The sequence below is a fragment of the Pteronotus mesoamericanus genome, unplaced genomic scaffold, assembly GCF_021234165.1.
Source record: "Pteronotus mesoamericanus isolate MK-2021 breed Mesoamerican mustached bat unplaced genomic scaffold, CSHL_Meso_final contig_59, whole genome shotgun sequence".
Lineage (NCBI taxonomy): Eukaryota > Metazoa > Chordata > Mammalia > Chiroptera > Mormoopidae > Pteronotus > Pteronotus mesoamericanus.
In genome coordinates, this window is record NW_026555206.1 from 3,902,638 (window position 1) to 3,972,767 (window position 70,130).

Consider the following 70,130-nt stretch of genomic DNA (forward strand, 5'->3'; position numbering starts at 1 on the left):
GCTGAAACTTCTGGCCACCTATGTAAATACCAGAATGACCAAGAGACAGCATTACAACCAGGGGTCTGAACCAGCTGGATGGGGAATGGGGACTGGGGAACAGGTGGCAGCCCTAGACTCCTGCAGAGTCCCTCAGTTAGGGAGACAGGCAGGGCCTTAGGCAGATAGAGGAGGGATCCCATCCCCAAGTCAGAAGAAACTGAGGCAAGCCACCCTGCGCCTGGCCTGAAGGCAGCAAAGGCAAGGGGAGGTCACATTACAGAGGAGATGGTGTGCAGGGCTCTCCATTCTCCTGAGCCCACAGCCGAGCTACTAACTCCAGAGCCCACTGCTGTGGGAAAGGACTCCCAACTTACAGCCAGGTGATATACCCTGGCCTGGACCTTCAGAAGACAGTCCTCAGGACCTCACCTGGGCTGGGATAGGTGGGGCCTCACAGTCATGTCCAAGAGGGTTCATCCAGGCCCACTGGGATCCCCTGATGCTATACCTTCACACTTAGTACCACATCTCTCTCTGGAAAGGACTTCCTATCATAAAAAGTCATTGTGTTGCAACTCAGCAACTGGACAAGCAGCTCAGGATGCCAAGCACTAAGGCAGAGGTCAGCCTGCCAGATGGTCTCATCCTGACAGATGGGTCAGAGCAGGGTGCTAGTGACCTGCTCGTCCCCTGCCCAACCCCCAGTCAGGATCATTAGGAAGATGAGCCTGAATAGCAGGCACCTGCTATTCACCACTTCCTCAGCACCAGAAGGAGCATGGAGAGCTCCTTGCCTAAACTTTCTTGGTCCAGGTAGACATGCATGTGCTGGGCATGCATGTTTACATGAGGAGATGTGAGCAGATTCATACGTGGGTGTTTGTGCATGTATACGTACAGATGAGTCTGCAAATGAGGCTAGAGCTTCTACATGTTTGCAGGCATTTGTGTAAATGTATGTGTGTGTACAGACAAGGCACTGTGGGTTAGCACACTCAGGTGGATCAGATATGAGCAAAGAAGTCACAACAGCCTGGGCTGCCCATGTTGGCAGGTGGAGCTGGAACACACAGGCATGCCCAGCCTGGCAGCTGAACCAGCTACTCTAAATGTACCTGAGGAAGAGCTGTCAGACCTGACCTAAAGATGACCTGATTTGGTATTTCACCAGAGGTGCCATGGTGATGAAACCCTAGGAGAGAGAGAGCCAGTCACTCTACTCTGCATGGGTGATGGGCATGTGGGAGACAAGGTGACTGGTGTGCCTGAGGCTGCCCAGGGTCTGCAGAAGAGGGTCAAGCCCCATGTTCCATGGCAGGTAAGTCCTTCGTTCTTGGCTATGACAGTCTAAGCCATACACGCCCTTCATACTGCAAGATCAGGAGCAGGGTCCATGATGAGACTATCACTTAGAGCTGCTGTTTTCCCAGGTTCTTGGGTGCTCTGAGGACAGGGGCTGGTCTAAAATGACCAGCTCCTCCCAGTTTACCCCAGACCTTCCTGGTTTTCTCAGTCAAAGTGTCACATCTCTGGAAACCCCCTTAGTCCCAGACAAACCAGGGTGGCTGGTCACTCTAGCAGATGTGAACCTATACAATTGAAGGAGAGCGATCTCTTTAAAAAAATAATAATAATATAAACTACAAATACAAAATTAGTGCTAAGAAAGGGATGTGTGAGTAAAGGGCTCAGAGCTGAAAATTTAGTAGCTTCACAGTCATCTTCTGCTGCCATGGGAAGAGTTTCAATTTTTTTCGGAATCAGCCCAAACTGGATGTGGATCCAGAGTATGTCCCTCACTGGCTGTGGGAGCCTAGGCAAGTGACTTACCCTCTCTGTACTTTAACTTCTTCCTTTCTAAAGCAGAGACATCATACCAAAAGAGGCTGTGCTGGTTACATGAAATAATATGAGTGACAGTATACACACATGCACACATACACACTGTGTGAGCACTCCTTCTCTATCCCTTTCTGGTGCAAGTCTGTTGACTGAGTGAACCGAGGAGAGAGAAGTCAATGACCCCAGAACCACTTGATGAAGAGATGGGCAGGCAGCACACAGGGAGTGCTGGCTCTTCTCAGCACACTGACGAGACATTTGCCTCAGGAAACTCTGTCTCTGCATCCAGTCACTGGGTGACGAGCAGAAGGCCTTGGAATCCTCACCTCTACATAGGACTTGTGGAACACTTGCCTTGATTTTGTCCCAGCATTTTGTGATACAAAGATGCAGGAATGTCTGTGCAATTTAAAGTGCATCTTTCTGGGGGAAAAAATACAATAAAGATTAAATTGAAATAATAAAGCTCATTTTTCCAGCAAAAGGGCCAAGCCTGAGGGGTTTCAACAAGAGGAATTTTGATTGAGTATAAAAACTGCCAGACATTCTGAGACTACTGACTCATCTTTTCCTTGTCCTGCATCCCTAATTCTTGCTAATGCAAGGCCTGACTGGGTAAGGTCAGTGGGAGGGAGGCCAGCCTGCCACCTGGAAATTCTGTCTCCCACCTTTGTAGAGATTTGAAGGCCCTCACTTCTGCCCTTCACACATATGGACCCCATGAGTGACAAGACTAGTGATGAGACACTCTAGGATAGCTGACCTGGCCTGGGAGGCAGGGCAGGCATGGGTTGAGAGGCTAGAGAGGTGACCCTGATAACCCCCCACCATGAGCTCATCTCCAAATCACAACCTTTCCTTTTTATATCTTGATCTCATCCCACAGCCCTTGGAACCTATTTGTCCCCGGATGGGCAATGCCTTCCAACAAGCCCATCCACTTCCTTTTCTCCTCTGCTCTCATTTCTCCTCTAGGGAGGGATCCCTCTGGCTTGAGGCTGGGTTACAGTCTGGAATGCTCAGGCTCAGAGAGAGCTCGAACTCCCTGAAAGTCACAAAGAAAGTTCCTAAAAAAAGAAAATTCCAGCCTCACAGGGACTTGGAGACTCTGAGAAGTCCCAATTTCAGAGAGCCCTGCTCAGGGAACCCTTGGGGAAGACACTTGGCCCCCTCCACATTACTTCTATCTGGTACCTGGGGGCCCCTTGACTCCTGGTCCAGATTGAGCAAAGGGGGCGTGGCAGGAGAGAGGAGTGCCTCTTTCCCCCAACCCCGCCCACGCTGGAGCGGCTCCCCTCGCCTCTCCGCGCACTGTCTCTTTAGGCGGCTGCAGGAGCGCTCCAGTGGCGCAGACCCAAGCCGTGTCATCCGCTTAGCGCTCTCGCACCACCCCGCGGTCCCGCCCCGCGCCCTCTCTCTCAGCCACCACCACTGCCGCCACCCCCATTGTCACCTCTGTGCTCGTTGCCCGCCTGCATGCTCGGTGCTCTTGCGCCCGGCCGCGACTGCGTCGAGCGACGCTATCCGCCCGCGGAGACATGAGGCTCGGCCCGTGGGCCTCCCTGGCCCTGGGGCTGCTGCGCCTCTGCCTGGGTGAGTGACCGCTGGACCTCGTGGGCCTTGGCCGGGGCGAGGGGTGGGCGCCGGCTCTACGGTGGGGGACACAAAGGCATAGTGCCGGACTGTTCACGTCTGGAGAGGTACTTAGTTTGGGGGACTGCGACGTGGTGGGGGCGCGAAGAAGGAGGGCGATTCTTCCCGTTGCCTGGCTCTGCTGGTAAAGAACTTCCTGAGCACTTCCCCAGAGGCCGGTATGCTGGAGACCCCGGATTTGAGGACAGGACCCCCGCTACCCTCCGCTTCTTCAGAAGCAGGGTGGGCTGTTAGGCGGCTGCTCTGCTGGCTGCATGGGGCAGGGGAGGGCGCACCCGCGCCTGATGTGACCTTGGCCAGGGCGCTGTCCCTTTCTGGCTCGGATTGCCCATTTGCCCATTGATGAGTTTCGTTTGACCGCTGCCTGGATTCTAAGCACCCCAGATGGTCCGTGTCCCTGACAAGCCTGGGCCCACAGGAGATGGTGGGGAAGAGACCCCCGCCGAGACTCCCCAGCAGAGGCCGTGGTTGTACTAGGGCTGGAGAGGGGAATGTCAGCCTGCCCAGTATTGGGGCGAGACGCAGGACCACGCTGGTGCGAAGTTGTCCCTTCGTGTGTCTGGGTGTCCCAACTGTTCTGTTTTCTCCCTAGCCCAAGCCAACTTCGCCCCCTACTTCTTCGATAACGGCGTCGGCAGCACTAATGGAAACATTGCCCTATTCAGCCTCCGGGAGGACACTCCTGTTGGTGAGGAGCCCTGGCACCGGCCCCCATAGGTCTCCCGGAGGGGCAGCTCTCCTTCCCTTGGACATGGCATCCAACCATGAGTCAGTCCCCCCAGCCTATGAAGGCGAGGGGCGCCAGGCCGCCCTGCTCCCGATTGTGCTGGGCTGTGGCATTGGAGACCTAAGCTAGGCCCGTTGGGGGGGGACAGGAGACAGCAGGGGGCTCTAGGTGGCAGGCAAAACTGTGCAGCGTGATGGTTACTGCTGAGCTTAGCTGCCCAGTACACACTGTTGTAACCTTGAGCAAATGTACTGACTCCCAGAATCTCAGGTCTTCAGCCTTTAAAATAGCCCAAGAACACCCAGTTCCCAATGATACACAGAAAGAGGGGAAGATGGTGAAAGAAGATAGAGATTTGCACTTCTTCTCCCTCACCCTGTCTAGGCTGAGAAGCCTAAGCAAAGGGACGGTGGTGTAAAAGAGGCCACTTGCTTAGAAATCCACAAGGAACTAATCTGCACATGAGGGACAGTACTGTCCTGAGAGCCACTCCTCTGGCCTTAATGGTGCATCCCTTCCCCTCCCCCTCCTGCCCTTCTTCCCCAGAAGCCCCCACTCTTGGCTCCTGGGACAGGAGTCATTATCAGGCTAAGGCCTAGAGTTAGGCACAGATGACTAGAAGCTCCTCTGCAATCTGTATTATAGATGACAATCTGTAAAGTGGCTGATACAAACATCTCACTAACAGCTGTGAAGAATAAAGATAAAGAGTGGGAGGCAGCCAGCAAGGGTGAGGCCAGGAGCAAATGCTCAGTTCAGGGCTGTACCTTTGGCACTGAATTGTTTATTCACTGTATAAATAGTTGAATCCTTTGTTCAGAGCAACTGCCACTTCTAGGAAAATTTGAGTCCCCGATTCTATGTCTCCCCTCTGTGTTTTCTTCCAGGCTCTCATGTGTATACCCTGAATGGGACAGACCCAGAGGGAGACCCTGTCACCTACCATATCAGCTTTGACCCCGGTGCTAGAAGTGTCTTTTCCATTGACCCCAATTTTGGAAACATCACCTTGGTTCAAGAGCTAGACAGAGAGGTATGGGGAGGTGCGAGGAGTGCAGCCTGCTGGCATGTAGACAAACACCTGTGAGCTGAAAGATCCCCTCGATATTGTCCTTGGAGAGGTCCTGTAAGCCACAGAAAATTCAGAGGACAGAGCAGGGTTGGAAAGTACACTTTAGAGAGTGGGTCTGAGTTTGGTAAAACTCTACCCTTTTGCACCCTTGAACCTGCAGGTTCCAGAGCACAGGCTACCTTTCCCTTTGAGCTCCCACACCAGCTTGGCGGGCCTAGTTGTCCACATAACTGGACCTCAGCTATGGGGCTACTGCCAGATCTGGTCCGAAGGCAGACTCCACCAGCCATAGGCCAGGGTAGAGAAAAGAGTGGGTGGGTCTCAGAGACTGCAGTGAAAGTGTGACGATGTGGTCCCTACCTGGGCACCTGGGGACCTTAACACACTTCCTCACCGTGTCCTGGGGAATAATTGAGACCCCACAGACCTTTGCAAATCTGTGGAATATGGAGAGGCATAGGAGAGATAAGGGAAGAAAAAGGAAAAGGGAAAAAAAGGAATAAAACCTTCCTGGGACCTCCAGAACACTAGATCCCTCTTCATTGTAGCCAGGGAGCATTTTCTGTTGGCCCCTCTATGATCCCTCTGGGTTCATAAGAATCCCCGATGTGCAGAGACCTGAAAGAAAGCATGGCCAAAGGCAGCTTTGGGCTACCAGCCCTACTCCAGCCCTCCTCTCAGGGCTCAGTGGGGCAGGAAGAGCTCCTCCCAGCCTCGGTGGGAGGGGAGTTCTCTAGGGTATGTCACTCCTGGACACTCACTCAGTCCTTGTTCTTCACAGAGGGAGGATGAGATTGAAACTATCATCAGCATTTCTGATGGCGTGAATCTGGTGAGTGCATACCTGAGCCAGCTCCCTGGCAGCACACAGCTCCCTGGGCCTGAGCACATTTCCCTCCTCCCACCTGGTTTGGGGGTTGAGGGGGAGGGGCGTTGGGGACTCATTCGCTGGACAACTCTAGCTAAGGCCCAGCAAGACCTGCCCCAATGTGCCCACAGGAGAGGGCTGCTGCAAGTGAGGTCAGTGGAGGAGGAAGAGAATGAGAATGGAGAGAGTGAGACCCAGCAGCTGCATTTCAGATGGAGCACACCCACACTCCACAGCATCCCCTCAGATCTTCTTTCCCACCTGCCTTCTTCCACCTGGTTCTTGCCTCTGCCCTCTCAGTCACCCAAGCAAAACACCTGGGCACCCAGACCCCAGCTTCTCCCCTCCTTCATGACCTTCCCCCAGCCCTCATTAGTGCTTCCCTGATCATTGCAGGGTCTCCATGCTTGAGGACCCCAATCCCAGTCTACCTCTGAATTGGGCCGGGGCCATCCCTGTGGAATACAGGCCTGGGTACCACCCAGCTCAGAAAGCACTAACAGCTGGCCCCCACTACACTTAGGATGGAACCCAAGCTTCAGTCAGCATTCCAGGCCTCCCCATTGGGCACCTTTGGCCTCCCCCACCTTTTCTCCCACATTCACCCCACCAACCATCTAGCCATAAATCTACTTAGGTTCTCAAAACTCACTGTATTTCACTTCTCTTTGCCTTTACACGTGTTGCTCCTTCACCTCTTTCCCTCTCACCTGACAAACTGCTGCAGGGCTTAGTTCTCATTCCTCTTGAAGCCTCCCTGATGTCCACCATCACAGACTGGTTAGATGCCTCTTCCGGGGCCTGGCGATGCAGCCTTGTGCACCATGCACCCAGAGCCCAACGGGATGCAGGCCATGGTGAGCATGTTGCTCCCCAGAGTCATGCAGTGCAGGAGCCCTGCCTGCAGTGCCTGGCATGCCACTGTTGTCACCCTGAATGATATCATTATCCTTCTTTCATATGCTGATCTTTGCCTTCCCATCTCATCCCACAAAATGCATGCTATCAGACTGTGTCTTCTATCTCTAGGATGGAACACAGTGCTTGGCACCAAGTTGCTGCTTAAAAGTATTTGTTACATAAATGAATAAAAGGAAAGAAGGAGGGAGAGGGAATAAACGGAGGGAAGGAAGGAAGAAGGAGAAGGAGGATGGGCAGAGACATATACCTTGGCCATTAGGGGCCACTGTCCCTTTATCACCCGGGTCTCACTGCCCCAAGTCCTGTCCCCTTTGCTCCTTCTCAGGTGACAGAAAAAGTTGCGATCCTGGTGACTGATGCCAATGATGAGATGCCCAGGTTTATCCAGGAGCCTTACGTTGTCCAGGTTCCTGAGGTGAGCGAGAGACCACTAGAGAGGGCCCAAGCATCCCCATGCTAGACCCATGGCCTGCCTTCTGGGGCTGCCCTGGGGCCAGGCCAAGGGGACCAGGCATTGGCGTGCAGAGCACCTCTCCATCACTCACTGCCCTAGGGGGAGCTCGCCTTCCTGTTCTCCCCTCCTCCATTGCTATCCCCTCACATGTTTATTTTTCTTCCAAAGGGATGTTCATTTACCATTTTTCCACATCATAACATACATTTATTGTGGAAATGTGAAATATACAGAAAAGTAGAAAAAGAAAAGTGTTTCAAGATCACTCAAACCCCCAAGGTTGAAACAGCACTGTTAAATTTTGATGTATTTCTTTCTAGTCATTTTTGTGATGGTTGGATTCATTTTCTGTTTGTTTTACATAGTTGGGACTACACTAAATATGATTTCTGTATACATTTTTTTCATTAATTTGTAAGCATTCCTCCTATAAATTTTAGAGTTTGCATAATTATTTTAATAGCTTTTGTTAAGTGAACATTCCATCATTTATGAAACTGTTCTCTTATGTTTGGATATTTAAGACTGTTTAAATTTTTGCTGTCTTAAGAGACATTAAATTCTGAACATAAAAGTTCCCATTCTCTAAGTAGAATTATTTCCTTAAGATACAATCCAAGATTTAAAATTACTAGGTCGAAAGTGTGAATGGCTCTGAGGTGTTATTCCTTCTCCAGAACAACACTGTTGTGTTCTTTCCTCCAGGATGTGGGGGAGGGTTGGTCTCCCCGTCCCACCGTCCCTGCCCCCCGCCCCCCCCCACACACCGCCAACACTGGGGATTTTCAAATATTTAAATGTTTGTTAATTCAGTAAGAAAAAGATATTTCATTCTGCTTCTAAATTGTATGTCTTTGATTCCTGGTGATGCTGAATATGTTCATGTTAGTGAACACTTTTCTCAGCTCATATTTAAACAGTTTATCTATTCCAAGTCTTGGTTTTTCTCACTCTTTGAGGTCATCCTCAGGGGAGAATGTCTGTTTGTTCCTCCCTTTCTCTTCTTTCCTACACTCACTCTGATGTGTCTTCTCTGTCACTGTCCTTCCCGCTGTGGGGGGATCCCTGGGTTAATCACTACCTTTTCACCTTTTCTTACCCCTTCACTCCCCTAACTATACTTTTCCATGACCCTCCATACCCCCAGTTCCTTGAGCATTCATTCTGTCAGTGCCTCAGGACTGACCCCTGTGGCTATGACCCCTCAGGACACACCTGCTGGGAGCAGTATCTTTAAGGTTCATGCCGTGGACAAGGACACAGGGTCTGGAGGGAGTGTCACCTACTTCCTACAGGTAAGGCAGTACACACAAGATGTAACCAGAGGCATGGGCTAGAGGGGACACTTAGCGGACTCTGCCTCCATCAACAAGGCCCTTAGGTCGGTGCCTCTCTTCTTCCCAGAGATTGTCTGGGGAGAAGAGAGGCAGAGATGCCACATCAGATCCCAAGGAGCTCTTAGTAAAGGCAGGGGTAAGACAGATAGGTGAGGACATGAGAGAGGCCTGGGTAGAAACTGTCTTTTCCTGACTGGTTTACCCTGCCTCCCTCTGGGTTGGTCTGCTCCTTCTCCCCAGATCTCCAGGACCCTCAGCTCTCTACCCCCAAACCCTTCTCCATGAGGAGGCCTGGGCACTTTGCGCCCACATAGTATGGAATAAAGCTGTCTGTGCCTAGAATTGTCTGTAGGAAAAAGGACAAAAGGAGCAGCTCTTGGGAGCAGAGCTATGACTCCCCCACCCCATCTCTGTCCCCCACCCCATCTCTGTGGGATGTATGCATCCCACTCTGTCAAAGGCAAGACCCCTCGTTGAACCTCCTCTATCTCCCTAGGCTCCCCAGGAACCGTCTGCCCTTCTTAACATGGTGCTGTTTCTAGAACATTTTCTCTTCTCTCCACATTTACTCACTTGCTCTTACAGTTTTCAAGGCAGTACAGCTTGGAGGTTAAAAATGCAGGTTGTACAGAAATCTCTTGGGCTCTACAGGTACGAGAGAAATCTAACCACCTCCCACTCATGGAGCCTTCAAACATAATCTAACTCTCCCAGCTCAGTTCTCTTGTGTGTCAAATGGAGAAGATAAAAAGCACATCCTCACCAGATTGCTATGAGGGTTAAACCCATATAAAGCTCCAATTACAGCCTCTGACACACAGTGACACTTTTGTTGGTTGTGGATCATCTCCTGTTCCCACTCCCTGAACCCCCACTTCAGATGCTGCCTAAGACTGGCCCGCAGTCACTTACTGGCAGGGGGGTGAAGATCCCACCCCTTCTAGGTTAGAGAATTATGCTGACATCTCTACCTGCTGGAAACTGCAGGTCAGAGTTTAGCCCAAAGCTGGACACAACTGTCTTCTAGATAAGCAGAGAGGAGAGCTAAGGCCCTGTGGAAGGGAGCTTCTTGGTTTTGACAGAGGGAGTGGGAGGGGAAAACCAGAGCCCTAACAAGGGAGATCTTGAAGGCCAGAAAGGCTGAGTGCCCTGAAATTTGAACTTCAGTGCCAAGGCCAGAGTTCCTGTGACCAAGGACAGTGAGGATCCCTTTTCTGTAAGCAGAATAGTCATTCTGGAGTTGGCCTGGGTCCCTCCCCAAGGCCAAGCTTGCCCCTCACTCTTACAGAATATGCAGTCCAGCAAATTTGCCATGGACCACCACAGTGGTGTGCTTCGCCTCCGGTCTGGGACCACCCTGGACTATGAGAAGGCCCGGGCCCATTTCATCACTGTGGTTGCCAAGGTAATAAGAAGGGATGGGGAGCACCCAGTCTTTCCTCAGCCTTTGTCAGAGGAAGCTGCCCTTGGATGGGAACAGTTAGATTCTACACTGGAGTGGAGGCAGTTTGGAGAGCAGATGATCGGGATGAGGTAGGTAGGTGTAGGGTGCAGCTGCAATCTCTGTTAAGTGAACCCTGCCCAGACATGAACATATTTTCCAGGGTCACTGGTGACTCTGGGCTGCTAAAGTCATGTTCCCTTCTAGGGACTGACTGGCCAGGTCCACTCTGTAGGACCAGGTGGCCATGGTCTAGAGACTCATGTCCCAGAACATCCTCCACAACGTAGCCTCTGCACACCGCCCAGGCTCGTTCTCCCCACCTCTGTCTCTTTGTGTGACCAGTTACCCTCTCTGAGCCACAGTTTCCTCATCAGCCCTCCCCCGAGACTTAACTAAGTTCCTCATATTTCTAAAGTGTGTAGTGTGGGACCTGCAACTCCGTAAGTGTTAAGCCAGAGTGGCTGCTGCTCCTGCTGAGGGAAAAAAATCCCACCTATTAGGCCCAGCATTTAATTTTCCAGGAATGCCCTTGCTGGTTACATGCTGGCTACAGGCCATATGGTCCAGGCTGTGCAAGGGGACTCAAGCTGGCCAAACCTGCAGTTATTCTATGAGGGCTGGGCTCAGTGACTGCTCCATTCTACATGCTGCGCACAGCCAAGTCATACTCTAGTAAGTCCTCAGCAGGTGTTGAGGTTTGGTTCCTGGCTGGGAGGGGAATTGGCTTGGACCCCCCTCCTCAAACACTTGTCCAGCATGATTTCCCTGGGCAATGAACTAACCCTATTTCCAAAAGAACATTTCTGAGTCTCTATCGCATGCAAGACACTGACTAAAGACATTTATGCATCGTCTCATTTCATGTTCCAACACTCCTATGAGGGGAGAATTATCTCAGGTGACAGAGGAGCAAATAGAACTCAGAGAGAGCAGCTGCTTCATGAAAGTGACAGGAGCCAGATTTCACTGAAGTTTGTTCAACTTCAGAGCCCAACCTCCCTTTACTCCCTGATTCTTCCCAGGATGGCGGAGGGAGGCTGCAAGGAGCTGACGTGGTGTTCTCGGCCACCACCACAGTCACAGTCAATGTGGAGGACGTGCAGGACATGGCTCCTGTCTTTGTGGGTACACCCTACTATGGCTATGTATACGAGGACACCATTCTGGTAGGTGACTTGCCCCTCAGCCCAGTGTCCTCTCCTGGCACTTCCTGTCCTGTCCTTCAAGCTGCCTCGGGATCCCCCTGCTGGGCATGGCTGAACTCAGCCCTGGGCCACCCTCCCCACACAGAGGCTGGCTGGTGACTCACTCAAGCTCAGGTCAACAGGTCTTTTAGCCTCTGAAATCATGAAGGGGAGGAAGTAAGTGCTCATATACGGGGTGCCAAGGATGTGCCGGCCATTTCTCCCCTCATTCAAACTCAACCCAGACCAACTGCAAAGGTCATCCCTTCAGGAGGACTGAGACGAGAAGTTGGAAGGTAGTTGAGAGCCTTGGTTTAGGTGGGGCCTTTTCTACACCTATACAGGAGATGAGGTGCCTCTGTGCCTCCCCAGCCCCTATAGCCTGGAGACCCTCAGAGCTGCAGTTTGCTTCTGTAATTTGCTGCTGAACCACCATAACCCTTGCTGGATATCACAGAGAGGCCCAGCTCAAAGGTCGACCTCAGCTGTCTCCCCTCAGTGCAGCCTCTGCTCCCAGTGCTTGGGTCACTGCCCTTGTCTTTTAGCCTCTCCGGTAAGGACCCAGCCTAGCACCTAAGGGTCAGCTGCCCCTCTAACCATGAGCTTTCACCATTCTCCACCCACTTCTGCCCATCTCACCACTCTGTCTTCATCCCTCTGCCTGACATGTGCCCATGACCTGATGACCCTTGCCCTTCTCAGTTCAGCCCTGGCACCGCTTCCCTTGATATCCTTCATTGCGATGGGAGATTCCCCCTCTCTGTTCCCACACTATGTACAACCCCCCATGAGCATACCTGTCTGCCCCTCCTTGGTATGCACCCATAGGATCCCCCAGCCAGACCATGAGCTCCCTGTGAGGAAAGTCATGGCTGGAGCTAGACTTCACAGGGCTCAAGAACTCTGTAGAATTGAATTGTTTTCTCAATTTTCACTTCCCCAGTTTTTAATTATTCTTGACTCTGTATGACAATGAAAAGCATTTACTGAGGACCATTCACTTGCTGGGCCCAAACTAAATACCATCTTTCCAGGAGCTGGCAGCCAAGTGGTGTAGATAGCAGAGAGAGAGAGAGAAATGCCGGCTTCCCTGGGAGGGTTATGGGATTTAGCTCCTCTGTCCTGCTGAGGAGCTAAATCTGGAGAGAGTTGCTGAGGGGAGAGGAAGTAGTGCTCAATCAGCCCAGAAGCAGCCGAGAGTATGAACAGACCAGGGCGAAGGGCCTGAGGAAGGAGTTTAGAAGGAGGTGGCAGGCCAAGGTCAAGCAAGACTCGTCTAATTGTGGCACCTCTGTCCAAATCCTTCAAACAACACTCCAGGGCCATCCCAATTCCTATACACTGCATTGGATGCCCTCTGTGCTGGTTCTTCTCCTGTCAGTGTCTTGCCTCTCCTGTACACCTCTGAGAGCAAAAAATGGGTGAGGCAGAGGACGTGAGGCTGGCGTCAGAGAGAGTAGAGCTGAGGGCTGAGTCTAATGTGTGGGGAAAGACATAAAATTAGAGGTGTGTGGCCTAAGAGTCCATGGGCAGTTTACATGCCTACCCTTGCACATGAGGAAGCAGTGGGTCTCAGGCTGACTCTCCAGCCCTAGTAGGCTAGTAGGTTCTTCAAGTTCCTGAAGAGAAGGGGTGGGGCCACACAGAGACCTGCCTCTTTTCTTGGGTGGGAGCAGCATCTCCCCTCCACGACGGGGCTGTGTCTGGGTAGGGAAGAACCCTAGCATCACACGTGAGCCTCAAGCAGCTGCTCCTATGCTCCCTAGGGCTCGGAGGTACTGACAGTGGTCGCCATGGATGGAGATCGGGGCAAACCCAACCGCATTCTCTATAGCCTCCTGAATGGTGAGTCTGGGGCACCTTTGTGGATAGGCCATCCCTGGATAGCAGCTCTGATTCCCTGGACAACCAGAGCAAGGTTCCCCAACCTCTTTGAGTCTCAGTTCATTGTATTTTGGGCCAGAAACACAGAATATATGGAGAGGAAAAGCTGGGTCCCTCCAGTAAGAGCCAAGTCTCCATGGGCACGTCCTCTGTTCCCAGCTTATCATTAGGTCCAGTCACAAGGAGAGACACACTGAGTGGGCAGATTCATGTTTCCTTTGCTCTGGGCATATGCTCATCAACAAGAATGGCAACATTTCTTACACTCTTTAAATTTCTATGTTTTTTCCTAATTCTTTTAAAATTTTTGTCTCAGAATGCCTACTTAAATTAGTTAATAAAATACAATGATGATATGATACTTCCTTAATACTAGTCCTATATATGAATGAGAAAACTGAAGCTCAGAGAAGATTAGTATGCATTCCAAGTTCCCACTGGGTTTGAACCTAAATCTGCTGGCTCAAAGTCCATACTTTTTACACAACTGGGCAGCAACTGGGTAGGTGAGGCCAGCCCTGGGATGGCCTAGCCCTCAGTAGCGGGTCCCTACGGGGCTAGGCCCCTCAGTAAGGCCCTAACACCTACTGCCTGTTCCCACCATCCATATGTCTACATGCTCTCACCCAGGCACTATTCCCTCCTCCAACCCTGCCCCTAGGATGTGCCAGGTGCACACTACCCTTCCAGCAGCTCATGCATGGATGAACATGACCACCATCACACAGAGGCTCCTTTTCCCAGGCACGCGGGCCCTTGACTGCCTTTCCTCCCCTCCACCACTTCAGACCTTTACAAATTGCCAGGTACCCATGACCTCCTTTCCTCTCCTCCCTTTTTGACTGTTTGTCTTCCTCTTCTCCTTCTCCTCCAGTCTCTTTTCTTTCACTCTCTCCTCTTTTTTGCCCTCCCTCCCTTCTCTTCTCACCTTTACTCTCCTCTTTTCTAACCTCTTTCCCTCTGTTTCTCTTCCATTCTCCCTTTCTCTTTCCATCATGCATGCACGCACACACACACACATACTACACATAAGAGAAGCAAAGTACTATGGAACCTGGGAGCCAGGTGGAAGTGAGTTCAAGTCCCAGCTCTGCACTTACTGTGTAACCATGGTCAGAGTTACTTAGTCCCTCTGAGACCCAGTTTCCTCATTTCAAGACACAAATGACAGAATGACATTCTATAGAGGAGACTTCAACGAGGTAATGTATGAGGAGCATGTATGGTTATTGTACCTAACATGACTCCCCTGTGACCTTCTGTGCCACTAGTCAGGACTACAGTGTACATCTCTCCACTGATAGGGAGTGATGGAGCATTTGAAATTAATGAGACTTCTGGAGCCATCATGGTCACACAGAGCCCTGCCCAGCTCCGGAGAGAGGTGTATGAGATGCATGTACAGGTAACTTCCCTCTATCTTGGCCTTCCCTGACCTCTGGCCCTGGGAAATACCAAAGGCAATGAGACCAGCCTGGCATTTGAGCACACTGGTCCCGACTCGGATTTGGAGGAAAATGGATGAGAAACAGGGAGGCAGAGCCATCCACCAAGGTGATAGATGAAGAGGGCCCAGGGACATGAGGGAGGTGAAATGGCAGAAATGGACAAAAGACAAAATATGAAGGAGAGAGAGAGACTACAGAGAACATGGCAATTGACTGACTGTGAGGGATGGGGAAGAAGAGAGGAATGGACGAGCATGGTGGTACTGTGTCATCAGGAACAGAGAGGAGGCAAATGGACTAAGGCAGGCATGATGAATTTTGTTGCTTCAGGGACAGTAAAGTTGAAGTAAAGTTGAAACCCTGGATATGTAGGTTTAGAATTTAGGGGAGAGAGTACAAACATATAGGTAGCTAAAAAAGGCTAGGTGGGAATGAGGTCAGCCAGAGGATGGCTGTGAGGAGAGAAGAGCCATGGACCAAGGTCACAGCTCAGGGGGCACCTGAGACATAAAGGGAGGAGTAGGGAGGAACCAGCACAGGAGACACCAGAGAGGCCGAGGGGAACCTGCAGAGAGCAGCCCCATTAGCCGAGTGAAAAAATGGCAGTGCCACATGCAGCATGGGCAGAAGCAGAGTGGGAAGTTAGAAACGGAGAAGTGTAAGCTTCTGAGAAAGGAGAGTTAGGATGCAGCTAGGGTGTGACAGAGCAGGTACCAGGGAGGAAAATTTTAAGATACATAAGACCAGATGTGCTTATAGAACAAGGGGAAGGAGGTCCCTGGAGGGGCTCATATGATGTTTGCAGATGGATCATGAGGTGCTTAGGACCCTTGACCCTGGCTTTGCAGCCTGTATAAGTTATCCATTGTGTGTCTCCAGACCTCCCCTCCTTGCCACCTTTCCTTGCCAAAGAGACACAAGGACAGAGCATGGCAGAGCTAGGATTTGAACCCATGTCTGGAAACAAAGAGGGAGTAGTGCAGTGAGGTAAAAAGAACAGTAACTAAGGAATAAGACTCACCTGCTACTCACTAGCTGTGACTCCAGGTGACTGCCTCACTCCTCCGTACCTTATCTGGTAAATGGGATTAGTAATAGCACCGTATTAGTTTTCTAGGGATGTTGTAATATATTATCACAAACTTAGTGGCCTTAAAAAGTGTATGCTTGTATCTTGCAGGGTCAGTGGGTCAGGAGTCCAGGCTCAGCTTAGCTGAGTCCTCAATTTCAAAGTCTCTCATGTGGCTGCCATTCAATCGTCAGCCTGGACTGCATTCTCACTGAAAGCTCAACTGAGGAAGGATCACCTTCAGAGCTCACATGGTTGTTGGCAGGATTTTGTTCCTTGAAGGCTGATTGACTCAGAGCCTCAGTTCTTGCTGGCTGTTGGCTAGAGGTCACCATTAGTTCCTGGAAACATGGTGCTTGCTTCATCAAAGCCAGCAAGAGAGTTTGCTAGAAGACAGTAGTTATAATCTTTTGTAATATAATCACTAAGTGTGATCCCATCACGCCTTTGGCATATTCTCTCTGTTAAAAGCAAGTTGCTAGGCCAGGCCACACTCAAGGAGAGGGGATGACTCAAGAATGAATACCAGGAGGTGGGGATCATTGGAGCCATCTTGGACTCAGCCTGTCACACAACCATAGTCACCTATCCCCATCTTAGGTGACTGAGGTCAGCTCTGCAGGGAGCCCAGCTGCCCAGGCCATGGTCCCTGTCACCATCACAATCGTGGACCTCAACAACCATCCACCTACATTCTATGGAGAGAGTGGACCCCAGAACAGATTCGAGCTGTCCATGTATGAGCACCCACCCCAGGGGGAGATCCTGCGGGGCCTCAAGATCACTGTCAATGACTCAGACCAGGTATGTGGCTCTGCTCTCCACCTGTCTTCCTGGAAATCCAATGGGGACAAAGTCCCACAGCTGAGGCTGCATCGGCCTTCACTGCTCAGGTCATAGGGGCCTGGCAGGTCACAGAATGAATGAAACAAGGTGTAATCCAGAGAGAGAAGCGGGAGAGTGTCTAATCAAAGACTGCTTGAACTAAAGACATTCACAATTAATTTAAAAGTAAATGTCAATCAAACAAAAGCACCTCTGCATCTGACCCTCCAGACAGGCATTTGTGAGTGTGTCATTCTGCCTCCTATGCCCAGTACAGGGCTAGGTCTATGTGTTTATTCTCTTGCATAATCCTCATAGTCTATTTTATGTTCTGCTCGCTGACTGCCTCACCTACAAAAAGAACTAAATACTTACCTTCCAAGGCTAAGGGCACTTGAAGGCTTAACACTACTATATATGAGCTTCTATTCTCATTTATCTTCCTTATTTCCTCTCTCCAAACTTTGCACAGGGAGCCAATGCTAAATTTAACCTGCGCCTGGTGGGACCTGGGGGCATCTTCCGAGTGGTCCCACAGACAGTCCTGAATGAGGCCCAAGTCACAATCATCGTGGAGAATTCAGCTGCCATTGACTTTGAAAAGTTCAAAGTGTTAACGTTCAAGGTATGTGACACCTTGCACTTGCCTGAATGGGGGAGGGCGTCCCAGGAGCTCACATCAGCACCTGGATTTATTCCTGAGGGAGTGAGTCCCTTGTCACCACTGCCCCTCCTAGTCCTTCTTTCTTTCTCTAAGTCCCTCTGCCCCTGCTGCTAATTTGGGGAGCAAGAGAGGAGGAAGAAGAGTAACACAGGAGCCCTCTCACTGCCCCCACAGCCTCCACGAGCTCCAGCTTTCAAACTACAGCTATCCCCAGGACTTCAAGGAGGGCTCAAAGGGAAACTACCATGTAATGTGCCATGTTAATAGGTGCAGAAAGGAAAACTATTTCTCAAGATAAATGTTTTTCTCATATACATTTGACATCTGTCATCTATGCTGATAAAAACTTTAGAAAGTAAAAAGAAAGGACTCCTTTGTATTTATAATTATTTAAAATTATAAACATATAAACAATGTCTAGTAACAAACATATAAATAGTATATAAATAAAAAGGAAAAACACTTTGTTATTATTTACATTTTTTAATTTAATTGTTATTCTTTCCATTACATTAGTTCCCTTATACCCCCCTTCCTCTAAATTGCTATAATTATACATCATACACACATAGCCAGCATCATTCTTATATTTTTTTAAAGACATGCTTTTTCTTTTACAGATTTTATTTACGTATTTTTAGACAGAGGGGAAGGGAGGGATAAAGAGAAGGAGAGATGCATCAATGTGTGGTTGCCGCTCTCACACCACCATGGGGGTCCTGGCCTGCAACCCAGACATGTATCCTGACAGAGTATCAAACCAGTGACCCTTTGGTTTGCAGGCCAGTGCTCAATCCACTGACTGAGACACACCAGCCAGGGCTTGTTTTTAAGAGTTAAATTTTAAAAGCATTCTATGAAGTCAGATACAAAACAGGGATGCCTGCTATAACCGGGATGCCTGCTATAACCACTATTATTTAATGCTCTTCCTGGAATAACATTATCCCTGGATAAAGAAAGGAAATAAGAGGTATAAATATTAGAAAGGAAAAGATGAGTTCATCATTATTTTTAGGTGAAGGGATTGTTTGCTTAGAAAAGGCTAAGAGAAATGGAAAAACTGTTAGAAACATAGAAATGTTGTTAACATGATTGGTTACAAAGTTAATACACAAAATGTTATTGTTTTCCTCATACAAAAAATAGCAATGGGAACAACAGAATAAAAGATTTTTTTACAATAACAACTCAGAAAAAATTGTAGGAATAACTATATCAAGAAATAGATAATACAAAGATGCAAGGAAAATAAGACCAGCAACAGTGAAAGGAAAAGAAACCAACAGAGACAAGAGGGAAGGGTGGGGGCGGGGAAAAGGAAGGGAAGGGGAAAGTCAAGGAACATATAGCAAGGACTCATGGACAAAACCAAAGTGGGGAAGGATTGAGGGAGGAAGAGGAGGGAGGGGAGCAGGGGAAAGTGGTGGGGGGAAGGCAGAGGCAAATGTATTTGAAAAAATAAATTAATTAATTAAAAAAAAAGAAATAGACAAGATCTAAATGACCAAAAAAAATGCAAAAATTTAACAAAGGGATATAAAGAAGGAAAACCTGTTAAAAATGCAAATTCTCATTAATAAAGAATCCAATGCTGCCTCAGTTAAGTCTTACCTAAAATTTTCTTCACAGAGATGGTGAGGGGACTTGACATAATTATATTGGTTTTTATCTGGAGAAATAAACCTATAATAATAGTTAGTAAAATTCAAAAAAAAAATAAAATCAGTCAGAAACTTGCTCTAAAAATACTAAACTATATCATAAAACACAATAAATTTTAAAACTGGAACTGAAAAGGAATATGCAAATCAGTGGAACAAAAGAAATTGGCCAAAATACAGGTGGAAACTATGAGAAAGCTGGCATTGCAAGTTGGTGGGGGAAATGATGTAATGCTTTGCAGGTGGCCCCTGCAAGTAGTGGCAGGAATAGCAGCTCAGATTAGGAACTGAGCCAGGGTCCAGGAAACTGAAGTGAGTCTTGGGCCAAGACTGAGACAGGAAGTGATTGCCACCCAGACAAGTCCTTGTTTTCCTTTCTTCTTCAGCTCCTGGCCATTGAAGTGAACACCCCAGAGAAGTTCAGCTCCACAGCAGATGTAGTGATCCAGCTCCTGGACACCAACGACAATGTCCCTGAGTTCACCTCTCACTACTATATTGCCAAGATCCCCGAGAATGCATCAGGGGGCACCAACGTGGTGGCTGTCACAGTGGGTTGGGGACTGGCCCAGGGACTGAGGGTTGGGTTTGGAGCCCCACCAAAGGGGACTTTATAAAGTCAGACAAACCTGGGTTCGTTCCAGCTTGAATTGCCCATGTTCATTAGCTTGTGTTTGGACAAGTTACCTGCCCTAAAGGAGCCTCTATTTTTTCTTTATGATGGAGACAATAGCACCTAAAAGGACTATCAGGGGGACTTCAAGCTCAGGGCACAGGACTCACCTCCTTTTCCAAAGGGTACAGATCTATATCTTTCTGTACTTCTATTACTTGAGATTTCCTGGGCAGAAAACTAGGGCTCCAGGACAAGCCTCCAGATCAGTTTCTACCAGAGTTGGGTAAACCCCAAAATCCCTTGTTTTGCCATTGAAAACAGCCCTCTGACACATGAGCTGCCAGTGTGCCCCAACAAAGAGGCTGGTGGCACTGGGAGCTTTCTCTTTTTTAGGCTGTGGATCCAGACACAGGACCCTGGGGTGAAGTCAAATACTCCATCTATGGGTCTGGGGCAGACCTGTAAGTAGATTCAATCCCAGACAGGACCTTGGGCAGAACTTGGGAGGCTGTGGGTGCATGGGATCTGTGCCAAAGTCGGGAGGAACCTAAAGAGGACAAGACCTGGGTCACGAAAGATAGCATGGGACAAGAGTGGAAGGAAGCAGTGGAGAGCCTGAGGCAGAGGTACTGGGGACACACTCAGTGAGGTGCTGGGATCTGAGAGAGAAAGGGTCATCCAGATGGCCTAGAGCTAGGTCCCATGACCTTAGGAGCCAGGCAAGCAGTGCTGGGCCATGGAGGGGCAGACCATGGGAGGAGAGGGAAGGTCTGTGACTCAGGTCCTTAAGTTCAATGTTGATGGATGTGTGGGTAGTTGGGTAGAGATGCTTCCCTCAGTCAGACTGCAGTGATGAGGAAAGGGGCATCTGGAATACCTGAGAGGAGCTGCATAATGGATTATTGCCACTTCCTGGAGGCAGCTCATTACTGTAGGCATATGTGTCCATGTGTGTGCACACATGTGCATGTGCATGTCCTTGTGCACACCCCTGCCTGTACTGTCTGTGCCTGGCAGCTTCCTGATTCACCCATCCACTGGGATCATCTGCACCCAGCCCTGGGCCAACCTGGATGCCGAGGCCATTGCCAGGTACAACTTCTATGTGAAGGCGGAGGACATGGAGGGCAGGTACAGCCTGGCGGAGGTGTTCGTCACTCTGCTGGATGTCAATGACCACTACCCCCAGTTTGGAAAGAGCATACAGGAGAAGACTATGGTGTTGGGGACCCCATTGAAAATTGAGGTAAGTTTCAGCGAAACTCCCCTAATAACCTTGTTCTAGCAGCTACAAGAGACATTGAGCATAAGAATTTATTTTAAAATAAGACATATTGGATTCTCACTCTGGACAAGGATTTTTAAGATACTTTATATAGCCCCATCACTACCTCAATCCAGAAATAACATCTGAAAAGGAAGTACAATTGCCACTTTACAAAACAAAAGATAGAGTCTCAGATAAGGTAAGTGTTGGTTTACATTCGTTCACATAGCAGGTCTGCCTGCTTTCTAAGCAATGCCTTTCCCACTGCTCTACACTGTCTTCCCAATGTGAAAGAGTAGGGACTCTGAAACCCAACAGACTTGACTTTCAGCTCCTCTCCCTCTACTGGTCTATCCTTTGACAAGTCACTCAGTATCCAAGCTTTTGTTTCTCAACAATACCTACTGCTTGGGTTGTTCTGAGAATGGAATGACCTAATACATGTGGAGGGCCTGGCATGGACACTGGCTAATAGTAGGGCACCCATTCAATTTCTGTCCCAACTCCTGTCCATTCAATAAGATCAGGACTTTTCCTAATCAACCCAACAAGACCCATATGACATCCTGGTTTAGCCAAAGTACACAAGTACTGTCCTAGAAGCCCAGCCATGTCCATCCTTCCCTGTGCACAGGCCACAGACCAGGATGCAGAGGAGCCCAACAACCTGGTGGACTATTCCATCACCCACGCAGAGCCAGCCAATGTGTTCGACATCGATGCACGCACAGGGGAGATCCGGCTCAAGAACTCCATCCAGTCTTTGGATGCCCTGAATAATGTCACGCACAACAGAGACTACACGTGGTCCCTGGAGGTGCAGGCCAAGGACCGTGGCTCCCCATCCTTCAGCACCACGGCCTTACTCAAGATTGAAGTTATAGGCACTGAGGTGGGTATGGGTATGATGCCCAGGTGGGGAGGAGGGTCAGCTCAAGCCTCACTGCACCATGACTGGAGGGAGAGACCATCTCCAGCCTTCATCCAAAAGACACTTGATGCTAAAACAGGCTCCCATGCCATCACATGCACATGCTAACACAGGCTCCGTGCCATCACATGCACAGGCTAACACAGGCTCCCATGCCATCACATGCACATGCTAACACAGGCTCCCATGCCATCATATGCACATACTAACAAAGGCTCCTGTGCCATTACATGCACATGCTAACAGAGGCTCCTGTGCAATGCACAGGCTTTGGAATTAGGTTGAAATCCTAATTTCAGTACTCTTTAGTGGTGTGACGTCGGACTTTACCAAGATCTTCTTCCTTTTATGTAAAATGGGAATAATAATGCCTTCTTGTCATGGTATTGAAAGACAGAAGTGAAATCATTATATGAGGGGAGGCCCCCTCAAAAAAACATAAGTACCTTTGGAGGGCTGGCCGCTTGTAGTACAGGCTTCCCCTGCTAGGAGAGTATTCTAAGAACCCATCTGTATCAGCATACTAGCTGGCATTGTTGTGAGAAGCTGCTTTCGGCTTCAGTGAATTTTTTTTTGGAGACTCTTTCAGTGCATTTGCCTATTTAATAATGGGCGATTTTCAAGTGCACCTGCCCACACCATGCTGAGTGAAAAGCAGTTTTTGACCAAAAATGTCATGAGCCCCATTCCTCACCCTCCCTATTCACCCAATCTTGCCCTGAGTGACTTTTATTTTGTTTCCCTGATTGAAAAAAGTCCTCAAAAGGAAATGTTTTGCCAGTGTGGAAGAGGTGAAGCAAAAAATGGCAGAAGCGCTAATAGACATCAAAATCAATGAGTTCAAACACTGTTTTGAGCAGTGCAAAAAAGTCTCGATAGGTGTATTGCATCAAATGGAGAGTGTCCTGAAGGTGACTGAAGTTTAAGCATGTAAGAATAAATATACAATTTTTGATAAGTAAATTCTGGGGTTTTTTGTGTCCCTCTTCATACATAGTTCTCACCTCAGTGTCAGGAAGAAAGTCATTATTTTAGGGGTTCCTGTTAGATTTGAGAAGATGTGGACCCCATAATCAAAGGTAAATGATATCCTACCTTCTGGAGGGCAGAGTCCAGCTAACAAGGCAGTCTTAGTCCAAAAGATGGTGTTTGCATCATGCTTTCTCTGTATACATTTTTTCTGGTAAGTTGCATGCCTTGTATTTTTTTATCTGAGTGCATTTTTCTGGGGTGAATCCCATAGTACGTATCAGATTCTCAGGAATGCCTGATGCCAGGAAGTTTAAAAACCATCAGGCTAAAGGGAGCTCATGATCCCTGCTCTGTCCTCCAGGGACCAGGCAGGACAGCTGACTACAAGGGTGGCTCTTTCTTTCAGATGCTGTCCCAAAGCCCCATGGACGCCTTCCTGATGCAGACAAAAGACAACCCCATGAAGGCTGTGGGTGTGCTGGCAGGCATCATGGCCATTATAGTGGCCATAACTGTCCTCATTTCCACTGCCACCTTCTGGCGCAACAAGAAGTCCAACAAGGTTTTGCCAGTGCGGCGCATGCTCCGCCAGCGGCCCAACCCTGCACCCCATGCTGTCCACATCAAGTGGCTCAAGTTCAACAAGACCAAGGCTGCTGCTAAGTTTGTGCTCAGAGAGGATCCTTCCAATGAGAACTGCAACAACAGCCTAGGAAGTCCCCCAGTCCCCAGAGCCCCAGCTCCCCCTCCTCCACCTAGAATGGCGCCCAGCATGGGTGTAGCCCCCTGGACTGTGCCTACAGTCTCTGGCTCACTCACCCCTTCACAACCTCAGCAGTCACCCAAAACCAAAGCCTTGGAAAGCCCTATCCAGTCAATTCTGGTCTCTGAGCTCAGGCAAAAGTTTGAGAAGAAGAGTATAGTTAACAAGGCTTACTTCTAGAGCATAGCCCATGACCTATCTCTTCCCCACCCTCTATGCTCCTTAGGTTCACTTCTGTTTCGTACAATAATCTAACCCCAATATTCAGGGCTCTGGACGGCACCTTGGGCAAGGGATGTTTCTGGTTCTGGATGCAATTGGCAAATACTTCCCCATTTCCCAGATCCTTGACACAGCTATGATGTTCTCCATTCTACAGAGGCTGGGAATTGACAAGGAGTCAGCTCTAAGTGTCCTACTCACCAGCCCCATACCTCAGAATCCCTCATGTTCTCCCAGGGCCTTAGCATCATTAATCGAGGAGCAGGGCCCTGGCCACATGTGACAAGGCCTTCTAGAACCTGGATTCCGAAGCCTCCAGCTAAGAGCAGGAGCAGACAAAGGAGATTCAGTGCTGGCTAAGGTTGGAGGTCAGCAACCTCTGCAGGCTGAGGGAGAGAAAACGCGGCAGGAAAGAGAAGAGGTACACTGAAAACATGCTGATTGTAGGACTCTGCCTGAGTGCCCCTGAGAAAATGCAGATGGTGTTCAGACAGGGACTGTGGGTCCCTGCTATGCTTACAGGGGACCAGGGACACAGAGGTGTAAGACTGGCCTTGCAAGAGTGAGGATAGATGCCCCAGCCAGGGATACCCTGGGCCCAGAAATGTTCAAGCTGCAGCCACTGTGCTGGTCCTAGTAACCTCAGGAACAGCTTCAAGTCCCCTCTCTAAGGAGCTGCCCTACCACAAGTCCATGAAGAGACAGTGCAGGAAAAAGATGGATATTAGGGCTGAAATCTGGGGAGACCTCTGTGTTTATCCGGTTCTTGTGCTTACATGGTATAACCTTGCAAAAGCTGTTTAAACTCCCTGATCATCCACTTCCTCATTTGCAAGAAGAAAGTAAGTCCTGTTTGCTTCACTCATAAGTCTAGAGTGAAGATGGAAATAAATAGTGGTGGGAAGGGCTTTAACCAAGTGCAAAGCAACATGCATGTATTTTTCTGTAGTCCAGTTATCTGGGTACAGCTCTTCGAGCAAGTATTAGCAACTTCTCAGCTCTTCTACCAAGCACCCCAGGAAGTGCTGTGCTGGGTTGGGGTGCTGCCACTGATTCAGGGCAGCCAGAGCTGGACAATGGCATTGCCCTTGATTCACACACCTCTCCTTTCATACCAGCCCCACCGTGCACTACCCCCTTCCCCTGCCCCTGCCGCACGACCACTACCACATCCCCATGAGGCCTGGACAGCCACCATCAGAGAGGTCCAGAGCTGGGCAGCACATCCATTCCAAGCCTCCACTTGCCAAGCTAACAAAAATGAGCTCCCAAGAGAGGGATGACTACCAGAGGCCACACTGGGGTTGGTAGTAATGACCTGGTCTGAGGGCTCCCCACTCCTCAGTATTGTTCCCTAGCCAGGGCCCATCTCGGCAACATGTAACCACTTCCTCCAGGAGAGAAGACACACAGGGCTCTGTGTTAATATGAAGAGGCTCTGTCTGACTTCAAGGAAACCTGCTATAAGGAAATTTATGTCCACACAGAAGTATAGCAGTTCTTTGCATTTCATTCAGTTATTAATAACCCCTGTAGAATCCGTCAGTAATTTTATTTAAACAGATGATATACGCATGTGGTTTTCTTGATTTCTGAGCCTGTATTTTGAGGTGTTACTCAGATGTGTGGGTGTGCAGACTCCTTGTTGGGGCTTCTGCATTCCCTGACCCAGACAGTATTAAGAGGTGGGCTATAACAAGCAAGGATCTCAGACTGAACAAACAGGTCCTTTGCAATCCATGTGTCAGAAGAGGGCTGTGCTGGATCAGGTTTGCCCTCCACAGAAAATACAGTATCCTTCCAATTTGCATGCAATCACCTCTCTTTAAAATGATAAATAAAGTCTGTTAACAGTCAAGCTGACCTCCCACTTTCTGCTGATGTATGTGTTAGTTGACTCCTAGAGACTAGTCTTCCTGACACATATCTAAGCTCATCAGGCCTCCTGACTCCATTGGTGTGTAGATCCATCTTTTGACCCCCAGATCTGACTCTGTGCTTGGCTGCAATATTTTGTTCAAATTGCCATGCATGCACTCTAATAGCAGCACATTTTCAAGGCTTGTCTGTCTACATGTGGCATGTTCTGGACCTGGACTGGGCTTTCTTCCTGGCAGGGCTGCTTGGGGAGGAATGGAATATGGACCTAGAACTAATTAACCTCAACACAGCTCAGAAAGGGCAGGAATTGGGAGGGCTGGAGTAGGCATGAAAACCTGAGAAGCAATGTTGGCTCTGTGACAATGGTCTTGAAGACCTCTGGGTTGGGAGCTCAGGCTAGCATCCAGGCCCTGGGAGGGGACAAGCCCAGGAACTTGAAACAAGGCAGAGCCAATCCTGAAAGCTAGGCATGTGGGCAGCTCTTACACTGAGAAGTATGGGAAAATGCCTAGTTACCAGCAAGAGCCATACTGAGAGAGAGGAGGATGGTAACACCAAACATAAGGCACCAGCACACTTTGTTTGGCATTGGAGGAGACCCCCAGTCTATGTGAGGGAGGCTGCACTGATTTCACTGCTATAAGGAATGGTGGGGGCCAAAGAGCTGCTTGCTCAGTTACACTGGAAAAGGCCTAGGCTACAAGCTGTCACAATATTAGGACTCAAGGTAAGGAAGGACCTGGAAGGCAGCAGTGATAGACTGAGCAGCTTATTATAATTACAATAAGCCTACTGAGGCTTATTATGTGACAAACATTGTTCTAAGAGCTTTACATGTAAAAGCTCATATAATCATCTAGACAACCCTATGAGGTACATACTATTATTATTCTCGTTTTACAGATGAAGAAATTAAGGCACAGAACAGTGGAATAACTTGCCTGATGTTCTGAAGCAAGAAGCAAAGCCAACATTTAAGCCCAAGAAACTGGATTCCAGAGTGTATGCTCTTACTCCTACTGTCATATTGCTTAATTAATCTGAGTAATGTACATCTTTATTCTAGGATTTGTCTAGGGAAGTCGAGAGCCCTAAAGAGTCAGATTCCCAGAAATCCTCTGTAGACCTGCTTCCTCTTCCTAAATTTCCATGTGCACAGAAGCAGCTGAACACTGTCTCAGTTCACAAAAGATTCCTGACTTTCAGAAGCCAATAGAAAAATAATTTCATGCCTTAACTCTGACCACTTTTCTTCAAAATTTATCATGGGAAGCTTCACAGGAACAAATTCTGCTATGCACATAAATGAAAGAATATGTTGTTTCTACATATATAACTATGTACATACAATTTCAAAATATATGTTCTTAGGTATGATAATAACATCATTTTTAAAAAACTTTCTGTGAAACTTTGTATTTACCCTTAAATACTCCAATTTAAAAAAACATTTAAGGGCAAAGACTAGATGAACTAAGACTGGAAAATGTTAAAAATTATTGAAGTTGACTGATGGGAAGGAATGAGATTCCACTTTTGGTATGTTTTAAAATTTCCATTAAAAAGGTTTTTTTTCTTCTAACGTTCAGAAGAAAATAAATGAGAACTTAAATGAGAGAAAACTTGGTCTAAATATGAGAGCAGTCTTTAATTTTTAAAAATTAGTTTCAACAAATGCTGATTTTTCAAAACAGTCCAGGTGTTGGATGAGCCCAGTAGCCTCAGCAAGGAGATGGGTCTGTGCCCCTACAAGTTTGCAACCAATGAAACCATTGCATATCCTGCTCCATTCACTATGTCTTTTTACTGGAGATATGAAGTCAGGGAAGGCTAATGGGAGCCCATGGCCCTTGAGATGGGCCTAGAAGGATGAGGAGGAATTGGTAAGAAAGGTGGGAAGGAGGGAGAAAATATTTGTGAGGGTGTTACAAAGAGGTCAGCTTATATTTACAGCCATCGGGGGATTTTCCTGTGGCCAGTGGGAGAATATGTGGAGAGGGAGATGTGGGTTTAAATTCTGGTCTTCACCAGCTTGGCTTCCCAAAAGGATGATGAGTTGTCTCTGGGGATCATGGGGGCCCCTCCATTCCACATGAACCCAGAGAAGAAAAGAGCATCTCTCTGGGATTTCTTAGGAAACATTGACTAGGGGATGGAGGAGGGATTATATTGGCACCGATATAACAAACATTTGTCATGTTCAGCACTGATATGTTAGCTAGAGCCACAGGGCTGGGGGGTTGGGGGGAAGCTTGAAGCTCAGAGTTTCTAGGTTAAAATCAGGACTATGTAGCTCACTCCCAATAAATAAATAAATAAATAAATAAGACTTCATATAGATTCTTTTTTTTTAAAATTTATTTACTTTTTAAATACATTTGTCTCTGCCTCCCCCCCACCTCTTTCCCTTGCCCCTCCCTTCTTCCCTCCCTCAGCTCTTCCCCTTTGGTTTTGTCCATGAGTCCTTGCTATATGTTCCTTGACTTTCCTCTTCCCTTCCCTTTCCCTTCCCCCACCCCTTCCCTCTTGTCTCTGTTGATTTCTTTTCCTTTCAGTGTTGCTGGTCTTATTTTCCTTGCATCTTTGTATTGTTGGTTAGGTTCCACTTATAGGTGAGAGCATATGGTATTTGTTTTTCGCCCCCTGGCTTATTTCGCTTAGCATGATGCTCTCCAGTTCCATCCATGCTGTCACGAAGTTTAGTAGTTCGTTTTTTCTTTCTGCTGCGTAGTATTCCATTGTGTATATGTACCATCACTTTTTGATCCAATCACCTACTGATGGGCATTTCGGTTGCTTCCAACACTTGGCTATTGTAAATTGTGCTGCTATGAACATTGGGGTGCATAGGTTCTTTTGTATTGGCGTTTTGGTGTTCTCAGGGTATAGTCCCAGCAGGGGAATCCCTGGATCAAAAGGCAGTTCCATTTTCAGCTTTCTGAGGAAATTCCACACTGCTTTCCATAGTGGCTGCACCAGTCTGCATTCCCACCAACAGTGAACTACGGTTCCCTTTTCTCCACAGCCTCGCCAGCACCTGTTGTTTGTGGATCTGTTTATGATGGCCATTCTGACCGGTGTGAGGTGGTACCTCATGGTGGTTTTGATCTGCATTTCTCTGATGGCTAGTGATGCCGAGCATCCTTTCAAATGCCTCTGGGCCCTCTGTATCTGCTCCTTAGAAAAACATCTGCCCAGGTCCTTTGCCCATTTTTTGATTGGATCGTTTGTCTTCTTGGAGTGGAGTCAAGTGAGTTCTTTATATATCTTGGAGATCAAACCTCTATCTGATGTATCATTAGCAAATATATTTTCCCATACGGTTGGCTCCCTTTTCATTTTGCTGATGTTTTCTTTCGCCATGCAGAAGCTTCTTATTTTGATGAGATCCCACTTGTTTATTCTTTCCTTTATGTCCCTTGCTTTAGGAGACATACCAGTGAAAAAATTGCTGCGTGGGATATCTGAGAGTTTCCTGCCAATGTTCTCCTCTAGGACTTTGATGGTGTTGCGACTTCTATTTAATTCTTTTATCCATCTTGAGTTTCTTTTTGTGTATGGTGTCAGCTGATGATCCAATTTCAATTTTTTGCATGTACCTGTCCAGCTCTCCCAACACCATTTGCTGAAGAGGCTGTTATTGCTCCATTTTATGCTTCTGCCCCCTTTGTCAAATATTAGATGTCCATAGAGACCTGGGCTTATTTCTGGGCTTTCTATTCTGTTCCACTGGTCTATGGGTCGGTTCTTGTGCCAGTACCAGATTGTTTTGAGTATGGTGGCTTTGTAGTAGAGTTTGATGTCCGGTATTGTGATCCCTCCTACTTTGTGTTTCTTTCTCAAAATTGCTGCGGCTATTCGAGGTCATTTATGGTTCCATATAAATTTTTGAAATGTCTGTTCTATTTCTGGGAAATACATCATTGGTATCTTAATAGGGATTGCGTTGAATCTATAAATTGCTTTGGGTAGTATGGACATTTTGAGGATATTAATTCTTCCAATCCATGAGCACGGTATATGCTTCCATTTATTTGTGTCTTCCTTAATTTCTTTTTTCAATGTTGTATAGTTTTCTGCATACAGGTCTTTTGTGTCTTTGGTTAAATTTATGCCTAGGTACTTTATCTTTTTTCTTGCTATATCGAATGGTATTTTTTTTCTGATTTCTTCTTCTTCTATTGCATTGCTGGTGTACAAAAACGCCTTTGATTTCTGAATGTTGACTTTGTATCCTGCTGTTTTGCCAAATTCACTTATTAGGTTGAGGAGTTTTTTCGTAGAGTCTACAGGGTTCTCTATGTACACTATCATGTCATCTGCAAACAATGATAGTTTTACTTCCTCCTTTCCTATTTGGATGCCTTTTATCTCTTTCTCTTGTCTGACCGCTGTGGCTAGGACTTCCAATACGATGTTGAAAAGAAGTGGTGAGAGCGGACATCCTTGTCCTGTTCCCGATCTTAGTGGGAAAGCTTTCAGTTTTTGCCCGTTGAGTATGATATCAGCTGTAGGTTTTTCATATATGGCCTTTATTACTTTGAGGAATGCTCCATTTATTCCCATTTTACTGAGTGTTTTGATCATAAATGGGTGCTGTACCTTATCGAATGCTTTTTCTGCATCTATCGAGATGATCATGTGGTTTTTGTCTTTACCTTTACTTATGTGATGTATCACGTTTACTGATTTGCGTATATTGAACCATCCTTGGATGCCTGGGATGAATCCCACTTGATCGTGGTGGATAATCTTTTCAATGTATTGCTGGATGTGGTTGGCCAATATTTTGTTGAGGATTTTAGCATCTATGTTCATCAGCGAAATTGGCCTGTAGTTTTCTTTCTTTGTAGGGTCTTTATCTGGTTTTGGGATCAGGGTGATGCTGGCCTCATAGAAGGAGTCTGGGAGACTTCCCTCCTCTTGGATTTTTTGGAATAGTCTGAGAAGGACAGAGGTTATCTCTTCCTTAAATGTTTTGTAAAATTCTCCTGGGAAACCGTCTGTTCCTGGGCTTTTGTGTGCTGGGAGTTTCTTGATGACTGCTTCAATTTCCCCAGCTGTTATTGGTCTGTTCAAGCTTTCTGTTTCTTCCTCCTTCAGTGTTGGAAGATTATACTTTTCTAAAAATTTGTCCATTTCATCAAGATTTTCAAATTTCTTGGCATAAAATTGTTCATAATAGTTTCTGATGATCATTTGTATTTCTGTGGTATCAGTTGTTATTTCTCCTCCTTCATTTCTGATATTATTAATTTGGGTCCTCTCCCTTTTTTTCTTGATGAGTCTGCTTAAAGGCTTGTCAATTTTATTTATCTTTTCAAAGAACCAGCTTCTGGATTGGTTGATCCTCTGAATTGTTCTTTTTGTCTCTATGTCATTCAGTTCTGCTCTCGTCTTGACTATTTCCTTCCTTCTACTTGCTCTGGGATTTATTTGTTGTTGTTTCTCCAGTTCTTGAAGTTGTAGTGTTAGGTCTTTTATTTGAAATGTTTCTGTCTTTTTTAGGTAAGCCTGTATTGCTATGAACTTCCCTCTCAGGACCGCCTTTGCTGTGTCCCATAGGTTTTAGACAGTTGTCTGTTCATTTTCATTTGTTTCCAGAAATTTTTTGATTTCTTCTCTTATCTCATTATTGACCCATTCATTGTTTAATAGTGTACTGTTCAGTCTCCATGAGTTTGCAAGTTTTTGAAGTTTCTCTTTGAGGTTGATTTCGAGTTTCAAGGCCTTGTGGTCTGAGAAAAAGTTTGGTATTATTTCAATTTTCCTGAATTTGCTGAGGCTTGCTTTGTGTCCTGTCATGTGTTGTATCTTTGAAAAACTTCCATGAGCATTTGTAAGAGACTGTGTATTTTTCTTCTTTGGGATGTAAGGTTCTATATATGTCAGTTAAGTCTCTTTGATTCAGTGTGTCATTCAGCTGCACAGTATGTTTATTAATGTTTTGCTTGGAAAATCTGTCCATTTTTGACAGTGGGGTGTTGAAATCCCCTACGATCAGTGTGTTGCTGTCTATATCTTTTTTGAAGTCATCCAACAATTTCCTTATAAACTTGGGGGCTCCTCTATTGGGAGCATATAAGTTTACAATGTTGATGTCTTCTTGATAGATTCTTCCTTTAAGTATGATAAAGTGCCCCTCTGGGTCTCTCTTTATGGCCTCTGTTTTGAAATCTACTTTGTCTGATACAAGTATGGCAATGCCAGCCTTTTTCTCATGCCCATTCCATTTGCTTGGAATATTTTTTTCCATCCCTTTACTTTCAATCTGTGTAGGTCTCTTGCTCTGAGGTGGGTCTCTTGTGGGCAGCATATGTGTGGGTCATGTTTTCTTATCCATTCAGCTACCCTGTGTCTTTTGATTGGGGCATTTAGTCCATTCACATTGAGAGATATTACTGATAGAAACTTACTCACCTTTTCTCTTTGTACTTGTGTTCCTCTCTGTCTCATTCTTTTCCTTCATCTGCTTAAACCAGTCCCCTTAGCATATCCTGGAGTGCGGGTTTGGTAGAGATGTATTCTTTTAGCCTTCTTTAGTCTGGGAAACTCCGTATTTCTCCTTCTATTTTAATGGAGAGCCTAGCTGGGTAGAGCAGCCTTGGCTGTAGGCCCTTGCTTTTCATGGCTTGGAAAATTTGTTGCCATTCCCTTCTGGCTTGCAGTGTTTCTGTTGAGAAGTCAGCTCCTAGGCGTATGGGGGCCCCCTTGTATGTTACTTTCTCCTTCTCCCTTGCTGCCTGGAGGATTCTCTCTTTGTCTTTGACATTTGCCATTTTAATGATGATGTGTCTTGGAGTGGACCTCCTTGGGTCCCTCTTGAGTGGGGTCCTCTGTGCCTCCTGGATCCATGAGAGCCTTTCTCTCCTCAAATTAGGGAAATTTTCCATCATTACTTTTTCGAGGAGGTTCTCTATTCCTTGCTCCTCTTCTTCTCCTTCTGGTATCCCTATTATACGGATATTATTGCGTTTCAAGTTGTCCTGCATTTCCCTAAATGCCTCTTCATTCTTTCTGAGCCGTTTTTCCATTTCTTGTTCTTTCTGGGAGCTTTTTTTCTACCTTGTCCTCCATCTCACTGATTCGATCCTCAGCTTCATCCAGCCTGCTTTGGATCCCTTCTACTGTGTTCTTCAATTCAGAAATGGTATTCTTCATATCCTCTTGTGTCTTCTTGATAGTTTCTATGTCCTTTTCCAGGCTGATATAGTTTGCTGTAAGATCCTGATTGTTTCTCTGCAGTTTCTCATAGTTCTCTTTGAGCTGGCTGAGCTCATTGAGCTTCCTTAGAACCATTGTTTTGAATTCCATATCTGATAGTTCCCTTGCCTCTATTTCATTGAGCTCTCTCTGTGGGGAGTCCCCTTTTCCACTCATTTGGGGGGAACTTCTTTTTCTTCCCATTTTTGTGAGAGTCTGTTAAGTATATTTGTCCTATACTTTTCTTTCTGGGCTTGCCTCTGATGATGTCAGTTGTTGACCCTATACAGCCTTGGGTTGTTTGTTTGAGTCTTTCAGGAGTCTAATGCCTGTGTCTGACTCCTGCTTGGAGCAGCTCTGTGACCCCTTCGGTCAGGGCTGAGCTATCTTTTGGGATCTCTCTGCGCTCTCACGCGGGCTCCTTGAGCGCGTTCCCAGCATGGCAGGGTCCCCCACGTGCCTGGGCTCGCATGTGCTCGCCCCAGACCAGGGGGCTCATTCTCGACCTCACGTACTCATCTGGTCCCCCTGGCACACGAGCTTCTTGGCACTGGTCAGTTTAGGGTCTTCTATTGTGTATTTTCCCAGCTTTTGGCTCTTTGGGTGCGTTGCTTGCCCTCGCCAAATTGGGACTACGGAAATGGGAGGAAATCAGCTCTAGGACTCTCTGGTTAATCCTGTTTCTGGTCTCTCCTCCAGGGACTCTGGGCAGCTCTACTTATTTTGTTGGCCGCTCTGCAATCGCAGCGGGCAGGTCAATTTACGCCTGCCCTTGCCCCTCTGTGCACTCCCTCGCAGGCCATATGGGTGCCAGTCTGTGTGAGGCCTTGCCGGCAGGTGCAAGCGTTCGCCAGCCTGCGTGGGTCAGACACGCTCGCCAACCCTCGCAGGTCACTCACGCAAGTGTGCGCGCCTGCTCTTGGTGTTTTGGGGGTGCCTATGTTTGCTTTTCAGCTTTTGGCTCTTGGGGGGTGTGGCCTCTTCCCGCGCAATGGAGACTATGGCAAGGAGAAGGTGTCGGGACTCCCCAGTTCCTCCTCCCGTTGTTTCCCCAACGCCTCCGTCTCCAGTCTCTCTTCAAGGCTCTCCCAGCCAGTCTGCACTCAGCCCCGCAGCTCACATGCATACAAGCTGTGTGCGGAGCACACAAAGGGCAGGTTAATTGATTCCCTTATGCCTGAGCGAGATGGTAGCTGCAGAGTGGGAAGTGCGTTATCACTGGGGCTCCACCGGCTGCCGTGTCAGTTCTCTTCACAAAGTTTTCCTCACCAGTCTTTTCCCAGGCACCAGCCCACCCTGCTGCTGCCTCTACCCAGCAATCAAGGAGGGTGGCTGCCGCTGCAACTTTTGCGTTTGCCCTTTAAATGTCTTTTTGCATCCCCAGCCACCTGTCTCTGGCAGAGAGCGCCCCTAAGCTTTCGGGGGTTGCGTTTTGTCTGTATTTTCTTGGCTTTAGCTGCTGTAGTTTAGGGGTTCCTGTTTATGATTCAGACCCCGTTCTTCTCGGGGGGAGCTAACTGGCCATTTCAATGTCCCTCTGGTGCCAGTGCCCGTGTGCATCCAGCCCACCCTCTCGAGCCTCCACTGCAATTCTCACCCGTTGGGATGTGTGAGAGTAGAATCCACTGTCCACGGCACCAAGACTCCTCTCCCACTATCGCTCCACTGCTTTCGAGGTGATTACTCCACTATTTAGTTGCAATTCCAGTTTGGTTTTGGGAGGAGGTCAGCTTGACTCCCATTCACTCCTCCGCCATCCTTCCGACCACCAAATTCTTTTCTTGTGGGTATGGCTCCCACAACTGTGCTTTCCAATACTTTCTGGAGCTGGGTCCTGGGCTGCAGCCAATACCTTGTTGCTCAGTGCTAATGGCACTAGTCTCTCTGGAGCACCAAAGATTGCCCACAGGGACAAAGACACCCCCAATCAGACATGCATCACCCACTAGGCTCTTACCACTCAAAGGATAGCTTTTTGAAATATCAAACTTACACAGTGTCATTGGGAATTTGCCATTGAGGGGGAAAATAACACTTTCTGAACAATAGGAGAACAAGAATACTGCAACGCAGACATTTAGGGGAAACACTAGAATTAGAACCTCTTTGGAATGCTGCCTCTACCTCCTAGACAGGTAATGTAATTCTATGGGCTTCAGTTTCTTTGCCTGTAAAAAGGAGTAGAATTCTACCTCTCTTTAATAGGATAACACATGTGAAATATTATATGTGAATGTTACATATAATCATGTAAATGTTATAGGGCTGTATATGTGGAAACTGTAACACTTATTAATTTTCAGACATAGTATATAATAAAAATGATTAATGGACAGGACAAAGCTCCCTTGGTATCAGATCCATGAAAAATAAGAACTGTTCACTGTGTCAAGTTCAGTACCAGGAACACAGTAGGTGCTCCATTAATACTTGTTTAATAAATAGATCAAACCCAGTTGAGCTGCCACAGAGGGTCAGTTTAGGGGCTGGAGGCCCATACTGCTCTAGACCTAGCCCAGGCTTTTTAGCCACTATCTCCTGCTCTTCCTCTCCCCTCACTCCCTTCAGTGTCCCATCCTCACACGCCACTGCATGATCTCTGTGCTGTGGGGCTGCTGGGGGGTCCTGGGGGCTTTCCAATGATGAGGACAGCAGAGCAAGCCCCAATTCCTGCAGCTGCAGGGGACCTGGGCTGCCCAGACATAGGCACCCACAAGCACAGCTAGCAGCACAGCACACAGGACCACCGTGATGTACAGGAAGCGCTCCTGTTCGTCCAGCTCACTGCAGTCCCAGCCTGTCACAAAGACCGCACACTGGCCCTGGTGTTGTGGCTGTCCCCCTAGGCTGACACATGCCTTGTATTTTGTGCCTGGGAGGAGGTCATCCATAATATATGTGTTGACTCCAGGCCCAATGTGAACCACCTCTTTCCTGAGGGATACATCTGATTCAACATAGAGGGTGACCCACTTCTCTTCAGAGGTATTGCCCACAGTAAACCACTCCAGCAGGACCCTGCACATAGTCTGCTTGATGACCCGCAGGTTGATGTAGACATTGACCTGTGAGGGGATGGAAAGAGAATGGGATGCAGGCTGGATGTGGAGGGAGATGACAATGGTGCTCCTGCCGATGGAGTTGGAAGCCACACAGGTGTAATTACCCCTGTCCACTAAGTGGGCAGCAGGTATGACCAGCTCTGACAGAACAGCATCTTCTGCAGTGGATGAGGTCAACACTGTGTGGAAAGAGAGGAAAACAGCTATGCATTTTTCTGATAGACAACTGGAGTGTCCAGCAGTGCCATTTTTTTAAAAGTGGTGGCTACCATTTATTAAGCATGTACTCAGTGTTAGGTGTTTGCTTACCAACAATCCTTTAAGATAAATACCTAATTTTTACACATAGGAAGTTGAAGGTTGGAGTGATTAATTGACTTTCCTATAGTGAGTGTTGTTCAGAGGCAACAGCTGATCTGAAACCTTGTTTTCTGTCTCTGAGGTTCTTCAACTGCGTTAGCTGCTTGCACCAAACTACCTTCACTTCGCTGCGCTAACACCATGGTTTCCAGGGTATCTCTCACAACTGTGTGACAGTGCAACGTTGCAAACTTCAAGAAATGCCCTCTTACCCCCAGGGTGTGGAGTGACTTATAACCTGGGGCCAAATGCCTGGGTTCTGTCCCTTGCTAGGTATATGGTTTTCAACAAGTTGTTTGGATTCTCTTGGCCTCAATTTCCTCATCAAAAAAAATGGGATGATAATAGTACTTACTCCATAAGATTGATAGCAAGTGTTCTTTAAGTGTTAGATGTTATTATTATTGACAGAATAGATGGTACAGGGAGACTAATTACAGAGCATCACAAAAGATAACATCTGCATGTATTTCACTGTTCTCAAAGAGGTTGCAATAATAAATCCTATAATTCTTTCATTGGTGTTTAACTTCAAGCCTATAAAATGTGAACAAAATGATAGGAAAAAGTCAAAATTTCAGTTAATTCAGTATTTTTAATCATTCAGAGGTTTGCCACCATGTATACAAATGTCTGGATGACTTTCCATATTTCTCAAGTTTTACTCAGATATTTCTAGTTGTTTTTTAGACAACTTCTAGATACCCCTTGGGAAGTCATCCTGGCTTTGTGATGTGCCCCAACCCCCAGGGTAACATTAAAGGTGATTCCAACTGAGGTATAAAAGCAGAGAAAACAGAGTTTCAGGAATGAGAGACAGGTTTAAATCCAAGCTACTGACCCACAGACCCTCATCTCCCTAGATCCTAGCATTACAGCTTCAAATCAATAAGGTCCAGTCAACAAAGTGGTGAAAAGTGTAAAATTCAGTCAATATCTAGGACTTCCCACCCTGGCCTGATTTAAGAATTAGCTGGGGTGAGGGGATAAAGAGTGGGGGAAGAGAAAACACGTTAAAATATATATTCTCAGGTCCTCCCCTGGGCTCGTTTAATCCAAATTTCCAGGGCAGGGGCCTGGAAATATTAATTCAAACAGGCACCCCAGGTGAGTCTGTTAAGGCAAGTTTAGGGAATATGTAATGGATAATCTCTAGAACTGATCCTAGCCAGAAATTTCTATGATTTAAAAATACACAGTGTAGTGTTTTGCATCTAGACAGTCCTCAAAATTATATCTGCTTATGTAATTCTCTAATATTTATACAATATGTTAAGTAAACTCTAAGACATATATTTACATATGTCTATATAAGATATATATATATTTTATACACACACACACACACATATATATGTATATATATATCTTACAAGGATCTGTATGCAATCATTTAAAAGAATGCCAATAGTGTAATATTACCTTGTTGTGGTGTGTATAATTCAGGCCTGTTCCAATCTTACCTAGACCCAGTTTAGTACCTCTCTATTGAGGATACAGTTGCTATAGACTTCCCCATTATCTCAGATACATTAAAAGAGTGAATGTGGCTTACCATCAAAGTTCCTCCACATGCTCAGGGGATACCTCCATGTAATGGTTGGTGAAGGACTGGCCTGTGCCAAGCATTGCAGTGTTACATTCTGACCCACCTGGGTGGTGAGAGTGGTAGTGGGGGTTGAGATCTGAGGCTTCATGCAAGCACTGAGCTCAGTTTCATGAAAAAACTGCCCCACCTTAGAGAGAGGGCCTCGGCACATCAGGTAGGGATTCATCAGGATGACTGGGGAGCTGATGGACTTTACAAGCTGAAAGAGTCCCCTTAGGCGACAGTCACATAGCCAAGGATTATTGTTCAGCGCCTGCACTATGCTAGAGAGAATCTTGGCCCCACAGTCAGGGTGCTGGTGTTTCTGGTAGGCTGGCCAGTTCAAGAATACACTCTTGGATACAACGGTAAGTATATTGGAAGATAGATCAAGGTAGGTCAGGTTGAACGAGAACTGCAGAACCAGCTCAGGGAGTACATCAATCCTGTTGTGTTTGAGATCCAAGACTCTCAAGAGAGGGGTGGCATGGAACATGGTCCACTGTACTGAATGAAGTTTGTTCCCTTCCAGTCTCAGCTCATTCAGTTCTGACAGGTGCTCCAGGGCTCCTAGGTGGATCACAGTGACACCATTAAAATTGAGCCAAAGGTATTCTACAGTGCTCATGCTGGCAAAAGACCTTTGGGACAGTTCAAATAAGGATGAATGCTCAATTCTCACTTGCTTGAACTCTTGAGGAAGGTTCTCTGGGATCCTTCCCAAAGAGATAGACATGCACTGCAGAGTCCTGTACAAGAAACCAGAAAAGCTTTAAGATGAACACCAGGAAACTGGGAGGTGGTATCAGGCTTATCATGGTATTAGACTATGAATTAGAAAAAAAAATTACTCACTTGAAATAAAAGAGTTAGACCTATGTTGGTAAAAGTTCGCAGTTCACCAAAGTTCAGTACCAACTAGAATGAGTCTTATAGACATATTTTCTAATTTCCTACAAATTCTAGGCCTACTCCCACTCCAAAAAATCCCCAAAGAAAGCCCATCCCCTAGAGGTCTGTGGCATGTTACCAGCACAGTGCACCTGCCAAAATTCTCCTCTGAGCAGGTACATCCTGGCAGACAGGATGGCTGAGTTCCATATGAATCCAAAAAAGATCAGACCTAGCAAGAAATAGTGAGAAACTGAAGCCATATTCCTCTGTAAGAGAATAATGTGGGAATTTTTAATAAGATAGTCCTGGCTTCCAAGTGGCAAATCCTATTATTGGTAATCCATGGTGATGTAGGTCAGCGCAGCGGTGGAAAAGCCCCTGAATGCTCTGAGGTCTGTTGTGGCCCAGATCACAAGCTCAGTAAGAACCCATAATGATGGAGCTATGTCTCTTGATTAAGCTCAGAAAAGTAACCCTTTGTCTTGTTCTTGAGTTCAGAAAGCAAACTCTAAGGAAAATGTTCAATTCTATCCTGATACTGCCTTCCCTCAGTTTCTTGCTAAAAAATCTGAGACACCAGCAGGTAGTGCTATTCTGAGCACCATGGTTCAGGTAATTTGGCAAAATTCATTTAATATCCCATCAATCACAATTGGATCTTAAAACATAGAATTTCCAACCATACTCTAAAAGTGAATGCAGATGTTAGGTGGCAAGCAATTCTGTGACCATGCCTCTGTACGGTTCTCTCCCCAGCACCTTGTGTGGTGGAGTTGCATCTCTGTTGATCTGAGACAGCTGCATCTGTCACTTAGATGACCAGACTCAGAGAAGCATTATTATGCAAAAGATAAACCACAAGACTATGATTTAGTTTCTGATTAAACTAAAGCATGTTTTTTTTTAATCTTGGATCTCACAACTTTTCCTGAATGCTGCATATCTCTCATGATAAATAGAAAAAGCCTACACTTTAAAGTTACATATATGTGATTTTTGAATACTTGCTTTGCCACCCATTGGTCAGTCAACAAATATTTATTGGCCATCTGCTCTAAGCCACACACTTACTAGGTGCAAGAAATGCGATGGTGAGCAAAACTTTTATGGACTCAGTCCATGAGGTCTTCTCTCTAGCCTATGCTCCCTAGTCTTGACATCTTTGGAAAGTCGTTTAACCTCTATGAGTATCAATCTCTCCTCTGCAAAATGAGGAAATTAACACTTAGTAGTGCTTCTAAGTAATTTTGAGATTATGTAAAATAAAATACCTAACACACAGTAGATGTCCAATAAATTTTAATTCACCTCCCAAACCAATATACTCTTGAAGAGCAGCAAACTCTACTTCCCTATTACTTGGGGTACTTCCTGGTCAGTACTGAAATTCTATGGGTTCCTCTAAGACTCATGATACACATTATTCCCTACAAAAGGCCTCAGGGAAGAAAATCCTCTTAGTAGCTAACCAGTGGGAAGAGAAATGGGTCACAACTAAGCTGATTACATTTCAGGCTTTCCATCCAAGCCAGATATATTTGCTGGAGTTTCCAGACAGTCTAACTCTACAACCTGGCTAGATCTCTGGAGTTCCTCTCAAAGTAAAGATCAAAACAAGGAGAGTGCTATGGGCAGAAGGAGTGGTGGACATGGAGATACGCTGCCTAGACCCCCTTCAAGGAATGAGTCGATGCTCACCTGTAAGGAGTGTGCATGAGGTCATTCCCTTCCTCATGCAGCACACATGCAGTGACTGAGGGTGGTGAGGACACAAGGGCTTGACCAGTTTGGCCTGATGGGAACATCACTGATGAGTGATTTTTATTCCAGAGTCCCCTACCAGGTTGGCCAAGATTTTGTTAGGTTTGCTTCATGAGGGGAAAAAAATGTATTTTAACCCACAGGTAACACAAATCACTGGTGAATTGTTCTCACTCCAAAATATAAAATCCTGAATAATTTTCATCTCCTCTGCCCTACTCCACACACAAAATTTCTTCTCTGTTCATCCCATTTTAACCTCTTCAAATGAATGCTACTCAACCCAACCTTCTGGTGGCTTGCTGAAAGCTTATCATCTCTGGAATCCCTAGGCCACATCTGCACTGCTGCTCCTCCTCTCCCAACCCCTCATCTTCTGGTTTCCTAATGTGGCGTATGAGCGTAGGGAGTAGGTATGGAGTCAGTTAAGGCTGGAGACTAGGACAATTAAAGTTACTTAGTTTATATTATTTTTCTTAAATAACTGGTGGCTAAATGGTGTCCCTTAACACAAGAAATTTAACAACAAAGGGAAGGAGTCTCAATATGTTACACCCCCATCTCTCTTCCTGCAGGATGCTTTTAGGAATTGGGATTTTAGAGTGAAAGAGGCAGAGTCATAGGAGAGAACTTACTCTGTGTTTATGAAGTAATTAGATATAAATGGCTTCTAAGCAGCAGCTCTCTGGCTTGTTTTAACAGAATATTAATCACAGTTTCTTATCTATTCAATTGGCAGAACTGTGCTACAGCTCAGAGAACTAGGCGACTTGTCAGAAAGTAGATATACTGCCCTTCCTTTCTCAAGCTGCTGCTCTTCCCTCACACCTCCACCAATCATGTCTGAGATGTCCCCTTGGATACCTGTGTTTTGCAGCATGCTTGTGATGGACACACAGAAGACTATATTCCCAACCCCCTTGAAATAGTTGGGCTATGTGACTAATATTCTAGCTTATAAAGTGTAGCTGAAATTACTTTTTAAAAGTCCCTGCGTGATTCTCCATTTTCTCTTTTCCCTTGTTGCAGGACTTGTTGACATTCTAGGTGGTGGAGTTTTCAACAACCTAGGTCCCTGAGCGAATAAGTGAGGCAGAACCCTCACTTCATCCACATTTCCTACTGACTCAAGTAGACTCTGTGAAAGCAAAAACAAATTTTTTTATGGTAAGCCACTGAAATTTGGGAATGGTTAGCACAGCACAAGCATAACATGTTCTGACTAGAAATGTCCTTGCAATCAAATATAATATGCTCAAGTACTTGTAAGTTGATTTTTGTCTCTTCTGGCTTATATGATAGAACAAAAATTTCCAGCTTTAATTCTTTAAACACACTGATCACTGAGTCCCTTGATTGATAGTCTAATTTGAATAGCCCACATCTACTTCCTGGGATATAATTTCTGTTATTTGCCTTTTCATGCCCTGCAACTTACCTGAAATTACAGATATGTAACATCAGAAATAGCTTCTGCCTTGGTAAAGAGAAGTATAACCATGTAGCAGTCAGAAAATACATGGTGGAGATGCCACAGTTCCAACCACCCTCCAAACAAGTCTCCCAAAGGCAGTAGGCTGTGGGATCACCATAATGCAGGCAGGTCTTCAGCACTGGGAGACCAGAAATGCTTTTACTAAGACTCTAAGAAGACATTAGGTTTTCAAAGGACTGACTCACATACCAAAGACTAATACACAAACAAGACATCATTTTATTTTTTTACTACAGAATTTGTTTTTTTCAATAACTTGAATATTCACAAGCACAATCCAGTTTGATTATTTCTATAACAGCAAACTAAAAAAAAAAACAGAACACACAAAGGAAGGATGGTGATAGATGTGTATTGGGAGGCTAACCACCTGGGGGGTATGTTATCCTGATGACCAAGGTAGGTCTTAATGAATCATTGGAAAGTTTGAATTTTCTCTCTCTCTCTCTCTCTCTCTCTCTCTCTCTCTCTCTCTCTCTCACACACACACACACACACAATATTAGATAAATACTAACATACTAATAAGTTCTTTCTGTCAAGTTGCAGGTGATAGGCAAAAAAATATCCAAATATGGAAATCCTGTGCTCATGTGCATCAGTGCTCTCATGGTTCTGGTTCCGTGTTTCAGGGGCACACACACATAAAATCCATACCTGTAGTGAAATTGCTGAGAATTGTATTGCAGAGATCAAGTGAATATAGACCCTCAACTTGGCTTCAACTTGGATTTCAACTTAGAAAGTTATTAAACACTTGGATCCTCCAAGAAAATCCATTATAACCCTCTATAAATTATGCCACTCTTTGGGCTTCATTTTTCTAGTCTGTAAAATCAAGTAGCCCAGTCTATAATGTATTGTTGTGAGGGTTAAATGAGAGAAAACAAAAAAATATATTGTAAGGTCATATGTTATAAGGTCTTTTGTAAATGTGAGAGGGAATGCAGTAACTTTAGAAATCACAATACCAGCCAAATAGTTCCCTAGGATCACTTGCTGTCCCAAAATCTTCTCAGTTGTTGTTACCCAAAGGTTTTGGCACCAAAAATCCTGGATTCTCAATCCTGCAGACGAGATATGACACACTCTATCATTCCCTGTGCAGGAATGTCTGCCTGCTCCTGCACTCAGAGACATCTCAGGGGTTTCCCATCTTTAAGCAAATGGAAGCAGAATCTTCTTTTTAAGTGGCTCACTAAGTGATTGGGAAGATTTTTGAGACACCCTCAGGATCCAAGGTATGTTTCAGTAAGGATCACAAAGACTGCTACATGGGGGCAGAGGTGAGCTGCATGCTAGATAGCATTGTGTGTACTGTGACATGTGCCACAGAGGGTCTCTCAGGTCCCTCCAGACTGACATTCTTAGAGTAAGTGAGCAGTAATCTCTTCAGTATCATCCAAACCTCTAGAATTTACTGAAAATCAAATGATTATCTCTAAGCAGAATGACACCCAGAGGAAAATGTTAGAATCAGTGAATATACACAGCGAGGGCGTGTATGTGTGAATGTGTGAGACGGTACAAATGTGGCTACTGCATAAAGAGGCTGTGTATGTGAGGCCTATGAGTCAGCATAAATGTTATCAAGATGCAGTAGGTGAGAACATGTGTTAAGGACTCAACTCTGGAACCAATTACTTGATCCAACTTCCAGAGCTGCCACTTTCTAGCTGTGTATTTGTAGGCAATATAGTAGATTAGATCATTGCTCAGAAAAAATAATTATTGCCCCACCATGACCTCCAGCAGAGAACTGTTCTTCTCTGCCCTTTTAAAGTTGGGTTTGGCCCATGGCACTGGCTTTGGTAGACAGAATATGGACAGAAACGACAGTGTGCCAGTTATAAGCCAAGACTTTTAGAGGTATCATGTTTTTGCTCCTTCCTTTGATAACATCTGACCTCCCCATGAAAGGAACCTGCCCAGGTAGCCACTGACTCTCCATCCTGGGCCCCAAATAAGACACATGGAACAGGGCCACCTCATTCAACTCACCAACCTGTGGATTGTGTGAAAATAAGTGCTCATTGTTATATACCACTGAGGTTTTGCTTTTGTTATGTAGCAAAAACTAACTGACATAGGTAAGTTACTTAATTCCCCTATTTCTTCTTCAGGAAAATAAGGAGAAATGTGGTGTCTACTGCAAAAGACTGTTATAAAAATTAAATGAGTTAATGCATATAAAGCACTTACAACACTTCCTGGCACATAGTAAGTGCTTTAATCAGTGTTAGCTATTGTGTGTACTTGGATGAGTAAGTGAGCCAAGTGGTTAAGAGTAGGTGAGCATGATCCAGGTGTCAGAGTAAGCATATGGGAGCAGAAGGTGTTCACAGCAGATATGTGGGCATCTACATGTATAAGGAGAGTAAGCCCCTCAGCAGAAGTACTCATTGGCTCTTCGGCACCCCCTGGTTCCCAAGAGCTGAGAGTCCAAGCTGGAACGGGCTGAGAGGAGCCTGTCAGCCTCACTGAGGCTGTGCCTAGAAAGCTCCTCTGAGCCGTCCTCGCTGTGGCCCAGCCTGTCCAGGTTGACATAGGCACCTGCAGCCTCAGTGGCATCCCCAGTGCAGCACTTGCGGCAGCGCCTCTGGACAGCACCACAGCAGACGAGCAGGGTGAGGGGCAGGGCAATGACAGCAGCCACACTGATCACAACCACGTTGATGAGCTGCTGAGTGGCTTCAGCATCCACCACTTCGTTGGTGGAGAAGATGACGCACTGCTCTTTCTGGGGAAGCAAGCCCCACACAGAGACACATGCCACATACTTGGTCTTGGGTACCAGGCCATGGATAGTGACCCTGGTCTTCCCAGGTTGCATAACCAGCCGCCGCATGTCACGCTGCCCAAAGACTGCGTAGAAGACACTGAAGACAGTTGTGTTCCCAGCTTGAGGGGCCTTCCACACCAAGGTCACGCTCTGGTAAGTGTCCCCTAACACCTTGAGAGACCTCACCATTCGGGTCTCCTGGGGTCCCGTCTGCCCATTCGAGTGTTCTGCTGGGGCACTCATCTGGAAGTGCTGGAGCATCAGCTCCTCCTTCACATCGGGCACAGAGGGGCCAGTGGACAGGATTGCAGACTCAGGGATGTAGGGGACATGCCTGGCCATAAGCTTGTTGTACGCAGCAGCTTCCTCCCCTTCCCCTGTCCTTGCCCACAGTGCCTCTGCACTTCCACTGTGCTCTGTGGAAGTCTGGGGCTCAGTGACAACTAGGGAGATAAGAGTCTCAGAGGCTCCCAAGAAGTTCTTGGCCTGGCAGATGTAGTCTCCAGAGTCAAGGTGGGACACAGCTGGCAGACCCAGCAGAGTCCAGCTTGTGCCATCACTGGAGACTTCCTGATGCACTGGGGAGAGAGAGGCATATGTGAGAATGGATGGGCCCATATGCCCTAACCTACCTCCCAGACCCAAGTTCACAGCCCCTGGACTATGCATACTCTCCTGAAGACCTTGTCATCCCAAGAAAACCCTGGGACTCATTCAACTTTCCTTAGACTAGCCAAAGAGATTGAGATCACCTAGGCTCAAATTTGGGGAGAACCAAGCTGAGTCAGAGCATAAGAATTATCTGCCTTCTGAATCTGAGATGTTCATGCTGTGTTCCTCAGAGCCTTGGAATTCTGCAGAGCTGACCCTCAGAGGTGGCAGGCAGGTGCTTTGGGGGTAAGGTGGGGCAGGGTGGACATGAGGCAGTGCTCTACCCACCCCCCATCCAGCCCCATTGCCAATTCAATCAGAGCATCTTCAACTTTCTGTTTGAGATACGGAGCTCCTTATACAACTCTGTAAATTCATTTTAAATCCATAGTTCTAGAGCAATGCTTCCTAACCTAGTTGAGGGAGACAGAAAATAGCTGGGAAGAACATAAACTGTTCTCATCAGATGCTAAGAAATTGTTCCCCTTCAACCATCTTTCTGCATGTAGGGCTCTGGCTCCTGAAACCCCATTCCCAGCCCCTACCCAATGCCAGAGATGAACCATCTCTGTCTACACAGCAAAAAAGCACACAATTGTGGAATCAATCAGACTGCATTAGACTCCCAGCTCCTCCTTGTAGGAGCTGGGTGATGTAGGCCAAGCATTGAATTTCTCAAAACCTCAGTTTGCTTACATGCAAAATAAGAAGGATATTTAGGTTCTCTAAAGTTCAATGACATTATGCACAAGATACATTTAACAAATGTAGAGCTCCATAAATGATAACTCACATTCACTCTTAGTAATACTGACTTAAGGTTCACAACTGGGAAACTTACTATAAATATTAAATACACTAAAAGAGCATCTTCTACCAAAAGTCAGCATTTTTTTCCTCCCAAGGTGGGCCCTGAGTCTCTGATAGAGTGGCTAATGGAATATCATAGGACAGGCCATTGTCCACATGCCCTAACTCTGGGTGGAACTTGTCCAGCCCCACTCAGACAGAATGGGAGTGAACAGCCTTGCTTAGCCTACCTCCTGCTCCTTGACAAATCTGACTTTGCCCATTTGGGATGCTGACCCACCTGCCCTAGTCTGGGATCTCAGGACAGCGGTCTCTGTGGGTCACACACCTGTGCCATTGAGTGAGTGCCCATTGGCCCTTCTCCAGCTCATCTCAGGACCAGGGACTCCAAACGCTCCACAGTGTAGCAATACTGTGCTTCCCAAAGGAGACCTGATGCTGGCCACCCCTGGACGGAGCTCTGGACTCTGGCACCTCCTCAGTTCCAGCTGGCTGAAAGCCACTCCAGCCAGGCTGCGTGGGCTGGCACACCTCAGCCTGGCCTCTATGAAAGCCAGGTTTGGGGCCCAGCCTTCCAGGAAATGGACCAGGTCATAGAGTTGGCAGTCACATGCCCAGGGATTGTCCTGCAGCCCTGCAGAGATGAGAGGCAAGAGGTGAGCCCTAGCTATTCAGATCCCCATGCCCAGTTCCCAGTCCCCTCAAGGAGGACAAGGCAGCTCCTGAGCTCAGAGTCTTCAAAACTGGCCTCCAAGCCTGGTTCCTTGCCTCACTTAAGGTAGCTATGCGACCTTAAGCCTGGTTCTTCATCTCAAATGACCATACTAGTTCCCTTTCAGGGTTGCCATAAACATAAAGGAAAATCATATTAAGCACTGGGTAGGCCATACAGCATATGAACAAAAGTAGCAATTACTACTTCCATTCTTAGGCCCTTTCAGGCTACTGACCAGTGAGTGTTTCTGCAATAATTGCAATATGCCAAAACCCATTTCTAGAAATGCTTTTGACCCCAGCCACTTGGCCCCTTTCTTCCCAGTACAAGGGAAACTTTCAGCATCACCCCAAAAATGAAGGTAGTTGTTCTGACCCACCGTTCCTTTGACACAGGCTCAAAAGGAGAGAAGTGATGAGACCAGCAAATCAAATCCTATGCCATATCCTTACATTCTTTACTTTAAAAATGAACATCTTTACAGGGCTTAAAGGAGCTCACTGTACCTCCCATAAAAAAGCCTTCAACAGATAGAGGAGTATTATATGTTCTCAATTCTAAGGCACAAATGCTTTTTGTATGTTTATATTTCTGAAATGCTAAATAAATGTATTTAACATGATGTCCTTTTTATTCCCCAGAGACTGTTATTAAATTTGATACTGTATCTAATAATTAATGGCATCTTATACATTTACATACATATATTTGATTTGTTTGGAAGGGGGAATATGAGGGTTGGAAACCTAATGAACAAACTTAACTAATAAGCAAAATAGACAAACTCATAAATAGAGAGCAGGATGACAGCTGTTTGTTGGGGGACAGGGTTGGGGTTAGAGAATGGAGCAAAAAGGAAAAGGGACTCATGAACATGGACAACAGTCTGGTGATTTCAGGAGGGGGAGGATGGTATAAAGGGGTTAAATGGTAATAGAAAAAATACAATAAAAATTAAGAAAGAAAGGGGGAAAAAGACTGCATTCAGATCTGCTGTATATGCATGACTCTCAGGTACTTCTGAGCACTAGCTGGGAGTGTGTCAGTTCCTTCTCCCACCCCACCACACCATCCCACTGGTGGCTACTACCCTGAGTCACTGGGTAAATGCATGTAATGATACATCTGAACCCCAAGATTCAACACTGTCTGGCTTTGGTGTTGAGCTATCTGGCTTTTGCCTGTTACATCAGAGTCCCCAATAAATGAATGCAAAAAGCGAAGTGAAAAGACAATGAAATGTTCACCTGTCAGATTGGCAAGAATTAAACATTTTGGCCATTTTAGTTGTTAGCATCATTATAAAATAGATTTTCATCAGTTTTGCTTACTTCAGCATCCCCAGCACCAAGAATTGTGCCCACACATTCAAAGGCACCCAAATAAACTTACAGAGTGAACACATACACGGGTGGTCTCACACACATGGGTGGTGTCACACACAAACAGTGGGGCACAAGAATTGGCCCAGCGCCTTTCGAAACTATCAGATTGATATTAAAATATCCACTGTGCACACTCTATGAGCCAGTCATTCCACCTCTCAGTTCCTATCATAGAGAAACATTTGTCGGCCTGTACCAGGCTGCAATGTCAAGAATGTTCTCTGTGGCATCACAGGTGTTAACAAAATAATGAAAACAACCTAAAGGTCCAATAAAGGGGCAATGGTTAAATAAACTGTAGCATAACTATACTATGAAATATTATGCACCAGTTGAAAAACATGAAGTTGATTCACTTGTAATAACTAACAAAAGTCTCCAAGACATACTACTCGGTGAAAATTAGTGTTGGTTGATATATACAATATGATAAAATTGTATGTAAAGCACATAGATGAGTCCTGGCTAGTGTAGCTCAGTGAACTCAGCGCTGGCCTGAGAACCAAAGGATTGCCGGTTCAATTCCAAGTCAGGGCACATGCCTGGGTTTCAGGCCAGGTCCCCAGTAGGGGGCACATGAAAAGCAACCACACATTGATGTTTCTCTCCCTTTCTTTCTCCCTCCCTTCCTCTCTCTAAAAATAAATAAATAAAATCTTTTAAAAACACACAGATGAAATTTCTATGTGCACATATGTATGTGTATGTAGATATACTATAGAAGATAGGTAACATGCAAATAAACATAACAGTGGTTACCTTTTAGGACAGGAGAAGAACTGGAATTGGTAGATGAGACAAAAGGGTTTTTAGCTTTTTCTGAAGTATTTTAAATGTTTACATATATTTGTATATGACTTGTGTCATTAAAATTAATTTTCTGGAGTGAGTTATGTCCAGGCCATGCAGGTGCCTTGGGTAGGAAAGAAGATCTGGTTCACCTGGTAAACCACTGGTTTATTAGGAACAGGACAGAATCAGAGAGAGAGAGGGGGGCCAGTTGGTATAGTCCATTCAACTCTGCTTTGGCAAAGTGAGTGTCAAGGTTCTGTCTTCTGACTACATGCCTTAGAAGGTCTCTTGTCCCTCAATTTCCTTGCTTGTAACAGTGGGTCAACACCTCTTACTCTAGTTGCCACCTCTTACTCTAATTGCCTGACATGGTTGTTGGAACAGGTGCCAGATATATGTATACACACACACACGACACTCAGTTAAATTTGATTTTCAAATAAACAATGTTTTTCTATATAAGTACTTCCCTAGGCAATGTCCTTAATCAGGTGAAAAGTTCTGTAGGGTGGATGGAGCAGGAATGGGGCTTACTGGTCTCTGCCCTGCTTCCAGGTGGTAAGGCTCCCAAATAGTCCCTCCTTGAGAAATGTTCTGGGGCCTCAAGGCAGAAGCTGCCCCAGACCACTCTAAGATCCAGGCCACGGGTCATGTCTTCTGATATGATACACATCACCTCTTCATAGCCTCTGTAGTTCCCAGCCCCTCATGGGACATGGGAAACAGAATCAGCCTGTATGACAGTATTAGGCCCAAACCCTCCTCTTACTAATCCCCAGTTTATGTGTGTTCATCTATAAAACAGAGGGCATTGCACTCGCACTATTTTCCCCAGGAATGTGGTAAGGGTCAAGTTCTGTGAGGGGGAAGAGGAAGTTTTGGGGACCCTTCAGTTCCACCCTGATGCTGATGGCCAGTAAGGACTGACAAATTAGCAAAGAGTATGGAAGGACTGGTGTACCTAGCACTCAGAGGAATCTCTGAAGGGAGAGGGGAACCACATGCTTTGAAGACTATTGAGGTTGGGTCCCTGGAAGGAGACTGAGATAAAGATTAGCTTGCTGGGGAAAGGAAGAAAGCAGGAGAGGGGCAGAGTGCTGGGATGCAGGCCTGGGGAATCACTAGGGGAAGGGGCAGTCTGGAGCTGAAATAGCCCGTCAGAGTTGCCCCAGTGGCTGGGCCTTTAGATTCCTACCTGATAGGCCTTTGGATGGGGACTGTCCCCAGAAAGGGTGTGTGACCTTAGGCGAGGCTGCTCTGCTGCTGAGGTTGTCCTGACAAGGGTAACAGCTGAAGGCTGCTGCTGACAGCACAACCTTGATCAGGATCTGAGGGGCAGGGCACATCACTGTGCCTGCCACGAGACCTACTGTGTATTAAGCGCTGTCTTTATACCCTCAAAGCCAACCTTTTTTGAGACAGATCTTTCTATCATTCGCTCTTTTCAAAAGGAAACCAAGACACAGAGAAGCCAAGCCAAGGACACATAGCTAGCAAGAGGCAGAGCTGGAATTTGAACTGCAGCTGTCTGACTGGGCACTTGAGCTCCTAATGGTGTCAACAGGAGCCTTTCACCCAATGTTCACTCAGACCCGGAACAGGTGTGATTTCTGTTTTGCAGGTAAAGAAACTAAACTCAGAGAGGTTTGGTATCCTGCACAAGACCCCAACTTGGTTCCAAGTGAAGGATGCCATCTCTTACCTAGGACCAGCCTGATGCGGTGGCCCAGAAGGAAGGACCCGGTCTGCAGGTGAGACCAAGTGGCCAGCAGCTCCTGCGGGAGCCTCATCAGCTGGTTGCTGGAGAGGTCGAGGAAGGTGAGGTTGCCCAGGAAGCGCGCAGCCTCGGGCGGCACCGCCGAGAGGCGATTGGCCTGCAGGTCCAGCAGCCGCAGCTCGGGGGCGTCCCTGAGCGCCTCCCACGGGAAGGCAGCCAGGCGGTTCCCGGGCATGCGCAGCTCGCTCAAACGGCGCAGGCCCCGCAGCATCAGGATACTGAGCTCGCTGAGCGCGTTGTAGGGTAGCCACAGCTGCTCCAGGCGGCCCAGCGGCCTGAAGGCCTCCCCGGGCACCCTGCGGATGGCCGTCCGCTCCAGGCGCAGTCTGGAGGTGTCCAGTGGGACAGACGCTGGGGGCAGAGTCATGTCAGGGTCATTGCACACCACCGTCCTGGTCACAGAAATGGGGGATATTTGAGCAAAGGTCCAGTCAGAGATTCCCCGCTTCCCCGACCTCCCTTCAAAAATCCTGCTGATCTGCATGAGACACAGACACAACCTCCAGGCTGCTGTGAGCTCTGGAGATGGACCAGGAACAAGCGGCTTCCTGTTTTCTCTTTGGGCCCGCGGCGGCGCCGGTGGGGTGGTGCGGGGGGCCAAGGGTGGGGGCGCGGGCAGGGAAGCGGAGGCGGGGACTGGGACAGGGAAGAGGTTCTTGTTTTCAGAGCCTTTCACAGGGAGCCACCTGGTCTCTGTCACTGGCCTGAAGGACCTCAAACTTAAATTACTGTGTCCCATTACAGCCCACACTACCTGGGGTATATTAAGAATGGCTAGTATTCATGAATCCTGAGATCATCGTGTGCACTGGCCTACTGCAAATGTGTTAAGAACATGTTTGATGGTTAAATTATACCTCAGTGTTTGTAACCATTTTGGCTTTCTTCATTTAAATATATATATATACCAAGCACATCAGAAATGCAAGCCATACACAGGGTGCCTCAACCCTCTCTCAACTCTGAAGGGAACACAAGATGCTTAAGGATCTTAAAAGCTGGGACTTAGCAGCCCTGCAGTTAAATTCTCATCTGTGCTGTTTGCTTGCTGGCTGTGCGTCCTTGAGTATATGACATAACCTTTATTTTCTTCAGTTGCCCCGTAATAATAGACTCCACATCACAGGGTGGTGTGGGGGTTTAAATGAGGTCATGTGTGTACCAGCTCTGTGTGTCTGTCACTCATAGGATCCCAGTGCTATTGACCACTGTCATAAATTTCCACATCCCAGCACTGCAGGTAGATCTGGTCAGTCTCACCAGCTCCTTCCAATGCACCTTCTTCCCAAAGAGTGACATCTTAAACCTTGTTCTACTAAATTTGGCACTAAAGCAGAGGATAGAGAGATAACAGGAAGCAATCCTGCCCCCAAGGAGCCTACCATTCAGGGCTGTATTATATGCTATCCCAGAGAGCAGCACACTCACATAAGATAAAAAGGAAAAGATTATCAAGAAGATGAAACTTGGAGGCTGAGCAGGAGGGACCCAGCCCTTGTACAGGCCCAGTTTCCTCTGGAGAGCTTATCTGATCCCATAGAGGAGGAGGTGTCACATTTTGCTTTGTTGAGGGAGGTTGTTCCCTTGTGAAGTCATAACATATTGCTCATTCATGCCTCCCTGGGTAACACCCACACTCCACCTGCATTCATTAGTTTAACTTACATACTCTACATACTCTAAGTTGTCTGGGTTTGACTTGTTTTTTTTTTGTTGTTGTTGTTGTTTGTTTTTTTTGGTCAACAGTGCCCACAAAAGACAGTTACTTTCCACCCCCTCATATTCTTCAACTATACATGGCACCTCTACTGAGTAATGGGGCTGTGAAGATCCAGAAGAATATCAGCCTCACAGCTGCTGTCCTATACAGCTTATAATATAGCTAAGGAAGAAGCAGCATTAGACGCAATGATATTTTCAATGATAGTAGAAGTTTGGGTGTTGCAAGGAGAAAGGTCTTGATATAAATGGGAAGAAAGGAGTTGAAGAGAAAATGCATCTTGAAAGGGGGAGAAAGGGAGGAGGAATCAAAGAAACAAATAAAAGAGCCCAACACAGGCCAACAGCACAACTCCTGGTAGTGCACAGTGGGCACAAAGAACATGGTGACACATCTGTCCAGGTGCCCAGACTGCCCCTGCCCCATCACATATCACCAGTACCCACAGGAACACAAGCTCTGCTCATGATTACCAGAGCATGGAGCATGGGCCAGTCACAAGGGCTAGACCCTCTGAAAGGCCCTGGTTAGAGAGGGGGCTGAAGAGGGCATCTGAAACAGAAGGAGCCTTAGCCTGACTATACAATCTGTGCCTATAGCCATTTGGGACCTCAGGCCCCCTGCAGCTTTTCATGGCCTCATTCTCCTCATAGAACACTCAATGCACATAGGCTGGTAATCATTAAATGTGGGACTGTCAGGCAGGTAGACTGATGGTGAGAGCTCTGGATGGTCACTGGCTGACCTAAGCGGCCCTGGAAACTGCCCTTGGAATGCCATTTGCCATCCTAAAGCTAACCTGTTACTAGCAGTCCTCTCCGGTCCCCGTCATGACAGTGTCTTTGATGAGAAGAGTTCTGGAAATGGAACTGAATCCCTGGGTTCCAGTACCAGGTTTGTCACCAATGCTGCGTGACTCAGCCCTATGCTCTCTGTGGGTGTCAGGGGTGGTTCTTCATCACCCTGGTCACACTGTTTTTGGCCACAGACATTTTCCTGGCCTGCTCAGGACTCAGCCCTGGCTTCCCTTTGGGATAGGATCCTTACCTCTGATGATCCATATGAGTTGGAGCATCAGAGATTAGGGCCAAAAATGGAACTCTTCCTGTTCTTCAGACCATATGGGGTACCCTTTCTTGGGGTTCCTCTCTCTCCTCTACCTGCCCTCATACCCAATCAATTCAGCATTCGTTGCCTGGATCGCTGATAGAATTGCACTGACAATATTGCTGCCCTGATCAGAAACCATCAGTATCTCCCCAACACCCATCTAAGACAAGGGAGAAAAGGAGGATTGAATTTCAGAAGGTAGGGAAGATAGTGGGAAAGGCCCTAAGCCAGGGCCTGAAATCCTTGAGCAAGATGGATGAGGCAGTAGGCATTAATGGATAAGCTGGAGGGAAGATGGTTTAAAGACAGTTGAAGAGAAGGAGAATGAGCTATGGTGGAAGAGCAAGGGCCCACAAACCCCAGAGGCATGGGAATATCCATGCAGGGGGAGGAGGAGTGGATGGAGGCGCTCTCAGAGCTCAGATGGGTTATGGGGGAAAGTTAAAGAGAGGCTGAGGAGGAAGGAAGTCTTGTCTGCAAAGGAATGGGCAGTCCTGGCCTTTTGGAGAACCTCTAGAAAGGAGTTTAGGCTGAGACTCCTGAGGACTTTGACATAGGAGATCCAAAGAGGGAGAGCATGAGGAGGCTTACTACACCAGATGGTGTAGTAAGAAACACCTGGGATGTGAGTGGATACCCCTGGGAGGTGAGGCAATAGAATGGGAGAGGACTGGGAAAGAAGAGGCTGAGTAGATACAGAGAGGATGATGGGAAGAAGGGAAGGAGGGAAGGAAGGAAGGGAGGGAGGAGAGAGGGAGGGAGAAAGGAAGGAAGGGAGAGAAGAAGGAAGAGGTTAGGGGGACTTCCTGGGCCCTTCAGGAGGTTCCTGTACACCAGGATCCTGGAGGAAGATTCAAGAAGGATTTCTTGGAGTTGGCACGCCTGTGCCCCACTGCCACTCCCAAGTGTAAAGGTACCTGTTATCACCCAGGCAGAGTCATGCCCTGCTGGCTAGACAATAATTCAGTGCAAACCAGCCTTGTAGGACCCCTGGGCCTCAAGTGCCAGGGAAATGGAGGTCTTACCTGGCCACACTCTGAGGGTCCTGCATCTAATCCTCCCAACCAGGCACATTGGTAGAGCAGAAGGGCCAGGACTACCCATCCCACACACATGGTGCCATACCTGACCTTGTTGCCATCGCCCAGGATGCGGAGACTGCAGCTGCACTGAGAGGGGCAAGAGCTCCGGGCTTGGGGGGGTCCCCCGAGGGCGAGGAGCCAGAGCATGCCCAATGTCACCCTCATGGCTCCTGGCTCCTCTGTAGCTCAGGCAAAGTCCTGTCCCTGGACAGCTCTCTCCTGCCCACCCAGCAGCAACTGGCCACTGGCGCCTCAGCCCTCACACACCTGCATCAGATAAACAGGACAAGCTGGGGATTAGGGAAGGAAGCTCCAGCCAGAGCACTCAGCGGCTTATTGCTTCCTGGAATCACCTAGTCCTGAGAGTGGGGGTGGGGAGATCCCCTTCTGTAAAACAGTTGCAGGTTCAGAGAGGCCAAGGCCTGGCAAGGTGGGGCGGGCAGGTGGGCATCCTCCCCAGGACAAGCAGCTGCTGGGCCAGTTTGCTGGGCTGCCCACCTGCAAAGCCATCCCAGGCCAGCCAGGCTTTGGGCAGCAGAGACCCACCAGGTACCTGGGTTTAGAGGAGATAAAGACAAACCCTGGTCTCTGGAAGGGCTATTGGAAATTATTTTCTATGATACTATTTAATAGTGAAAAAGCAATAAGATGAAGGCAATGAAGATACTAGAAAGAGCCCAAACTCCAGGGCCACACTGCCTGGGTTTAAATTCCAGCTCCTCCATTTAAGGGGTGTGTGAACTTTGATGAGTCACATGATTCCTCTTGGCCCCTGTGTCCTCATCTGTCAAAAGGAAGTAATGTTACTTTACTCAGGGTGTTTGTGAAAATTATACAACCCAAGTTTCCCAGACTCGACAGCCTGTGAAAATGGAAGTTCTCTCATGAACAGTAAGGACCCAATTTTGCTGGCACTTACAAGTACCATGCAGGAGTTGGGAAAACTCAGATATTTTGGAGAGACATCAACAGTGTCTCCCAAGGGCTCATGAACCCTCCCAGCCTGCCAAGAGAGCAGCTGCCTCCCCAAACGCTCTATGGACAACCAGTCTCCAAACACTGCCATCTGAGCTGAGCTCTTCTGGCCATTACCACCAAAGCCAAAGACACAAGGTGTCTCCATGTGAGGGGAGAGGGTTCCCATCTCCTCAAGTCGTCATACTCTGAGGAGGGTCCCACAGCAGATCTCAGAGTTTTGGGAGAAGGTACTTTCAGTTTTTACAAATTGTCCCCTTCTCCCAACCTCATCCTATCGTAGACATCACCCTTCACTCATTCATTCTTCACATTTGACCCAAAGGCTTTTCCAGAAGATTCCTTTGGCTTCTCCAGAAGGTTTTTCATTCCCTCATGCTCATGAGCCTAGGCAGGCCTAGACCAGTGAGATCTGACCAAATCAGGTACCTGGGGCCCAGTGCACACATGAAAAGCCTGGCTCTGTGCCAGCCCTGTTTTGACAACACTGCCTTCTAGGAAATGTTGGCTCCCCTCCCTTCCTCTCTCCCATTCCAACTGATACAATTTTTCTGTGCTTCCCACCTCTACCTCATTCTCCCCAAACAAAGGCCAGCCTGGACCCTTTCCAGATCTCTGCCTTCCCCTCCTCCTTCTGGGGCTGCCATCCTGTCTTACCTAGCTGTCCTCTACCCTTGATTCTTAGTCCTGTCCTGCTTTTGATTCTGCCTTGAAGTCTTTAGCAATTTTGCAGGAACTAAAAAAAATTAAAAAAGGAAAAACAAAAAAACAAACAAAAACAAAAAAACACCACCCTGACATATGCATTAACCATAATGCAAAATGGAAACTGGGAAAGGGCAGAAACAACTCTGTGGTAACTAAGTTATCAAGAAAGGCTTCCAGGAATATGTGGGTGTCAGCTCAGCCCTGAGGAGTGCTTAGGCTTAGACATAAGCAGGGATCACAAAAGGAAAGACACAGGAAATGAATGCTTACAAAATAATATTAGCTGCTTGATCAGGAGCCCTGGGGGTTAGCAGATAGGGCTTTTGTGAATTACTGTGTGGCCTCAGGCCAATTCTTAACAGCCTTGAGCCTCAGTTTTGCTCTGTGAAATGGAAAGGAGTTGCAGGAATCCTCGTAAGGTCAGTGAGCACAGTGTCTGGCCCTTAGTGAGCACTCAATAAACATTAGCTATATTGCTGATAGCATTCTAGGCTTTGGTGTCCTTATCTGAAAATGAGTTAAGTTGCTCTACTTAATATGTCCTGATGCAAATTTCACCACAAGCCAGTGTGTAACTTGTACCAGGACCTCATTTGTAGAACCCAAAGCTCTTAGCGTGTTGTGGACCACTTACAAGAGAACAGCAGCCCCTCTCCCAATGCACGAGCCAGTGCATTGGGAGACTTTGATGCTTGTATAGCCAAGGGTTCTATGGGAGTCAGGAAGTACAGCCCCAAAGGTTGTATCTACAATGTATTCTTCTAACCAAGACTTACACAGGCCATGGAAAAAGATGCTTACATTGCAAAGGAGGGAACAGAGACTCCGGCGGTCCTACCCCACAGCACATAGCTAGTTAATGGCAGATTCAGAACCAGAACTCAAGTGTCTAGTTCCAGTTGGAGTTCTTTCTACAACAGCAGGTGACTTCCCTGCCATCATCCTTTCTCTCTTGCTTGTGAGGACATGAATGCAATGATGTGGACACATATATATGTGCATACACATGCACATAGGCATGCAGCTTGCCAGCACCTGCAAACATATTGGGAACTGGCTTCTAATCAATTCTCAGGCACAGAAGAAGCATCAAATCCTTTTGCTCCCCAACCCTCCCTTGGTTATGCAACTCTTTCCTAAATCGGCTCTCAGCCACACACCATTTGGATTCTGGGTCCTTAATCCTGCCTGGTGGGGCTGAAATGAGACACAGCTCCACTCTGGCTTCTCAAAGCCAGAATTGTCCAGCTGGTGAACGGGTTCCTTCTTCTTGGGCCAAGAAGGTGATTTGGTAGGAGGGGCAGCAAGAATGAGCCCAAGATCTAGCATAATCACCTGCATCTGCCAGCATGTGACATGGCCCTTTAAAAGGGAAGGGTCTGGCTTTGGGGAGCCAGAGAAGAGCCGAGCCAGCTTGAAGGAAGGCAAGGATGGCAGAGTCCGGGTCCCTGCCCACAGGATTTGGGGAAATGGAGGTGCTGGCTGTGGGGATGGTGCTGCTGGTGGAAGGTGAGCCAGGCAGGACCTGGGGTGGAATGGGGACACAGTGGGCTCCCAGAACCTAGGCCACAGCTATGATACTGGCAGAGAGAGGTCTCTAAACCCTACTCCCCTGTGCCTAGACCCATGCAGGCTTTGATGGCTGCACCTGGAAGATGCAACCTGCAGTCTGGGAGCCAAAGGAGAGAAGCCAGGCAAAATGGGGAAGGACTTTGAAAGGGGGACATCTACCCAGGGCATGACCAAAAACCAGGGTTCAGGCCTTTGCATTGTCCTTTCCACAAGGAGAGAGTTTAATCCACTCCCTAGAAATTCTGCTGCGAATTTTGTATAAGATCAGGCCCCTGATAGGCTCTAGAGAGAGTTCTGCCACCTGTGTGACTATAGCTAAGTCACTCAAGTTTTCTGACCCTCAGTGCTCTGATATTCCAAGTGGGCAATGATGAAGGTCATATGGGATCATGGGTATAAAGTGCTAGCTGAGACAGATGCCCTGAGATTTAAGTTCATTCACTCCCAGCCTCTCCAGCACCCCCATTACTGCCACCATCTTCACTCTCTCAGCTCTAAGCATTTCCATTCTAAGGGTGACCTGGGTCCATGAGGTACCAGCCTCAACCCAGAGTCCCTAAGATGTTCACTGAGGCCAGAGCTGAGACTGTAGACCCTGGAGCTGGGTCAGCCCAAGACTAAGTTGTTGGGGATGCAGCCCTTGTTCAGAGCAGATCCAGAGAAATAATCTGCACATTTTCTAACCACGAAAACTGACAGTGGAGAGAGAGCAGCAGCATGAAGCTGGTTCTGGTGGCCCCAGCCTCTTTTCCTCTCCTCTGGGAACCCTACAGTCTAGCACCCCTCTATGTCCTCAAACATACCTTGAATTTTACCACTGTGTCTCCTTGCACATGCTGTTCCTATATCTAGAATGCTCTCTCTGCACCCCACCCTCTTAGTAAATGCTCACAGTTTTGAAGACAGGATACTCCCCCAACCCTCACTTTAGATGGGAGAAGCCAAGGCTCAGAGAGTGTAAGGAGTGACCAAGCTGAAATTCAAAGTTGGATCTGTCTGCCACCTGAGACCACCCCCTTTAAAGTTCACCGCACTGCCTGGTGTCCTAGACACCTCCTCGCTCTTACGAAGCCTCTTCCTCCTCAAGGGTCTCCCTGATACTGCTCCATAGCACTTAGAGAAGGCATTCTGGAATTTTGAAAGACTTGAGTTAGATTCCCAGCCCTATCACTTATGAGCTGTGTACTTAGGGCAAGTTAGCTAGGGCCTCTGACCCTCAGTTTCCCAACTGTAAATTGGGAGGATAGCATGATTGACTGGGAGGATTTTTATAAAGTGCTGAGCACCATTTTGTATGTCATAAATGTTCAGGGACCATTCATGATTACAAATGTTCTAGCATGAACCGTGTTGTGCTTTATGGGTTTTCTGCCTTGTCTGTCTTCTCATTAGACTGCAAGTAGTAGAGAGCAGAGTATGTATCTTATAGCTTTCAGTCTCTGAGGGCCAGCCCTGCTCATAGGTGTTTGATGAGCTGCACTCAGAAGTTTGCTGAGTGTGAAGGGTTAGGGATAGGAGGTTGCTCAGGCTCTGTCCATCCCAAGCTCCTGGTTCTGACCCTGCGTGGGCCTTACAAACCGCCTATGGTAGTCCCTACCTTCCTTCCAGCTCTCGCCGGTCTCAGCCTCAATAGCCTGACCATCCTCTCTTTCTGCAAAAACCCGGAGCTTCGGACCCCTAGCCACCTGCTGGTGCTGAGCTTGGCTCTGGCGGACAGTGGGATCAGCCTGAATGCCCTCATTGCAGCCATATCCAGCCTTCTTCGGTACCGGTACCATCCCCACCCCACCCTGGCCAGTTCTTGGTCTCTGGGGTCCTGCCTAGGGCCTGATCTCTGGACACTGAGCAGCCAGACCAGAAATATTCTTCCTACCAAACGAAAACTGACCCTAGCAGGGAGGGCAGGCTGAACTAGGCTAAATCCGAATTCCAGACTCCCACAGTTGCTCACACCTGACCAACAGAGTTGACTGACTGTAGGGATGAAGAGCACGGGCCCTGTAACCAGGCTGCCCAAATCTGAATCTTGGTGTCATTACTTTTACCTCTTGGCATCTTCTCTAAATTGGATATTATGATCTAACTCATATGGTGTTTGAAAGTATTGACTTTTTATTATTTGTAAATAACTTAAAATAATAATTGGTACCTGTAAAGCCTAAACAAGTGCTTGTGAAAGCAAACAGGATTTTGATAAGGGTCTCAGACCTCCTTATGTGCAAATTAGGGTCTTCCACCATGGCTCAGAAGGTGTTTACAAGATTGTTTTCTTAAGTGGACTGAACATTAGGCACTGCAGATGCCCAGCCTGGGCATGAATGATCTGTGGGTTTAAATCAGTGAGGATTCCTTGCTGTGATCTCCTGCCTCTGCCCAGGATGGGGGAGGAGCAACTGAAGCTTTTACCCTTGCTTGACCCATGAGGCCAAGATTTCAGAAGCATAGGTTCTACCCCCTGACCTTATCCTCATTTGCTCTGTGACCTTGGCTCAGCACCAAGTCTTCTCTGAGCCTCAGTTTCCCCATTTATGGAATAAACGTATAAGCCCTCTTCCCAACAAGGGTGTTCCATTTACTGTAATGGGGGCACCTGATCACACAGAGAGACCTTTGTTCCAACCATGGTGCTGAGCCTGGAGAGTTTACATCGGGTTCCATACCTTCACCAGTGACTTGAACTGTAAGGACCCAGTTTCGTCATAGAAAAAACAGGTAAGAAAGCGCTTTTCTGAAGAGATGAGCCAATATTTAGGAAGGGGCTCTCCAAGTTACTACAGGGCAGGTGTGGGAGGAGGGCAGGGACAAAGGGGAGGACCACTGTACCTGGTGTCTCCTACAGGCGTTGGCCCTATGGTTCAGACGGCTGTCAGGCTCACGGCTTCCAAGGCTTTGCAGCAGCATTGGCCAGCATCTGCAACAGCGCAGCCATTGCTTGGGGGCGCTATCATCACTACTGCACCCGTACGTTTGGGGCTGTGAGGGTGGAGGGACACCCACGTAGTGAGGTTGATCAGGATGAAGATCTGCTTGGTGTTTCCCAGTTCAAGGGACTGTGGGTGGGGGTAAGAGTGCAGGAGGGTGGGGTATGGGCACTTGGAAAAGGAGGAAGGCTGGGAGAGTGCAAGAAAAGTGTTGAGGCACAGGCTGGAAAGGCTGCAGCCTCAGGCCAGTCATGGGTTAGCTCTGAACCTTAGAATCCTCCTCTGAGAGATGATTTTTGTGACCAACTTCGTAGTTTTATTCTGAAAATCAAATGAGATCATAGATAGAGAAAATGTCATTGAAGATAGGCACTGTTGGGAGGCAGAGAGGTGATGTGTGTATGTGTTTGTGTGGGGGGGGTCTAGGCATGTGTCCCCACACCTGACACTTCCATAGAGCCTCTGCCATGCCAGAGCTTCATGAAAACCAGTCTAGCTTTGGATTTCCCCAGGCATATTGTCAGATATCATCTTCATAATTGGCCATATCAGTGTACCAACTGCTCTGTTATCTACTTGATATTTCTTTCTTAGAAGAGACTCCTCACTTTAAAAAATTTAAACACCTGTTTCATTCTTGTTCTCTACTGATCAAACCCCACTTGGAGTCCTGTCTATTATCCTGAAGTCCTTGTTTTCTGTGGAGTTTTCTTTTTCTTTTTTAAAAAATATATTTTATTGATTGTGTTATTATAGTCATCCCAATTATCCCCTCTTTACTCCTTCTACATGGTACCCCCATTCCCTCCAACCACCCCCACTTAGTTCATGGGGCATGCATATAAGTTCTTTGGCTTCTTCATTTCCTATATTATTCTTAACATCACCCTATCTATTTTGTACCTACCAACTTATGCTTCTTAATCCCTATACCTTTTACCCCATTCTCCCCCTTCCCTCTCCCAGCTGATAACCTCCTTGAGTCTTACTTACAAAGTAACATAGCATAAATCATGCACAAAGAAAGCATCTGGGAAAGACATTCTGCAGTGAGATCCAGGAGGAACCACTGGATAGGAAGGGCAGGATGAGGCTGTAAGGGGTATGGGTGGAGGGGTTATGGAGGCGGTCAGGCCAGCAAGACTGGTCACACAAAAAAATGCTGTCAGAACCTAGCCTCTGCCAGTGTTGCTGAGATGGAGCCCAACCCCCAAGTTGAGAGTTCTCAAAGAGTATCCTGAAAGCAGAGACAGTGGTCTGCTTCTGAGCAAGAGCTGAGATGGTGGTAATTCCAGACTCCACTTTCCTCTCCTAATGACCTTCACCTGAACCACTGTCCATGTTTCTTTTCTAACTTATCATTGGGAAGCACATCTGTCTCCTTTCTCTGTCCCCTAAAGGAGATGGTATAGAGCATCTACGAAGATCTTCTCATCTGTTATCTCTTTTATTCTTCATAACAATTCTCTAATGCAGGAACTATCATTCCCATTTTGTGCAGAAGAAAAGTGAGGTTCAGAGAAACTCTTAACTTGTTTGAGGCACTAAGCTATCACACATCAGAGCCAGGATTTAAGGCCACTTTTCATGACCATGAAGTTCATTCTTTGTCACCCTGATAGCTATCACCTCCTCTCAACCATCCTCCTCCTCTGTCCATGTAGGCAGTCGATTGGCATGGGACACAGCTGTATCCTTGGTGCTCTTCGTGTGGCTGTCTTCTGCCTTCTGGGCAGCACTGCCGCTCCTAGGCTGGGGCCACTATGGCTATGAGCCTCTGGGGACATGCTGCACCCTGGACTACTCCAGGAGGGACAGGTGAGGTGGAAGGCTCTCTTCCATGGAAATCTTAGCTTTGAGCCCTTATGACCGCAATGTCACAGATAAAAATCCAAATGGGTCAATGTCAATATTTGCCGGACGATCTCAGCTCCCTTCTTATGATATCCTCTTGCAGGTTAACAGTGGTACTGGGGAAAGCCCATTATGAACACTGACTGGCCAAGTGATGGAAATGTTATGCAAATTAAGGCAAAGAGTTGGGCACCAAAATGGGTATCATCTAGCGCTGAGTCCCATGACCACTTTGCCATCTTCATCACAGTCAGCTGTCCAAGCTCTGACTTTATTAATTCCTAGAGGGAGTCATGTCCTTGGTTTAGGAAGATTAAAAGAATGTTAAGGCCCTTTGCATTGGGAGGGACCTCCTTGGCCAAGTATTCAGGTCTTCAAATTCCCTAAACATCTTCTGTGAGCCAGTCCCTGGGCCAAGCCCTGAAGAGAGAGGAGTGAATGCATAATGACTACATCATCATGGAGCATGTGTCTAATACTGCCCCACTCGTGGGTCTTTCGGGAGACCAGGACCTAGGTAGACCTGTTCCAGCTCCCCTCTTACTTCTACTAGAACCATGTTGCATTCATCTGCTTTACATGTTTGCTCACATTTACTTGTGGAACATCTGCCCCTGATGAAAGCATCTTCTCAGGTGAAACCCACTTGGGAGCCCTGGGTCTGGTGTAAGCGAACCACCAGGGCACTCCTTGCAACTATTTTCCCAGCCTGCATCCAGTCCTTCTGACATCCCTTCCTCCCACCTGTCCTTAGTGGACAGCACCAAGGTGACACAGTAGCCCCCTAATGAAGGCTTAGCCATTCTGCCTCCCATGACTGCAACATAGCAATTTTTTCATTGACACAGTGCCCAGTCTCTTCACCAGCTTCAGACCCCTTTCAAATCCTCGTGTCAGGAACACTCCTTGAATACTCCTTCCTCTTGGTCCACTGACTGACATCTCCATCTGAAAAACATGTCCCCTAAAAGAAAGTGTCCTGTTCTCAGGGCTCAGGCACATACAGAGCTAAGCACTTGAACTTCCCAACAGCGTGTTGAAGGAGGACCCCCCCTCACCTCAGTCACATGGCTCCTTAAGGCAAGTTCTAGGAGGACCTAGTGGCTCCCTGGCTTTGAGAGTTGAGCTGGGACCCAAGAATGCCCAAACACTGAATACCCATCTGATGGGAGCAACTGAGGGGCCTTCGAGGATAGCAACCATCCCTGAGAGATGACTCTTACCCCTCTACCCCCTCTGCCTGCAGAAACTTCACCAGCTTCCTCTTCACCATGGCGTTTTTCAACTTCCTCCTGCCCCTCTTCATCACACTCATATCATACCGGCTCATGGAGGAGAAACTTGGGAAGACAGGCCATCCCCAGGTAAGGCATAACTCCTAGAGCAGAAGAAATCTCTCTGCCTCACTCAGGGACACCAGGGAATATAGGTGATGCGACAGACAGCAGTCAGGGGTTTTCTGTGTCTTCAACAATTGAGGTAGATCTCTCTTTAACAGAGCTGGGGTGTTAGGGCAAGAACGCACCCTGCCTGTGGTTGCTGGGGATTGCCAAGAGCTGGAGGGAGGATCAGGACTGCTCTGACTCACTGGACGGACACCATGACCCTGAGAACCCAGGTGCCCTGCCAGACTCCCTCCACACTGTAACATTTCTCTCTTTGCAAGGATGTGAGGGTTGGCACAAAATTACATACTTTTTAAATTCTGTTTTGAATCACTTTGAAATGTTTAATTTCATCACAGGCACAGGCTGTTACCCACAATATAAAATCACACCTGCAAGCATATTTGGCCAAGAAAAGTAATACTTCAAAATAAGCCCCTCTGGACATTTCTGAAGTTCTACATTAATACTTCCTTGTCACATTATTTTTTTAACTTTGTTACCTAGTTAATCTCTAGCAGATGAGCCATAATAAGCACCAAAGATTTTAAAAACCCAGATACTAATAGTACTTTGTGAATTATGTCCTTTCATTTTTGCAACCACTCTCAGAGGAAGGAAGGTTTTATTATCCCTATGTCACAAACTAGAAAATTGAACATTTGAGAGGTTAGCTGAGCAATTCATCAAAAGCCACAATTAGGAATAGAAGAGTTGTATCAAACCTAGGTCTGGGACACTACCATCAAGTGCTCAATCATGGTGCATAAAAGAAATATTCTTGTTGAGACATTTAATCTGCCACATTTTTTTTCTTTGAATTGGAAAAGAACTGTCCAAATCTATTTTACCTGGAGACCAGATTTCCCTGAGGCCTCAGAAGGAAGATAAGAGCTGTGCTGGGACCAGAATCACATCCTAAGCTCCAAGTTTGATGCCTACCTGCTCATCACAGCCTCCAAGCCCTGTGACAAGGCTGCCACACAAATTTTCTCATTTGTCTGGGTTGACTTCAAACTATCAGTTCTGATAGCATCATTAGAAGTTGCCACACAATAGCCCAGGGACCTTGACTGCGAGCTTAAATCACATTCTTTGTTAAAGGAAGACATAGTCAAGAGAAAATAAACATCAATTTTCAGCACAGAGTTTATCATCTGAGTGTATACAAGAAGAAGAACATGGCAACTTCCATCCTAAAATCGGATTACAAACTGAGTGCCTCCCTGTGGTCCCAGGTAGTACCAGATCACAAGCTCCCTGGATGTATCTCACTCAGTGGAAATCTGCCACTTTGACGCCAGGGCAGGTGGACCAGCCAGGTGGCTGCAGTTGCTGATGGAGAGCTGGTTCTGGGACTGAGGTGTGAGAGCAGCTCAGCCTGGGGACCTTCATGCACACGGCCGCACTCACAGAACCCAGGGTTCAACCAGGACAGAAGCTCATTAGCTGTGCCCAGACCCTGACTTCAGGCCAGTCAGGTAGTATCTGGCCATTTTACAGACAGGGTAACTAAGGTCAAGTAAGCTTAAATGACAGGCTTAGGGTCGTGCATCTTAAACGGCAAAGCGGTCCCTCTCGTCCCAAGTTCCTCCTCAGGCTCAGCACCTTCCCACAGCCTGGTCATGCTGCCCAACCCTGCTTAGAGCTCACACAGGCCCTGGTCTGTGCGGGGCTGCCAAGCATTGGAGCAGGTCGGTACCTCCCTCCTGTGACAATTTCTCCACAGGTAAACACCACTCTGCCAGCCAGGATACTGCTGCTCGGCTGGGGCCCCTATGCCCTCCTGTATCTGTACGCAGCCATCACAGATGTGACCCTCATCTCCTCCAAGCTGCAGATGGTACAGACTAGTCAGAGCTAGAACTCTCTCCGCCTTTGTATCTCTGTTTCACCCCATCTCTCTTTCATGCTTTACTGTCTCCATGATAGTCTGTCTTTCTCTCTTCCTTTGAATATTCACAGTTCAGTGGGAATTTACTTGCCATCGAGGCCACACGGGGCTGCTGTGAGACATTGCCTCAGCCTCATGTGAGATGACAGGGATAGACAGCCAGGTGGTGAGCATGCGTTATGGGACCAGGGGCGGAGACTGTGCCTGCAGAGGCGTGTGTTCCCGTACATCATCTAATAGCTAGTGAGGAAAGAAGTAAAGGCAGCAGGACAAGTCGGTGGCTTTGGGGCTAGGCTGGGGAGGTAGGGTCACCAGGTGGGGTCAGGGAGAGAAGCAGAGGCTTTGAAACTTGTTTCCTCGATGTTTTTGCAACAGGTACCCCCTCTTATGGCCAAAATGGTGCCCATAGTCAATGCTGTGAACTATTTCCTGGGCAGCGACATGGTCCACAGAGGAATCTGGCAGTGCCTCTCATCACAGAGAAGTGAGCGGGACCGAGCACATTGAGCCTCTCTGTGGGGCTGCTCAGATGCAGTCCCACCCCTGCCACTCTGGACTGAGCCTCATGTTGGGAGGTTGCCCAGGGAGTCCTACCCTGCAGTCTCAGAAGCCAAGCTCCAGATATACATCCTCCATCCCTAATGGCCCTGTTGAGCCTGGCGCTAGGCAGGACACATGAAAGGAGCTGGGCTCAGGGGCCAGAGAGACCTGAATGTTAGTTATAGCTCTCCACACAGAGGCTAGGGGCCTTGGGAAAGTCATTGTTCTTGACCCTAACATAAGAATATTAATATGGATTCCCTAGGGCTATCATGAGACTTGAAAAAGAGAATGTGTATGCACCATGCACATAGAAGCTGCTTATTAGAACAGAATGTTAGGACTCAGGGTTTTCCATCAAAAGGTGTAAAAGCCCTGGGTTACTTGTGAGAGCTCAACCCTGGCTGCCAGCATTCAGATGCTTCTTATTAAACTACGATCTTGTGTAAGTCATTTACTCTGCCTGTACATCTATTTTTCAGCCTGTGAGATGTGATGACAGTAAAGACAACTTGACCATGCAGGAAAGACCAGAATGTCACCTGGCATGTTAAGTACTCACTGAGAGTTATCCGCCAAACACTCACCAGTCAAAGACAGCTAAGCTGCATGTTGCTTAGCTGCCAACATTAAAAAGCAATTTATTTAAAACTCCAGATGTCTGAAGAGGAGGTCCCACCAGCCTCCTCCATGGTGACAGTTTGGAGGGGTCAGGACATTTCTGCCATTTGCCCAGGGCACGTACTCTCCAATAGCTGCAGCTCATGCATTCCCTGCAGAGCCCATCTGAGCATCTGGGTTTGTGACACTAACACTGGAGGCCCCATCCCTGGATGTACAACTGCACCTCCCAGAGGACAAGGTGCACAGACCTGGGTAGGACCCATTTTCCTGGAGGAAGATGGAGATGCTTGGCAGGGTGATTAAGGGCTCTAGTAAAGGTCTGATGATGGAGGGGCAGCTTCCCCAGGCACCATGGAGGCAGGAACGATAGAGCTGAAGAGGGAAGAGGCAAGTCCCCAGAGCTGGGGGATGGGGTAGTCATGAGAACTGCATCTGGGGTCCCTGGGCACCAGGACCTGACTCTCAGTTTTACAGATGCAGAAAATCAGGTTGCATAAACGTAACTCACGTAAAGTCCACACTAAGTTGAGGCCAGTCCAGTCATTTTGCAAAAGAGGTGGAGTGAGCAGAGGTAGCCTTCCCACAACAGTCTTTTCTAGACCATGCCTTATGGAGGGGGCTATGGAGACAAGATGCCTCTCAGCCTCACTCCAGCACCCACACATGGTTCTTGTCTTAGGCCCTGGAGTGGGGCCAGCAGGGAAAATCCTGGGCCTAAGCTGTGTTCACACACGGGCTGTTTGGGTGGCCAGGAAGGTGATGTGGTTTGGAGTTCAGAGTTGTTGACCCTGTCTCCACTGCTCATGGATCCTTAAATTGTCTTTATTGGGGAGCTGACCTTAACTCTGCCATTTGACATAACCTACTAAGATGGGGCAAGGAAACACAGTGAGAAGAGAAGGGGGATGAACCCAGACCCACAGAAAGGGTGGAAGATGAGAGACGCTGATGACATCCAGCAAGAATGGCCAATGTCCCCAGACAGATCAACCTGTGCTCAAAAGAGAGGTGGGGAGGGCGGCAGGTTGGCAGGGGGTAGTCAAGGACATCTTTAGCCCAAGCCCACATCTGTGTGGAGCTGGAAATGGTGGCCTCAGGCTATCTCCATGCTGGACTGGGTCAGCAGGAGATGAGAAGGGCTGAAGTGATACCCTGTGTGTGGAGGTAGATCCCCAAAGCCTGAGGCCATTTACTTAAGAAGTTCCAAATCTACCCAGACCCTCACCTCTCATTCACAAAGTAGGTTTGGGGAGCCTCATTACCATTGGGTATTTTCCAAAGTACTTTCAGGATCTAAAGTCGCCTGTGGACACTGTGTGCAGTCCTCTGTGGACACCTCAGTGTGTCCACCGAGGCAGTGCAGGGCTCTCTGCCTGCCAGCCCTCCAGCACCCCTGCCTCAACCTTCCATGGAGCAGCTCAGCAACAAGGACAAGGGAGGTGTCTGAGTCTTGTCTGAGGCCCACCTTTCTGTGAGTCCTTGGCACAGTCACTGGGCTGGGACAGGAATCAAAGCCACCAGTCCCTGGATCTTAGACAGCTCCTGTCACAAGATAGAGAACAGCCCCCAAGGCCCAGCACCACCTGAGGCTCCCTTTGTTCTGCATGGACCAGGGGCCATATTGTAGCCCTCAAACTGTCTACAATGAACATTTATCACTTCTACAGTCAGAAAAAATGCTCACATGTGAAGAGAGTGATTACTTCTGTTTCCATGGAGCTTTTGTTTCCTGGCTCCTTCTGTTGGTCTGATTTTGGTGACACTTCCCACCTCCCTCACTTCCCTGCCCACCCTCAGGCTCCTGTTTCTTGGGCACCCCAGGTCTCTTCCCTCCATTCATTCCTGTGGCTCATAATGCCACATGGTAAGGATAGTGCCCTCCCCCCCACCACACACAGACACAATGGACTTGGGGGTACGCACCAACATGGTCCCCATGCCCACACCATCTATCACTGGGGCCACCATACTGTCCCCAAATTCGCCAAGAGTCAGGAGAACTAAGGCCAATGGTGGGTGGGGGAACCAGAACCCTGAGGCACCAGGAAAGAAGGGTGAAAGCAACAGAGACTCTGGAGCCTGGTCCACAGACCTGAGAGCTCAGGGCATCTTCACAGCATCCTGGGAACTGGCCCTGCCTTTGCTTCAGGCCTCACCAGCACTCCAGGTCCATTGGCCTCGGCCCACCCTGTGCCACCAAAGAATCCAAAATGGATTTGGAAGAGGCCACTACAGGCAGGTGAACAACTAGAGCTAGGTGCCAGAAAACAATTAAGCAATCCCTTCCTCATTTGTAGGTAAGCATTTATTTGGCCACTAACCGTGTCTGTATCCTTTGGTCTTGCTCACCTACTCACTCAATGTGCGTTTAATGAGCAGCTGCTGTGTCAAGCACTGTGTTGATAGGAGGACACAGGACTGAGACCCTTTACAGTTTCTTCACAAGGAGTTCATGGCCCCTTTACCTCTTCATGGCATTTGTGAGTAAAAAAATTGGTGCTAACATGGTTCCAAAGTCAAAAGTAGAGATTAAGGTATAACCATGCCCAAGTGAGTGCCATTAGCCATAGTATTAATAGTAAGGGTGATAAAGATTGCTCGAAAGTTTCCATCAGAATCTCTACAAATCTTTACCTCAAAACTAAACTCTTTTCCCTCATTGTAGACAAATTAAACATGCCCTCTGAGCTTCACTGTGCATTTGGTTTAATTGCATATTTCAGCAGAATTGTCCCCCACTGACCTTCAATGCACAGTGCCTTTCAGCCCCATTCTGGATT

The 70,130-nt window shown here is 47.3% G+C and overlaps 4 protein-coding genes across 4 annotated transcripts; 2 read left to right on the forward strand and 2 right to left on the reverse strand.

The window, feature by feature from the left end:
* The first annotated feature begins 3,230 nt into the window (after window positions 1–3,230).
* On the forward strand, window positions 3,231–23,767 carry CDHR1 (cadherin related family member 1). The gene is made up of 17 exons (XM_054580490.1): window positions 3,231–3,417; window positions 4,070–4,165; window positions 5,092–5,237; window positions 6,058–6,108; window positions 7,391–7,480; window positions 8,728–8,814; window positions 10,145–10,261; window positions 11,323–11,466; window positions 13,251–13,329; window positions 14,673–14,773; window positions 16,486–16,689; window positions 17,183–17,335; window positions 19,425–19,589; window positions 20,048–20,115; window positions 20,672–20,900; window positions 21,556–21,813; window positions 23,231–23,767. Exons 1-17 carry the CDS (start codon window positions 3,363–3,365, stop codon window positions 23,765–23,767), a joined length of 2,580 nt encoding a protein of 859 aa, XP_054436465.1. The 5' UTR covers window positions 3,231–3,362.
* An 11,690-nt stretch (window positions 23,768–35,457) lies between these two features.
* On the reverse strand, window positions 35,458–39,057 carry LRIT2 (leucine rich repeat, Ig-like and transmembrane domains 2). Its single transcript, XM_054580482.1, is given in 5 exon segments — window positions 35,458–36,134; window positions 36,243–36,272; window positions 37,871–38,652; window positions 38,947–39,017; window positions 39,019–39,057. Coding segments are annotated over 5 exon segments (1,599 nt in total).
* Window positions 39,058–44,439: 5,382 nt separating this feature from the next.
* Window positions 44,440–55,042, reverse strand: LRIT1 (leucine rich repeat, Ig-like and transmembrane domains 1). Its single transcript, XM_054580493.1, has 4 exons — window positions 54,921–55,042; window positions 50,891–51,357; window positions 46,625–46,930; window positions 44,440–45,413 (listed from the first exon to the last, which is right to left on the reverse strand). The coding sequence occupies exons 1-4, from the start codon at window positions 55,040–55,042 to the stop codon at window positions 44,440–44,442; spliced, it is 1,869 nt and encodes a 622-aa protein (XP_054436468.1).
* Window positions 55,043–57,990: 2,948 nt separating this feature from the next.
* On the forward strand, window positions 57,991–66,693 carry RGR (retinal G protein coupled receptor). The gene is made up of 7 exons (XM_054580484.1): window positions 57,991–58,069; window positions 59,741–59,897; window positions 60,972–61,093; window positions 62,718–62,871; window positions 64,154–64,271; window positions 66,022–66,135; window positions 66,562–66,693. Exons 1-7 carry the CDS (start codon window positions 57,991–57,993, stop codon window positions 66,691–66,693), a joined length of 876 nt encoding a protein of 291 aa, XP_054436459.1.
* The last annotated feature ends 3,437 nt before the right edge of the window (window positions 66,694–70,130 follow it).

Excerpts from the sequence above, each read along its gene's own strand:
- CDHR1 (XM_054580490.1), top strand. The coding sequence starts at position 3,363 with ATGAGGCTCGGCCCGTGGGCCTCCCTGGCCCTGGGGCTGCTGCGCCTC. Across the intron at positions 10,262-11,322 it reads TCATCACTGTGGTTGCCAAG|GATGGCGGAGGGAGGCTGCA; the intron begins GTAATAAGAAGG and ends GATTCTTCCCAG. Across the intron at positions 21,814-23,230 it reads TTGAAGTTATAGGCACTGAG|ATGCTGTCCCAAAGCCCCAT; the intron begins GTGGGTATGGGT and ends TCTTTCTTTCAG.
- LRIT1 (XM_054580493.1), bottom strand. The coding sequence starts at position 55,042 with ATGAGGGTGACATTGGGCATGCTCTGGCTCCTCGCCCTCGGGGGACCC. Across the intron at positions 46,931-50,890 it reads CCGCATCAGGCTGGTCCTAG|GGCTGCAGGACAATCCCTGG; the intron begins GTAAGAGATGGC and ends TCATCTCTGCAG. Across the intron at positions 45,414-46,624 it reads GCACTCACTCAATGGCACAG|TGCATCAGGAAGTCTCCAGT; the intron begins GTGTGTGACCCA and ends CTCTCTCCCCAG.
- RGR (XM_054580484.1), top strand. The coding sequence starts at position 57,991 with ATGGCAGAGTCCGGGTCCCTGCCCACAGGATTTGGGGAAATGGAGGTG. Across the intron at positions 58,070-59,740 it reads GATGGTGCTGCTGGTGGAAG|CTCTCGCCGGTCTCAGCCTC; the intron begins GTGAGCCAGGCA and ends CCTTCCTTCCAG. Across the intron at positions 62,872-64,153 it reads GACTACTCCAGGAGGGACAG|AAACTTCACCAGCTTCCTCT; the intron begins GTGAGGTGGAAG and ends CTCTGCCTGCAG.